This window comes from Marmota monax, unplaced genomic scaffold (assembly GCF_021218885.2).
Source record: "Marmota monax isolate L192 unplaced genomic scaffold, Marmota_monax_Labrador192_F-V1.1 WCK01_AAM20220418_F8-fsc00014, whole genome shotgun sequence".
Lineage (NCBI taxonomy): Eukaryota > Metazoa > Chordata > Mammalia > Rodentia > Sciuridae > Marmota > Marmota monax.
In genome coordinates, this window is record NW_026695222.1 from 33,085,883 (window position 1) to 33,153,394 (window position 67,512).

The 67,512-nt window shown below is 57.1% G+C and overlaps 1 long non-coding RNA gene across 1 annotated transcript; it reads right to left on the bottom strand.

Moving 5' to 3' along the window:
* Positions 1-25,089: 25,089 nt before the first annotated feature.
* On the bottom strand, positions 25,090-28,777 carry LOC124085679 (uncharacterized). Its single transcript, XR_006849518.2, has 3 exons — positions 28,501-28,777; positions 25,611-28,330; positions 25,090-25,468 (listed from the first exon to the last, which is right to left on the bottom strand). It is a non-coding gene; the product is annotated as an uncharacterized LOC124085679 (long non-coding RNA).
* Between the last annotated feature and the right edge of the window lie 38,735 nt (positions 28,778-67,512).

Here is a 67,512-nt window from a genome sequence, read left to right on the forward strand (position 1 = left end):
GGTCTAACCTGAAAGACCAGCCTGTCTTCCAGAACTCCTGCTCGCTGAGCCTGAGCTCTGACCATGGTGAATGTGGCATCATGAGGCTGGTGGACACTCTACCTGGTTTCTGGGCTTTGCAGCTCAGAAGCCAAGCAGTTCCCCTGAGCAGCTTCAGCATCCACAAAGGCCTCCGGGGGAAAGTGCTGCAGAGAGTCAGACCACTGCCGGGGCCTCCTCCTTCTCTGCTGGCCCCGGAACCCTGGCCTCCTCGTCAGCCCTGGATGTCAGCCATGGTCTCCCCACACCTGTGAACTTGGCACAGAGCTGCTAAGTGCCACTTTCTCAGCAGCCAATTCCTGGCAGCCTGGCTTGTCTTCTAAAGCCTTTAATCAAATAATCAACGAATCAAACTGCTCTCTCTCTCTCTCTCTCTCTCTCTCTCTCTCTCTCTCTCTAATACAGGCTATTTCATCATATCTAAGTGGACACAGGTCCCTTCTTGCCTCTTGGAGGAGTCACAGACACCTGGAAATCTGGGGTGAGAGATCCACACATCTCCTATCTAGATAAATGGCAAATTGTTTCAGTTCCTAGTTTCTCATGAAACCAAATCGCAGGACTGCAGACAGATCTAAAGGCATTCAGCGTGGAGGTGACGACACCTACCAGTGCTTCAGTACCAGGCAAGTAGTCAAGCAATGCAAGCCTCTAAAAGAGTGAATCCAATGGCCAAAGACAAGTGAAATTCAGTCATGGTGACAGGGAAATGGGGGTGGGGCCTGAGGTAGACCTGGGAGGATCTTCCACCCGGAGGGCATGTTGGAACAAGCCGCTTGTGGCAAGGTATAGAACAAGCATTGACAGAGCAAATATTTTAGCCAATTAGTTCTATTTGATATGAAAACACACACTTTTAAAATTCTGACAATTTCTTTCTAAACACTCTGCCCCCAATAATAACAACAGCTGGTCCAGGAGCTCAGAGCAGGGCTCTGGAGCCAGGCAGCCAGGGTCACATCCTGCCTTTACTCCTGCCAATCAGGGAGGGCTTCTAACTCTGACCTCTTGATAAAAGTTTCCCCATCTGTAAGGTGGGGAGGGTAAGGGGACCTTGCTCGTGGGGTGCTTGGGAGACTGGACAAGCTGACAGACCCTGCGGGGCCTGGGATCATGAATGCCAGGAAGGTGCTCATCAAACCAATATGCAAACCAGCTTGCAGACAGAGTCCCCCGAGCTGAGCCCACAGCCTCCTGTACAGCACCCGTCAGGCCCAACCTCCCTGCGCTCCAGATGGGGCAGGAGTGAGGTTCAGAGGCGGGAGGGGCCTGGCCAGGCGCAGGCACAGTTGTTGATGTAAAACGAGGTCAAGGACTGGAATAATTTTCTTTAGATGATTTAGTCAATTAAATCGTGTGCCCTGTAAGCCAAGCAGCTCAGTTCCACTGAAGGCAGAGGGGTCGCGTCTCCCTCAAACCAGATCATTCTCTGGCTGGGTGCCAGCCCGGCTCCGCGGCCACCATGAGCGCAGCCCCTGCTCTGGCTGTGAGAGGAGAGGGAGCCGCTCTCCTGGCTCCTCTGAATGTTTAATAGTGCTCCGATCTTCAGATGGCTGGTAATCAGACCCAAATTAGCCTGATACGCAAAGCCAGACGACAAGGGGGGATGGGGTTTCTTTAATGAAAATTTCATCAGTGCAGATTTCTCATTGAATCTGAAGGTCTTGGCCTGAAGGCAGCTTCCCAGCAGAGCCGCTGTGACATTGACCTTTATCCCTCAGAGACAAGAGCCAAGGCAGGTGGCTTCACTCACTAGGTGGCACAGGGGATGGTCCCTGCAGGGGAAATGAAGGGAGAGGCTGAGCCTGGGGAGCCGGCTGGGGCCTGTCCTTCTGAAGGCTTCCTGCTCCAGGTCTGGGCTCACACAGCTCCTCCCTCCCCCACCGCTCCTCCTGGACCCCCACCCCACTGGAGGACACCTGGGTCCCCCGACTGCTCACAGCAAACCCCGGGTCCTCCTGCTTGGCGCTCCTCACACCACCTGCCTTAGTCAGTTGCTGCTGCTGTGAGAGAAGGCCACGGACTGAGTCATTTGTAATGAACGAAAGGTTGTTTGGCCCACGGTTCTGGATGCCAGGAGGATCGAGGGGCCACGTTCTGGGGAGGGCTTTCCTGCTACATGGTGGCCTGACGTGGTGGGGGCACAGCATGACGTGAGAGGGAAGGGCCTGAACTTGCCCTTCCTAGGAGCCCCCTGGGCTGGCCACCATGTTTGCAAAAGGAACCTGTGTGGCTGAGTGATGTCAAGGCCACTCTGACCCCGCAGTCTGGCTGGAATACCTGGGATTCCAGCACTGGCCCAGGCTCTTTCCTCTCATCCAGCTTTTTGGCAAATGCTCAGCAAGAGCTTCGTTTGCAGTCGGCCCTGTCCTTAGAGCAGGGATCCAGCAACAAACGGGAGGGTGACCTTCCTTCTCTCATGTGGCTCATGTTCCCCCGGGTGCAAGTGACAGGGAAAGACTTGGAAAGAGCCAACCGGCTTCAGATGGGGGCAGCCTCTGAGAAGGAGTAGGGAGGAGATGCAGGAGCACAGAGGACTTCCTTAGGTGGAGAATCAGGGGACTCTGAACAGGGGACACCTGAGCAGAGCTAGGAAGGACTTGAGGAGCAGGTGCAGCAAGAGCATGCTGGGAAGACCTCATGGCATGTGCAAAGGCCCTCAGGCAAGTGGCTGGGAAGAGGAAGCAAGGGGACCTGGTGGTGATGGTGAGGACCAGCAGGGCTGCGGGAGGCCACGGCAGGTGGAGTGCACCAGTGTGGAAGGGTCACGAAGCTCTGCTCAGGGTGACGTGGTCTGGTTGGCTTTGAGGAGCTGAGGCTGGGGCGTGTGGAGGGTGGGATTCAGGGTGGGAGGAGGAGTGGGGCTGGGGACCCTGTCATTAAGGATGGAGGCCCAGGGCCAAGGGCAGGGGGTAGAGGGAGCAGATTGGAGTGTTTAGTCCATGGCTTCCATGTGAAGGGAAGAAGGGGGAGACCCAGGGAAGACACGGGGGGGTGTTGGCCTCGGAGGCAAAGTGTTTGGTGGCACCTCTCTGGGAAGGGAACCCTGGGGACTTGGGGACTTTGTTGAAAAGTTGCTGGATCTCAAATGCTAAGCCTCCACTGCCTCCTGACGGCATCCAGATGGGAGGCTGGGGACAACAGGAACCCTCCTGCCCATGACCATACCCGGGCCTCAGCCCAGGGCTGGACTGGGAGCAGCAGGAGGCCCAGCACCTGGTGTTGCCTGGGCAGAGCTGCCCAGGGCTCATGGCCATGTGCCCAGGCCTCTTCCCACAGGCCGTCCCAGAGAGGCAGCGCCAGGGAGCCAGCGGCTTTGCCCCTGGCCAGATGGCCGGTGGTTCCTGGGTGTCCTTGGCCCTGGTGGGCCTGGCCTGAGGTGAACCGTGTCCGGAGGGCGCTGGTTTTCCTTGAGTTCCCCGTCTGGATGGAGCCAGAGCGGGATCCTAGGAAGAGAGATCTCATGTCACCTTGGAAGGGACAGCCAGGGACAGAGCGCTCACTTTACAGAGACCCAGGCAGCTGCCACCCTGCACGTCCCGAAGGCAGAGACGGGAGAGTCCAGCTGCCTCCCGAGGGGGCCACACAGTTCTGAAGGTGCCTCCCCACAGGGTCCGGGAAGGGTGTCGGCCAGGCCCCTGCCTCAGGTAGCTGACCCTCTCCTGCTGACAGTAATTAAAACTAGAAGCAAACACTGTCCGTGCAGACCGCAGGCTTCTCTGGATATCACACACACACAATGGCACAGAGCATGCGACCCTGGTCACCCTAAGCCAAGTCCCAGTCTCGGTGAATTTCGTGCCTAGTCTTTCCCACAACAGTCCTGAGGCTCGGGCTGTGGAAACCGCTGGCTGGAAGGTGAGTCTGTTTGGAGATTTTTTTCCCTAAGAGTTACACTGTGTAGTACATAATGCCAAGATTCATTCCTATGCCTCTGTATGAAAGGTGATTCCAAGGTCTGGGGTTGGCTCAGTGGTGGAGCACTTGCCTTGCACGTGTGAGGCATGGGTTAGATGCTCAGCACCCCATAAAATAAAAAAAATAAAGGTCCATTGACAATTTAAAAACAAATTTTAAAAGGTGATTGCACACATCAATAGCAGATATATCCATTGGCAAAATTTTTATATTTGGGGCTCTTGTGGAAGCAATATAAATTATTCTTTCCTTTTAAACAATTTGCTTTTGTGTGGCAGCAAACTATGAGGCAAATAACGGCCTCTGAAGGGCAGGACGTAAGTCTAACCGAAGGAAAATCACTGTTTGTAAAAGAAATATGTAAACACGAAGAGATACATCGCAGAATGCAGGATTCTGAATCCTGCCAAAACCAAAACAATCTTTAAGAAAACATTCAAAGCACCACGGGTGACCTTGAGCATTCCACGTTCTCCGTCTTCTTAGTAGACCTAGACCTTGGTCCAGGCGGGAATGAGAGTTAAGGTGGAGGCGGAAAGGGAGAGGCCAACCAGGGGACACACCGGAGCCACACCCAGAGGGAAAGTGCAGACGCAGGCCGAGGACCGGCCCAAACAGGCGTCAGCTTAAGTGTCCAAGAAAACCAAGACTTTCGTTTTAATTCAATGCATCTTTTCATTGGCCCAACCTGGACCATCATGCCATCGGGTGGCTTTGCCTGTGAGTCAAGCTGTGAAGTCACACTCACAGGAAGCCCCTGCTGGACTGGCACATCAGGGGACCATGAAGCACCGCAACCAAGCCAGGACCTCCATAAGGCCAGCAAGAGGAAAGCCGAACCCGGTCAGCCCCCAGCTAAAGGTAGCAACGGTGTCCTGTTGTCAGCGAGGTGTCCTCTGTGGCTCTCACAGCTTAAGCCACAAACACAGACCAACGTCCACCAGGGAACCTGGGTGGCTTCTGCGTGGGTCTCTGTTCATCAGCACTCTAAATCACAGGTGACAGAAGTCACATCAATGCTCAGGAAAAAAAAAACAAAAAAAGTAGAGAAGAAAGAATAGGGGAAAGAAAGAGCTACAGCTCGTACCTTTTTGAAAGTCCAGATGTGGGTGTAGCTTCAGGCACAGCTAAACCCAGGCCCTCAGGCCCAGCAGCGTCCCCCGCAGCCTGGGTCAGCCTTGGCCCCTGAGGGCCCACTCACAGGCAGCCTCTCCCCATGGCTGGGTTCTGACATCCAGGAACCTCAACAGAAACCTGAGTTCTGTGCCCCCAGTGCAGTGGGAGGGTTGGCTCTGCCTGGCTCTGCCTGGACCCCTCGGTGACCCTGAGGCCACCTGTGTGGCCGAGAGAATGGACTACTCTAGCAGTTCCCCCTGGACCAGCACCTGCTGCCCCCGGGAAGTCCCCATCTCAGACTTGGGAGACAAGCCATGGCTCTGGGCTGGGCTGTGGCAGGAAGGAGCGCAGTCCTTGCAGCCCCAGGTAGGACAGGGACGTCCTGCTCTCCGTGTGCGCACCCACAGCCCCTCCGAGGCTTTGCTGGAGGGGGGACCAACAGAGAGGGTGGAGCAGACCCCCAGGCCAGGATGGGCACCTCCACAGAGGCCTTTGAAAGGCCCAGTGACCCTGCGGGAGAGGCCACAGGGTTTTCCCAGTAAACATTCCACATCTTCAAAGAGGTCACAGTAGTTGGCCAGAGGAGAAGACTTAAGAATATTTTTGCTAATTGAGATTTTTAACCTGTAAAATGAGTGACATGGAAGTCTGCTACTGGGGAGGGCTCACCCCAGACAGAGCCCCCACCCCGCCAAGCCACCTGGGAGGGACAGGTGAAGGGTGGCTTCTCAGAGGAGAGCAGGATCTCAGATGGCAGGACAGAGGCCATAGATGCTTAGCAGGCAAACAGCAGGCGTCTACCCAGCGTGTAAACATGGCCCCTGGGCGTCAGATGCCCCTCTGCCTCTTGCTCCTGGTCCTGGCCCCATGGGAGCTGGGGACCCATGGGCACGGCTCCGTAGGAGATGATGCTTCATCATGGAACCCGCGGTTCAGTTTGGCCCAGGGCACTGGGGGATGGGTGCAGGCTGGGAATTGTGCTCCATGTTGGGGAGGACACTTGTGTCCCCTCTTAGGGCCTGGGAGTGGCAGAACCCTGGCCTGACGAGCCTAAGGCAGCTTGGTAAATATGAAGACCATCAGGAAAGGCCACTCAGACACCTCGGGATTAAGTGGGGCGCACATTTCCTGGGGATCTTGGTGGCAAATGTCCCCCCGCCCCGCCCACGGGCCAACATTGTCACACGCTGCTTTCTTCATAGGACTTCCGGGGTCTCCCAGCTCTTCTCTCTCGTCCCCTGGCGCCTGCCGGCTGTCACGGGGCAGCACGATCCAACCTGCGGCACACTTTAGAATGACCTTTAAATTCTCTCCTTTAGGAGGAGCAGGGACGAGGCTGGCTGGCCGGAGGGGACTGTGGGAAAGGCAGCCCCTCCTTCCCTAGGCCTCACAAGCCCTGTGACAACAGACAAGACGGGGATGGGTTCCCTGTGTGGCATCTGAGAGGCCCCATTGAAAAAGAAGGCCCCCTGGGAGTTCATAGTTGCTTTCTCAACAGGTGATTCATTTTCTGGCCCCTCCACTTCGTAAAACGTAAAACGCAGCACCAATTCTTTCCAAAGTATCGGCCATCCACGGGGCCACCTTGAGGCCCTGTGGTCTTGTCCTTTGCTAATTAGCCTGCTACCTTTTCCTAATTAAGAGCAGTTAACAGGCTTGAAATGTTGACTCGTGGCCCCGGGAGCCAGGCCAGGGGCCCAGATATGCTTCCGTGTGGATGACCAGCTGGAGGACAAAGAGGAACAGGGCTCACCCTGGAGCCACCAGACCCCCATTTTCCTCTTCTTTTCTTCCAGAATAAATAAATAATCCGTGCGGCATGTTCATGCATCATTTAAAGCAAGCAGGAGACGGGGAGAGAAGGGAATATATTAATCAGTCTGCTCAGACCCTCTCCCGGCTTTAGTTAGAGACTGTAATTTGGGCTCGTGATTTTCAAAGTCAATGAAATGCTAAATAGAAGCGAGTCAGCTGGCATCAGATGGAGCCCAAAATAACACCCCTGGGACGGATCCTTTGATAAAATATCCCTAAAGAGCTTCAAGATACAAAATGGGTTTGTTTTTTCCCCCCACCAACAGATTTGGCAGCCCCCCCCACCCCACCACCCCGTTTCCAGCATTCCAAGGACGATCTCATCCCAAGATGCTTCTTAAGTCTGCAAAATGCTGCTTCCCATCCCCGTCCCTGTCCCCAGGACAGATCGTGTCTTTTGCATTTCACAGTTAAATATAAACCTGGAATTGATGGCTTCCTCCGTGCTGAGTCACTGGGAGGGGGCAGCCTGGCTTTCCATTACATGTGGGTGACAGGGGGCATCTGGAGCTCGCATGAGCCGCACAGCATGTTCTCCTGCGGCTGGGAATGGCCAGCTCTGCTGGCCAGGACGACCTCGAGGCTCTCCAACCTGGGCCTCCCGTGTGTGGGTGCTGAGTGCTTCTGTCCGCCAGCTGGACCCTCAGTGTCCCAAAGCCAGCGGCTGCTTTGTCACACTCTTGGCACCACCCATTGCTCCTTGCGTCTGAGCTCAGGAAGTCCCCCTTGAGATCTTCCTGGTGGCTTTACTCAGAGCTCTAAGAACAGGAGAAGAGGGTTATCAGGGGGAGTGAAGGTCATGACAAAGAAGGAACGGAATATGTTCATGAAAAATGGCCTTTAGGGGCTGGACTGTAGACCCCCCAAATTTAGAACCCTAAGACCTCCGAACGTGACTATATTTAGACACAGGGCCTTCAAAGAGGTCAGGAAGGTTCAATGAGATGGTCAGAGATGGAGGTGTTCTTGTAGGAGATCAGGACCCAGGCCTGTGCAGAGGAAGGCACAGCGGGTAGATGGCCCTCGGTGCAGGAGAGAGAGGCTTCAGAGGACACCGTCACGGCCTGGTCTCCACTTGTAGCCTCCAGGACTCTGGGGAAATCCATTTCTGTCGCTTACACCGCCGCTGGTGGTAGTTTGTTATGGCTGTGGAAGACCAACCGGCAGCCAGCTTCCAGCCTCCTGGCAAGACAGCGTGAAGCCCCCAAGGGAAGAGGGCTGGACTGTAGCGTAGCGTGCAGCCCCCGAGGGAAGGGTGACGTGTGTTTTCATGAACATGAGCTCAAGTGCTCCATTCACACCTGGCCAGGTAGAGTTGCTGTTGAATGCATTGCCCCAGAGGGTTCCAAGTGACCTCTAGCCCTCCCCTCCCCATAAAAGAAGTGTGTGGACTTTGTGTAAGAAGAGCCTCTACCCCAACCCTCACCCAAAACAAAACTAAACAAGCAAGCAAACAAACATGTTTAGATACAACCTCAAAACTAACCTGAGCAGAAACGTCCAGCCAGAGTGACCTTCCCCGGGACGCTTGTTCACTAGGCAGGACACCCAGGGGACACGAGTACCTGTCACCTTCTTCCCTCACATTGTGGAGACCTGGTAATAAAACACGGAGGGGAAGGGGAGAGGGTACATTAATTTTTTTTTTAAACTGAAATAACTACCAGGGGTGGTGGCACTTGCCTGTAATCCTAGTGACTTGGGAGGCTGAGGCAGGAGGATTGCAAGTTGGGGGCCAGCCTCAGCAATGTGGAGAGACCCTAAGCAATTTAGTGAGACTCTGTCTGAAAATAAAAAATACAACGGGCTGGGATGTGATTCAGGGGTTAAGTGTCCCTGGGTTCAACCCCCAGAACCAACCCCCCCAAGCCAGAAAAGAAAAATAGGAAACCCCACATTCAGTTCACCCGAGCTCAGCGCTAGCTCAGTATTCCCAAGCCCCTCCTTCCTCCTTCCTCCTCCCTGTTCCCTGCTGGTCCTGCCCCCCCACCTGCCGGCCTCCCCAGGCTTCCTCGTCCCCCCTGCCCTGGACGCAGGGTCCCTCGGGCTTCACCAAGCGCCTCTGGTTCCACTCTGCTCAATTCCTGGGTCCTCGGGCCACTTGCACAGGGCTCCTTACCCGGGCCCAGCCCAGCCCACCCTCTGAGCACCTTCTGTGCTTGGTCACGTGGGGTTTGTGGGTCTCTGAACTCCCCCCAGTGATTCACCCTCAAAGGGGTTTTTAGGTGCCCCCACCTCAGAGCCTGGTGAGTCCATCCGCCCAGGCTCGTGCTGGGACCCTGATGTCCCCCTGTCCCTTCCTCTCCCTCACATCTTAAATCCAACTCCTATCGCTTCAGTTCCTGGGTGCTCTGGACCCGGGCCCATTCTTCCCCCCTCTGGATCACTCTCCTGCCTCAAGAGTACCCCAAGCTCACCCCTATGACAATCTTTTATTTCATGGTCCCTGCTCTGGAAGATAGAGTGTCACAGGGCTGCTTACAAAATGAAGGAATCTTTCTACTGATAAAGCCAACAGAGGAAAACAGCCATGAGATGAAGAGAAGGACCCAGTTCCCCATCATGTGAGCACCTGGATCCACCCATGCCTGAAGTCAGACATTTTGGATCTTATGTTACGTGAACCAACAATTTTCCTCTGAACCTCAAGAGTTAAATTTTACTCATTTGCAACCAAAGGAGGCCTGAGTAGGAGAGAGGCAGCATAAACCAATAGGTGGGCGTATGCCTTTTGGAACCAGGAAGTTCAAGTGTGGATCCTGGGGTTTCCTCTTCAATTTGATCCTCCTTGAAAACAGGTCCTCAGTGACCAGGCTTGTACCACCTGCCGATCTTTGAATGTTTGCTTAACAGAAACCATCAAGCTGCATCCAGACGTAGGCAAAGGCTTCTTCAGCTCCGTAGGAAAGGAAAGATTGCTGCCTTGAACTGATTGAAGTTCAGAATTTCTAATCACAAAAGCACTGTTAGGAAAGTGTCAGGGAGTGAAAAGGTAAATCTCAGGTGGGCAAAAGACCGCAGCAACATGTGCATTTGAGCTGTTCCGACAACAAATACATAAAGAATTCTCTGAACCAAATTAAAAAAAAAAAAAGGACAACCGGATTAAACAAGGAACAGAGGACTGTTGTGTGAAATACAAAACAAATTCTAAAAACTTGATGATTAGAAAATAACCTAAATGAAAAACAGGGCAAAGACCTTACAAAGAACTAACCAAAGAAGATACAGACAGCAAACAAGATCTGAAAAGGAGCCCAACGCCCTATGCCACCAGGCGATTGCCAGTGAACCAGCTGAAGCCACCACCCACCTGTGAGAGTTGAGAAAATCCCACATCCTGACTGCCCAGATTCTGGGAGCTCTTGATCAGCACAGGAGGGGGCGCAGAGGGGCGCGGCCACCAGCAGTCGACTTGGTGGGTCCTTACTTAATGTCCTCTCACCACGTGATCCAGCAATTGCACTCCTTGGTATTCACCCCAGTGAGCTGAAAACTCATGAGCACAAAAACCTGTGCAAGAGGGTTTACAGCAGCTTCATCTATAGTTGCCCAAAGTAGGAAGCAACCAAGGTGTGCTACAGTAAGTGATAGATAAATACGCATCCAACGGAACAGAGATCGTGACACCCTGACACGCGCACAGCTTACCACGGCATAGGGTGACGAGATTTTAAGATGCAGTAACGTGTCCTAACGTGCCAAAGTGAGCTACAGCACGTGCTAACGCAGCACACCATGGGATATAATTGCATGCCCAACGGACAGGAACAAGCCCGACACCCCATTCCCTGCCACTCCGTAGAGCACGTTCCACACCCTTGACAGCATTCCCTGTTGGTCAGCGTTTACCTGGCAAGAGCAGCCTAGAGGAGGGACGGTCTGTCTGGGCCACAGTTCCCGAGGTCCCAGTGCAAGGTCACCAGCTCCGCTGCCCTGGCCCGCGTGAGCAGAGCCTCATGTGGAAGGCCATCAGGGGAGAGGCTTGCTCATGACCACCAGGAAGCAGAGAGCTAGGAGGGGCCAAGGGCAGCACAGTCCAGGCCAGGCCCCAGCAGTCCACGTCCTCCCGTCACATCCCACCTGCCTGAGGGACCACCCAGTGACCAGCCGTATGGTTAAGCCCTCGGATGGAGTGATGCCCAGACAAGGCCACCACTGTCACGTCTGATCATTCCACCTCTGAACTTTCCTGCATTGCCAGACGCATGAGCTTTTGTGGGGACATTCAAGATCCAAACAGTAACACGGCCGTAACATATGACAACATATCACAACACATCATGTCACAGGGTAACATGTCATGACATAACATAAATACCATAGCACAGCACAACACGCGATACCAAATGGTGACACGCCATGAGAGGATTCCACAACACTGCCACAACATGGGACAACATGACAAAACAGGCCATAACACATGATAACATGCCACCGCATGTTATGAATCACATAACACATCATGTGATATCATAGCATGTGATAGCATACCCTGATGTGCCACAACACATAACATGTACCTCAGGTGGCGTGGCATGTCAGAACATGTGATAACATGGCAAACACATGTGATGGATCATGTGACATGTGATGCCATAAGGTGACACATTACAACATGCCACAACACATCATAACATGTCACAAATAAGATGGCATAGCCTAACATAATGTGTCATAACATATTATGACAAGTTGTAACATTTGTGACATATGATTACATACATAAATTTCCATATTGCGCCACAACAAACCTGATCTATGATGGCACCGTACTGTAAGTTCCCCTAACGCGCCAGAACACACGATGACATTACCACAACATGAGGAATGCTGGCATGCTGCAATTCACGGTAGTGCTCCCTGACATGGCATGACATGCTGCATCTAAAGACAACATGTCATAGCATGTAACAACACAGAACAACATGCCGTGACATGCCATAAAATATCACAACACATTGTGCACGACAGTGCCATATTTTGAGATGCTGCATGTGATAACAACACGCAACACCATCACATGAGGTGGCCTGTGCTAACAGTGAATTGTAAGCACCTTGACACAACATGCAATGCCATAACGGGCCACTGCACCCCGAAGCCTGTGGTCACACAATAGCTCACCGTGACATATTGCAACATCTCATAGCATAACCACATTGTAAGGTACAAAAGTATGATCTACCCCAAAGTGAAATGTAGCCACAGAACACGAAATAGCATGTGAACACACATTCTATAAGGTACAAGAACATGTCACAACATGCTATAGCATGCCATAGCACCTGGTGACAGGCCATGACACACTAGAGCACTTTTACACACCATAGCATGAACATGTCAAGACATCAATAATATATCATAGCCTGTGTTAACATGCCATATGATGCACATCATGACATTGATAACATAGAACAACATATGAGGGCATGTTATGCACAACATATGATGGCAGCTGTAACAATGACATGTGATGGCATTTTGCAGCACATTGTGACATACTGTTGTGTACACAGACCCTCCATAGCACATGCCACACTGTATCATGCCATAGCACGTGATGTCTTGTCATCCAATGTTCCTCAACATACGGCATGCCGTGGTATGCTTCACAGTGACTTATTATAACAAGCTGTGTCGTGTTGTGGCATGTGATAACGTCTCAGGCTTTCACAGCATTCTTACTGTATGGAGAATGACATGACATACTGTGATGTACGGTGACACTACATTGTAAGGAGCAGAAATGTATCAGAACACCCCACACGATGAAGTGCTATAGTGTGCCACACTCAGGGTGCCACACCAAAAGCCACATGGCATAACATTTGATAACATGTGATAACAAGGTATGGCAACATGGCATACCTTGTCGTAGCATGAAAAGAGTTGCCGGGACATGCCATAAAATGGCATGATATTTTATAACACATTATAACATGCGATGACACTATATTGTCAAATGCAATGACATGTCACGGCATGTTGTCACATGCTGAGGTTACACTCAACAACACCCCCACATGGTAACATACCATGACATGTGGTGTGTGATAATGTGGTGTTGTCACACAGCCCTACACGTGGTAGCATGTAATGCTGCCATATTGTAAGATGCAATGACACAATATAATACATGGTCGCATGAAATTGCATGTCACAACACACGGAATTACATGTCATAACATGGGAGGATATGATGGCTTGTTATCACGTTATAACATGTGATAACATGTCATGACAAATAATAAAGTGAGACAGCAAGGCATAACATGTAATAACATATGATGGAACGTACCATAAGATGCAATGGCTCATTGTAGCTGCATCAACAGGCCATGACCCGTGTTAACATGCCATATTATGCACATCATGACATTGATGACATAGAACATACATGAAGGCATGTTGTAACACATAATGGCATGTGCTATTTTCTGCTATAACATGCTACAGTGTACCAGAACATATTGAATCCTCATAACATGCACAGCCCTGTATTGTAACCTGCCGTGGCATGGTAAGACACACAAAAACAGACCACACTATGAGATACAATTCCATGCCATAAATGGTGATAACATGCCCTAACACACTAAGGCAAACCTAACCATGACATATACAGCATTCTATAATGTGTTGGAACACAGCACGGCACAACTTATGACATGCTGTGGAATACCCAAGACTTCCATAACATATGACAACACTCTGTAACATGGCATGGCATGCAGTGTCCTAAGGTGACGTGTCTTATTATGTTACAACATGCCACATAATGAAATAACATGTCATGGTGTGAAAACACGGTACTATGAGCAACAACGTGCTGTAACATGTATCATGCCATAACACGTGGCGTGTGACATGCAGTAACATATAATGTACCATGACATGACAGAACGGGACATAGTCTGATATTCCAAACACGGAGTGCCACACCACAATGTAAGATGAAATGCCGTGACATGTGTCAGCATCAACAACATGCCGTAACATGGGGGACACGCCATGGCGTTGGCGAGCATGTGCAGACACACTGAGACAGGCGCAGCTCCCAGGGCAGGCAGTGCACATGAAGGTGCAGGGCATTCCCCAGCCTGCAGCAGGTAACACGCCAACCCTGGGGACAGCAGCGTGGAACAAGGCGTGAATCACGTCTCAGAGGTTTGGGTCAGAAGTGGCCTGTACAGAGTCGCCAGCCCCGCCCCAGCCCCTTCCTCTGCCCGTGGCTCGGCTGCAGGGTCTGCGGGGCACGGCCTGGAGGCACATGAGGGAGGCCGAGGCCTGGTGCAGAGGGACACAGTGTGACCAGCTTTAGCGTATGGGTCCAATGTCTCCAGTGCAGAAATGAAACTGCGGAAAACGGCACTTCTCACCCATGCGGGCAGGTCTTTGGGGCCAATTTTCAAGGACTGTTTGCAATTCTGCTGCCCGTGGGGAGCCATGTGCAGACGCGTCCCCCCAGGCCTCTCACTGCCTGCCCAGAAAGCGATGCAGATGTATTTTCTGTCCCAGAAGTCGAAGTGACCCCTGACCCAGCCCCGCCCCCCCACCCCCCCCACACACAGCAGCTCGGGGGACTATGCAGTCCAAGCTGCATCCAGGGACACCCAGGGACGGGCCGCACGTCCTCCCCCCTTGCTGAGAGGATCCGCCTACATTGTGTCATGCAAGTCTCAGGGCCAGAGATGGGGGGACGGGAGGGTGCCACCCGGGAGGAGGCCAAGGGCAGCTGCACAGGGCTGCTCCCCCTCGGTTCCTCCAGAGCCTCTCGGCCACCACACTGGCCACGTCAGTACGTGTTCCCGTGACCCTGGCCTTAATACCACCCACATCAACGTCAACTTCAAAAACATTGGAGAATTCACTCCGGGTAAGAGCTTCACCCAGCTTCCCTTCCCCTGCCCCAGCTCTGTGTCCTGTCACTCGTCACTCTGGTGGCAGCTCTCAAGGGACACGGTTAGACGCCATAGCACCTCACCTCTGACCATCCCACAGCATTGCATAAAGGCAGGACAGTGTGGCAGTCCAGAGGACAAGTGCACCCTCCTCTGAGGGCTGCAGACAGTCCTCCTGCCTGTCCCTTCAATCTGCCGTTAACAGGTAGAGATGCCAATTGTCAGACGACAGGCGGCCCCTCTGGGACGGGGGGGGGCCTTTTCCGAGCCCAGCTCCATCCGTCAAGCTGAGTTCTGTCCCTGGGCACTGTCACATCCAAGCTGGCTTCTGGGCTTGCTGTGTCTTCAGTCACCTCCCTGACCCTGCCGAGTGGCCACCCAGAACACTGCCTCGTTTCCAGGGGGTCTCAGCTGCCGCCGCAGCCCGGCTTACAGCATCCACTGCTGCACCTCACGGGTTCCCAACCCGCCCGCAGCCAAGCTGAAAAGACCTGAGCTACAGGGAACACGGGGCCCCTGCGCCCCCCGAAGCCTAGGGAGCTCCAGCCGGGGGTCGATGCTCAGTGGTGAAGGCACCTTTCCAGCTTTTTGTTTTATTCCCTCGAAGGAAGGACGAGGGAGGCCACTCAACTGGAAATCGACTAATTGGTCAGCCTCACCGTCACTCAGCGAGGATTTTCTGAGTCATAACCTTGTACAAAACCCCGTTGGGTGTGACGGAGCACAGAGAGAGACACACCGCCTGTCAATGACAGGAACAGCGACGGCGAGGCCCACCCTGTGCCAAGGACTCGGCCAGAGCTGGGAGCAGGGGGGCCGAGGAGGACCAAGGGCCGCAGGGGTGAGCGGGCCCAGCTCAGGCCCCTGAGTCCTTTACTTTGTGCTGGGCTGGACGGACCTGAGCCAGCCCTGAGCACCTGGGACGCAGGTGATGCCTGCAGTGGCTGTGGGTCACAGGCCACATGGAGACCAGGGCCACTCAAGGGACTGGGCCATGGGGCCTGTGGGACTCACGGCTGTGATGCTGCCCCCGGGTCAGACCCCTCAGGACAAAGCCAGCGCTGTCCCTGCTCACTCTGAACTGCTCTGGGCCTCCGCCTCCGGAGCCCTGAGAACTGGACACTGTGCCTGTCACTGTGAAGGAGGGGACAGGTAGGAGAGGCTGCAGCTGCTCTGGGAGCCCAGAGGGGAGGAGGCGCGGCCACCACTGGGGGATGGCAGGGGACTAGGGTTCCCACTGGCTCCCCTGAGAACTCTGGCACTCACTGCAGCCAGCCAGGGGTCTCGAGACCTGAGGACCAGCCTGCCAGGGGCTGGCTCTGCGTCACACGTGGGGCCCAGCCGTGGGCTCCCCGTCCAGCAGAGGCCCCTTGTCACTCACGTCCCTGCACAGTGTGGGGGACTCGGTGAGAGGGGGAGCGTTTACTGTCCTGGCTGGTTCCTGTCTGGCTGCGAAGGCCGCAGCAGCCCCAAGAGTTCAGTGAAGGACCCATCGTCAGTGGGTTGCTATGGCAGTAAATCCCAGCGCTAAGTCTCAGAAAGGGAGTGGCCCACCACCAGGGGCAGTTTTCTCTCTGGGACTTTGGCCAATGTCTAGACACAGTTCTGGTTGTCACTGGGTGGGGTGTCACGGCATCTCCCGCGTGGAGACCAGGGACGGTACAGACACACTACACAGCTGGGGACATCACCCCGCACAGACTTAACCAGCTCCAGTGGAGGTGGGTAGGTTACTGGCTGGTACCGTCCTTCCTTCTGCGGCTCTCAGGGAGCTCTGCCTTCCGTCCCTGTGACCTGGTGGGACTTCCAGCCAAACTCCAGGTCCTCCCCCAGCCCAGCTTCACATGACACCATGAAGGGCCAATCCTGTCCTCTGGGAACCCGGACCACAGTGTCACGGGGTTCACAGGTTGCGCAGATTCCCTGTGATGGGGACACAGGCACCCAAGCTGCCCCGTCACCTCACCCCCTGAGCCTGGCTTCACAGTTCATTTCCCAGCCCTGTGACTTGCCCCAAGTCCCTCCAAAGACTTTCTTCAAGAAGTTGCATCCAGGTCCCAGAGCTGCTGCTGTTCCTTGCGCTCCACGCTGGACGGGGTCTGTGCCTGGTGCCCTCTCCTTCCTCCACAGAGCTAGACGGGCACTCCACGAGGACATGAGCACACGGTGGGCCTCGCCCTGATGGCAGCGTCACAGAGAGAGAGAGAGGACAGCACAGCCGGGCCCACCGCAGACACTGAAGGCCATTCTCCGTCTTCCTTGCTAACAGAACTCTGCTTTTGCCCCGTCTCTGGCAGACAACAAGGAGCTAAGGGAAGAGAAGAGCCTGTCCCTGATGGGGTCCCATGATTGGTCATGGTTCAAGGGCCAAGCCTGGTAATGCTCTGCCCCGTCACATGACTGGTTGGGTGGGTGTGTTCTCCAGTTCAGCCAATGGAAACCCAGGGTGTCTAGTAGAGGCCCCAGGAAAGACACCCCAAGACACACATGTGAACAATCCCCAGCTCTCCTGCTCCTCTGTTTTGGACACAGTCTGATGCTGCTTGAGCCATGGCAGCCATCATAGGACCCTGAGGCAAAGACCAAGAGTTAGAGGTGCAGAGAGAGGCCTGACAGACACCCTTGCGCCCCTGGGTAACCAAACTGGAGCTGCTTTCTGGCCTTCCCGACAGACGAGCTAATAAATGCCTTTTTAACTGAACCCAGAGCTTCTCAGACTTTAATGAGCACCTGAATCACCAGGGCTCTCATGAAAAATGCAGCTTCTTCCTCATTAGCCCCAGGATGCAGCCTGAGATTCCAAGTTCTAAGAGGCTCTTGAGGCTGATGCTGGGGCTGCGGGTCCAGGGACCACACTTTGGCTGGAAGGGGGTGAGCCGCTCTTGGGGACCTCCTCCCACCTGATGGGAAGCTTCCTGACTCACAACCCTCTGCAGGTGAACCAGCCACTGGGTGGAGCTGAGTGTCAGCCTCCCACCAATCAGATGCGCTCTCCTCCCTCTGTGGGCGGAGCCAAGACCCTGGGGAGCGGGGCTGTTGTCCTTTGGGAAGGCGGGAAGGCTTCCAGTTGGTGGCTGAGAGATGGAGACGGAGCCAGGTGACATGGACAGGTGTTGGTTTGGGGCTGTTCTGGTCTGTTGCCTCTTTATGGTCAGTTTGTCACGTGGTCCTGAAATTCTCATAAACAGAAATCGGTTAGGGTCCGGTGCTCCATCTAGCTGCACATTGCACATTTTCCCATCACAAATGGATGAAAATCAGCGCCAGAGGAGAGCTGTCGGCTGGGGGAGAGCCGGAAAAGAGGAAAACAGATGAAGGACGCAAAGCATGTGGGATACCCCGGAGCAGCCAGCGCCCCTGACGCCAAGGGCTCCTTTTGGGGTCTTCCTACATCAGTTATTGATCAAGCCCTGATCATGTCCTGGTGCCACCAAGACAGAAAGGGCACGGGGTCCCTGCCCTGGGGGCTCCCGAGGAAGAAGGCAGAGTCTGGGGGCCACCATGTCCCAGCTGAGGAGCAGGCACCTCGCGCCCACTCCCTTCCTGTTGATGACACTTGCTGTTTCCTGATTTAAAATAAAGAAGAAAGTTTAGAAACTAATCCCTAAGGTAGGTGAAAATAGCCTCCAGCTCCAGTGTCTTCCCTCACACGTGAAGTCCCCTTGGTGTGGAGCCAGGATTCGGGATCTGCTCCTGGATGGTTTTATCCCATGTGGCATCAGGTACCTGCCCCTGGCCATCCTCCTGGGCTACAGGACGCTCCATCCCAGAGACACGACAGCCCCTTCGACAGCCCCCCACCCTGACGGCGAGGTGGTCTTCTCCTTGGTCTTCCTCCTCCTTCTCTGGTTTTTGGTCGTTATAAATAACCTGCCGTGGACACTCCAGCTGAGGATCTGGACTCCCCAGTGTGACTCAGCTCCCTCTGGGGGACAGGGAATCCCTGACCACAGCAAGACCAAGCCTCGGGCGTCCTCAGGGCCCCTCTGCAGAGGTGAAGGTGGGCGGGAGGAAGGTTGTGGACCCAGGGCTTCACCCGGAGCGGACACAGGTTCCACAGAGTGCAGCGTTGGGGGGCTTGGGCTGGGTCCCACCCTCCCTCACCAGGACACACTGAGCCCCGGGCAGTGCTAAATAACTGGTGCAGACAGGTTTTCATACAGGGAAGTGTGAGTGTGCTGAGGGCAGGGCAGAGGCTCTGGCCCCTGAGAACCCTCCAGGCACAGGCCAGCCCTGGCTCCGCCTCCTCCCGCCTGGAGACAGGGGACTGGGCACCTCCTCAAAGTCCCCAGGAGGGGGCTTCATGGGGGACATTTCTCTCTCCTGTTTCCAGCAGAACACTGGTGACTGGATGTCACCTGTTTCAGGATTGACACTCTAGGCTGTATCCTGGAGGGAACCAGTGACACATTTATAGCTGGAGCTCAGCGTTTACTGTCTGATACTGAGCACAGTGTGGGCTGGATGGCGTCATCTGGAGGGTTTCACAAGTGCCTTCTCTTCCTGGGGCAAGCTGCCCCGGCCCCGCTGTGCTAAGGCACAGTGGTCAACCCAGTGTCTTCCGGAAGACAGGTCCACACAGCCTCAGTCCTCAGGCCCTGGCCATAGGAGCCGGAAGACAAGCCACTAGCTGGACATTGCACTGCTTTCTGTAGCTGATGGCCACGGGGTTGGTTTTGTTATCTGGTCTTGGAGCCATGCTCTCTGGACAGTGGTGATAGACTGCAGCCTGCCCCCTCGGCTCCACGGGGCTTGGGTCATGGATATTTACAGCCTGTTTTCCATGGGACGCTTATTTCTCCAGGTGGCAGCCCAGTGCCTGGCTGTCCAATCTGTGATCTGGTGTCCCTTTCACAGGAGATTGATGCCCCTGTGGCACCCACCTATCCAGGGAGCTCCCCCGGGCTTTCCCCACCCCACAGCTGGCCCGTGTGCACTGCGGGCAGAGATGGCCAGGCAGCCCCACTCAGCCCAGAGCTGCCGTGTGTAGCTTGGCACTGGAGCCGGAAAGGTGAGGGGGTCCTGGGGGTGCATCTGCCGTGGAGGGACGAGCCTCACTAGCAGGGTGGCCCTTTCTGCCTTGAGTGCTGACTCAGCATCGGAAAAATGTGTTCAAGACAGAGCCACCTGCAAGGGACTCTCAGAGAACAGTCAGGAGGCTCAGACCCTCAACCCTCGGGGGCCTCTTCTCCCCTAGGTCCTGCCTCCCAGGGCCAGATCGTCGTCCCAGGCACACAGCACACCAACAGCCACTCTGGCGCTTCCCAGCCGGCCGAGAAGCGTCTCCTGCCTGGGTGCTAGATCAGGGCTTCCCAGGGCTCTGCGCCCCCCGCCCGAAGATGACTCCCCTAAAACCTTTCAGTTCCAGGTCCCAGGATCCCCCACGTGAAAAGCACCAACATACAACAGCTGACTGTGAACTGGTCACATGCAGAGGGCACTGCACAGAAGACGTTGTGGGGCCCTTCTGAACTGCAGGGAGTGTCTGTGGGGTTACGGGCTCTGACGGGTCACCGGCCTCCCCTGTGACAGCAGGAGACACAAGAATGACGTGGAACATGAAGATGACAATGGGCGCTTCCCAGGGCCAGATGGAGACCAAGCTGGACTGTGGCATGAATGGGCTTCCCAAAGCGACCTCCATGACCAGGTGGGGACACGCAGACCTGAGAGCACCTGCCGGGTCCCAGGGCCTGGTCAGCAGCCTGCTCTGCTTCAGGGAGGGAGCCGCCGTTTTCGGCCCCTGCTCTTCCAGGTGGGAGGTGAAGGCAGCCCAGCCTGGGGGTCTCAGGACAGCCCCGTACCCCACACCCCCACACGCCTCGGCCCAGCCTTTGGGACATCTCCTCCCAACACACATCCTCCTGACCACCCAGGAGGACCACAGTGACCCAGAGCAAGACTGTGGACTCAGGGATGTAGCAGGGAGAGGCTGCACCTGCCGCAGACCCCCAGTCGGCTCCCACCTGAGCCCTCAGCTGTCGCAGGAAGAAACGGGTTCAGTTAGAAGAACAGCAGAGTGCCCACCTCACCCCTGGACCAGCTCTGGAGCAGGACACTGATGTGATCAAAGCTCTAAGAGGGCACTGGACGACTCTCTTAGGATGAATCTGCCACGAGATGATGGTCACGTTAGTGGCCACGGCACAGGCACTGTCCCCTCCCCTGCTCCACTGTGAGCTCCAACTTCAGGTGTCTCCAGGTGCAGGGAGGAGGCAGGAGGCGTCCGGCAGGTGAGCTGCAGGGGGCTCTGTGAAGGATGCAGCCAGGCTCAGCGGCTCCCAGGGAAACCGTTTCCAGGGGGAACAGTGAGGGGCGGGAGGGGGCGGGCATCGGGGAGCAGACGCAGGTCTCAGGAGGAGGACACGGCCTGGCTGCCCAGCTCTGAGCCTGTCTGTGTCGTTGCTGCTGATCCCACCCTCGACCCTGGGCTGGGTTGGCCATGTTACGATTCCTGTCACTGGAGAGAATGCACCTGCCTCTGGCTAGTGGTCCCCAGGCTTAGTTGGTGGCCCAGTTGAAGGGAGGTGGCCTCTCGGGGCCTGCTCTGTGACTGACAGCAGCTCGTGAGCAGAGCCCTGTTCCAAGCCCGACCTCAGGAGGCGGTTTGGGAAGGGCTCCTGCCATCGCAGAGCGAATGCTTCAGTGGATTTCAGACTCCCATCGTGACTCTGGTCTCAATCCAGTGGCCTGTCCTGGTCAGTCAGTTGTCCCAACAGCATCTGTGGTGACTGTTTCCAGAACTGAGATGCCGATGCAGAGGGGGACGGCAGTGTGGCCCCGGGGCAGCCAGTGTTCCTGGTACCGGCAGCTTGGGAACCCAGAGGGGGCTCAGCCTAATGTTCAGGGGACTCTGTTCAGTGGCTGCGAAGCCAGTCCTGAGTGTCAGTGTCTTGAGCAGCTCAGAGGCGGCAGAGACCTGCCCTCGGCAGTGACATTGACTCTGAGGAGAGTGACCTGGAACAGGCCTGAGCCTGCTGGGCCGCAGGGCTCGGTTCTGTGTCTCACGGGAAGAAGACGGCAAATCACAGGTGTCAGGTGATCGCGCTCCAGCCTGGCGGCTCCGGGGTGCAATCGACCAGCTGGAGCGCCACCGACACTTGATCAATCAGCCGTGATGCTGCCAGAAACGTAGGCACAGGCTGGGTCAGTCCTGGAGAGAGTGCTTCCTCCAGGGACAACCAGCCCCCTAGGGGACATTGTCAATATCTGGAGACAGATTTAGTTGTCACAACCCTTGGGGTGGGGGTGCTGCTGGCGTCCAGGAGGTAGGGGTCAAGGATGCTGCTAAACCTCTTATAGTGCCAGGAAGGCCCCAAATAGACTCATCCTGCTTGACCTGTCACTAGGTAGAGCCACAGGGGACATTCCCTCCCACCTCTGGGTGGTGCCAGAGCTGTGCCAGTGGGACCTGACTCCATCGGGGCGTCGCTGGCCCCGTGCAGAAGCAGACCGTGCCTGGTCCTCGCTCCAGGGCTCCCTGCCATCTTCCCTCTGTTTATTTCTTCCACTTTTGATTTTCTGGGAAATGGAGAAAATGCTCCTGCAGAGTCACTGAAAATACTGTTTTCTTCAGTGAAAGTAAGTGAATTGGAAGTGACTCCCGTAAATCAGAACGAGAATGAAGGGGGAAGCGTGAGACCAGCAAAACTTGACCAGCCCAGGAGAGGAGCCAAGCAGTCTCCAGACGGGACCAGAGGGTCCAGGAGAGCCCCGAGGCAGAGCTGCAGGGAGGCCTGGGGACCCGGGCCTGGGGACACTCCAGCTTCGCCACTAAGTAGTCAGCGCAGCAGCCAGCAGCCAGCAGCATGGAATAGCATCATTGAATGGAAAACGTCAGAGGGCATCATTCGAGGTTAAGGGAGACCACGTTCTGTGAAATCTAGATTCGTAAGTTGTGTGCACATGTGTGTGCGTGTGTGCATGTGTGTGCGTGTGTGCGTGTGTGCATGTGTGCGCGCGTGTGTGTGCACTGTGTCCACTGCCAATATATTCCTTAAAACGAGTCATGGTCAAAACAGCTCCAGAAACACAGGAAGGGGTGTAATGGTGGAGGGTTTGGGAATAACCAAGTATCTGTCAGCAAATTCTGCAAGAAAAAGAACAAGGGCCTTACAAACTCTGGGGGAAATGAGGCTGAATAAGAGAAAGCGCATCCACGCCCCAGCCCTGGGCTCTGCACAGGAGCATCTGCCTGTCACTGGACCCGCACACCCGGCTCTGTCCCCTTCCTCCAGGGGTTCCGGGGTCTGCAGAAGCTGGTGGCTCTACACACCAATGCGCGTGGGGAGCAGAGTTTCTGTTTTAATGGTTGCTTGTGACTGGAATGTGCAGTGGGGAGAAATGAAGCCTGTGGTTTCATGGGGGTGACAGACGAGGGCACAGGGGCTGGTGCCACGTGATGAATTTCCTTAAGTTGGTTTGGTTTAGAGAAAATGCAGGGCTGTACCTGCGTGTCTCTGACGGTGTCCCTCGGGGGAACAACAGCTCAGGGCACTGAGCCCCCCAGGCCTCCTTATAGATCCATGAGGACCCGTCCCTGGCCAGCCACGCCCACATCCTCTTGGGAAAGGTGACAATGTGAGGGACCTGGGAATGGCAAGGCCATGGCAGTGAGGGGGTCCCAGGCACCAACTTCCTCTCGGGAAATCACACGTGATGGACCCGCAGGGCAGGAAACACGGCCTCCTCCCCCGAGTCTCCTGCTGACGTGGAGGCCCGCCCCGAACCTCCCAGGTGCCCTGGCCTGAGTCAGGCCCTGCTCCCAGGGCAGCCAGGCTGGTGGCCTCCTGCTGGAGACCTTTATCCTAGGGCCTGCTCCGCCAGGCTGGCCCTGACCTCTAGGTCACTGGCTGAATCTGCCCACTGTGGCCTGCGATGCACGCAGACCCCGTCGTGAAGCCCCCCCGCCCCCACCCAGCAGCCCACACAGACCTTCCATTGTTCCCCAGGCCCCACTCAGACCTGCCCTGGCCTTTGGCCTCCACAAATGCCCACTTCCTGCTAGGGCCAGGGGTCATTCCTGAGCACCCACGCCCCTGGGGCTTGTTGGGGTGCTCAGAGCTTCCCAAGTTCCTGAAGAATTCCAGGATGTGCACAGGAAGTCCAGCCCAGAGGAGGAACAGGGAGCCCAGAAGCAGACCAGACGCAGCGTCACGTGGTGATGAGTGACGTGGGCATCTCCAGCAGTGGGAGAGAGGGACAGTCCCTCTGCAACCAGGCCAACCCTCCCTGAGTTCAAGGACCCAGGACTCACTGCCTACGGAGAACAGGTGGGAAGAAAGGGATCAGTCCCCAGAGGCCTGGACGGGGACCTTCGCTTTGGCTGGGACTGACCGTCCCTCACGCCAACCTCACGCCTGAATCTGCCAAGTCTGTTCACTTGCGTTTGTTCTGTTTTTGAGACAGCGTCTGGCCAAGTGGCCCACGGCCTGGAGCTGGCCCCCACCCACCTCGGCCCCCAGCTGCTGGAGCACGGCGCCCCTGGAGCATGACTCCCACCCACCCGCGTGTGGCCTTGGCCAGGCTCCTGCACCCTGCTTCCTCCTGGGTGAGGCGGGAGCGATGGCCGCCATGTCCCCTGCCCTCGTCAGAACCATGTGAGACAATGCAGGAGCAGAAGGGTCCCAGTGGGAGCCCCCATGGGGCCACCGTCGTCCCTCGGGGAGGAGTCCCTTCAAATTCTGGCCAGAGGAGGAGAACCGCAGGCCCCGGGGCTGGGAGAGGAAAGGAGCAAACCAGGCCCGGCCAGGGGCTCGCGGGCCTGGAAATGGTGGTCACGGAAACCCTGCAGGAGGGACAAAGCCAGGCCTGCTGCTGCCGGGACCCTGCACCTGGCCTCTCTCTGCACCGCGGATCCTCCCGCCAAGGGCCAGGTGCCGAAGGGCCACGTCACAGACCCGGAAAGATGACTCGCGGCAATGGATCCCCTGGGGGTCAGCACGGCCAGACAGGCACCGTAGCAGGGCCCACAGGAGCCCAGGGATGGCGGCTAATGCCACATGGGTGTGGGGGAGGGCTGGGGGAGACCAGACGAGTGGCTTCAGAATGATCTGGTAGAAGGTGGGAAACGGCCTGACTGGGACGTCTTGAGCTAGTTTTAAGGGTGGCCTGTGGAGTGTCCCCCTTCCTCTCCTCCGTCCCCTCCTCGGCCTGCCCTGAAGTGTCCCCAGAGCCTCCCCCACCGTACCCTCAGCAGGCCTGGGGGGTGGCCCTCGGGGGCTCCACCGTGGCAGTGGCCACCCGCCTCCCAGTCTGTTCCAGAGGACGCGTCCCCGCCCCTCCCGCAGGAGAGCAAACGTCTTCAAGCTCCCCCAGAGCAGTGGGGGATGCTGTTGAACAAGGGAAATGTCCCCGACCCCTTTGCCTTTCAGGGACCCCAATCACGAGCTGGTTCAGTCTCTAAAGAGCCCGCACTCCTGAGCGTGTGACAACTTACAAGGTTATTTCTGAGGTTCCGGTGGTGACATCCATGTGTGGCATCTAAGCTGGTTTGTGACGGAGGATCCAGAGAGCACCTGGCTTCTCTCAGTGTCCCTTTGTCACCAGAACCAAGGACTCAGCAGGACCAGACGCTCCCTGAAGGTCAGCCCTGGGGGGTCCCTGTCCTGGTCTGGACTGAGGCCACCTGGTGACCGGTGTTGGTCATCATGGGAGGGCAGGGGGCAGCTGAGGAGCTGATGGAGGGGGAAGGAGAGTGAGTCCCAGCACCGTGGGGTCCCCAGGCCTCGGCCTCTCCAGGGCCCATAGCCTGGCCGCTGTCCCCTCCTGGCAGCTCCCCTCTGGGCAAGTCCAGCCAGCCTGGGACAGGCCCCTGACCTTGGCCCGGCTCCCGAGGCCTTGTCCCCTGGTGCTCTGCCGTCTCCCCACTGACCGGCAGCTGGGATGGTTTCCATGGTTCCTCGTCTTAGAGCACCTGGGGACACAGGGCCCAAGAGCTGAGAGCCCACGGTGGCCCTGAGACCCCTGTGAGATGGCGCCGAGTGACATTAATGCACTAAATCAGCAGCTTCAGCCCCAGGAGCAGGCTCCTCGCAGAGGCTGGCTGTTGGGTAAAGGCATCATTAGATGTTTGCAAACATTCCAGGCGCTGAGGAAGGGCCTCGGGCTCTGACAAGTGATAAATGAGAAAATTAGAGGCTTCAGGAAAATGTAAATACCATCCTTTGTGAGTCTGTCCCTTGGCAGGAGTAAAAAAAATGTTTCCTCAAAGCAATGAGGCGTTTCTTTTATTCTCCCCTCCACCAGGATAAATGGCCCTTTACACACGTTACAGATCTTGATTACGGGTCTCAGGCTGCCCACGAGGGGACCCAGGCTCATGCGGGGACCCAGGCTGTGGTTTCAGCTGATTTCCCTCCTCCGTGTTCCTCCACATTTGTTTCTTCGTCACTCCCAAGGAACATTTTTAGACTACTTTTTCTTACTTGTCTCTTCCCATGAAATTTTAATACCACGGACACAGTGCAGAAGGGCTCAGGCCGTCTCAGGCCCCAGGCCCCAGGCCCTCTGTGCCCCTGGGCGGCAGGCTTGTCTGCTGAGAGCAGGCTCTGGTTTCCTCCCTGTTCAGTGTCCCAGCATGCACCTGGTACGGACTCATGGTCCCTCTGTGCTGGACACAGGACGTGGCTATGAGCACAGCAGCTGGCCCCAGCCCTCCTGGACCTCACTTGTCACAGAGGGCTACAGATCAAAGGTGAGGAGGTACCACAACCAATGCAGGCAGAGGGGCGCTGTTGAGTGACAGCGGCACCCATCGGAGTCGTGCCCAGGCTGCCCAGCGAGACCTGGCGGGGAGACGGAGGCGAGGGACTGCCTGGGATTTGGAGGAAGCGGTGGGGAACAGAGGGCTACAGGCAGAGGGAACAGGCCTGAGAGGAGAGGAGTGATGAGTGTGTGGCTGGAGCCCAGTGGTCAAGGAGAATGCAGGGCGATGACACCAGAGGGGTGACAGGTGACCACAGGGAGGGGTAGAGAGATGGTCATCTGAGGCTTCGGTATCCCGTGACGATTTGGCTTTTACTCTGGGGGTAATGGGAACCACCGGAGATTTTGGGCAGAGACAGGACCTGGTCCTGAGGACAGGTTGGGGTGTAAGGAAACAGGAGCAGGGAGGCCAGGGAGGAGGCCAGAGGAGGGGTGGAGGCCAGGCGAGGGGTGGAGGCCTGCCTCAGGCCTCCTCCCCTCCCAACCCCTGCAGGACCACTGCTCTCCACGTCACCCCGTGACCTCTGCCCTCTGCTCCAACTCCACCGCCTCCCCAGGAAGCCCTCCCTGACCTCCCGCGCTCCAGGTCCCCCATCCCCCCTCGCTGTGTGGAGCTGTCTCCCCTCCCCTCACCCCGGCTGTGCTCCAGGGGGGCCCTGTGGGCACACAGTGGGCACTGGACAAGCACTTGTGCCTTTCCGAGTAGCCATCAGGCCCTGGCATAGGAAAAGCCCCAGAGAGGGCCCTCACTCTGCCCAGCAGCCACCCCAGGTGAGCAGTGGCCGCCTGGGGCAGGGACAAAAAGACCCGGGCTCCTCCATCAGGTCTTGGTTTTCTAACAGGGGAATTCACTTAGGTGTCGCCATGTCACGAGAATTAATTTAATTAAAACATAAATTTCATGCCATGTTGATTCCAGAGTAAAGGAGCAGGACCTTCAGTTCTCCTGATTGAGACATCTGACACCAGGCAGTGCCATCCCGAAAGAGCCAGCCTCACACAGGCCGATCTTGGTGCCTACGACGGTGACAGGAACAAGCCCTCCTGCTGCCCCTGCTGACCCCGGTGGGCAGTTTGCTGGTCTCGGAGGGCTCTGCCTCCAGGACCTCCCCTGCCCATGGCCACAGGGCCAGCTGGGAGAAGAGGTCACCACTCGCCTGGCCGACGCTGTCCAGAGGGGTAGCGGAGCCCGAGCGAGGCTCTGACAGCAGAAGTCCCGTGTGCAGCTGGGGACAGTGCTGAGATCTAGGTCACTGTGCCACGCGCCGGCCTCTGCAGAGGGACTCTGAGAGCACTCGGTTCTCACCTCAGTGGGGACAGCGTGGGGCAAGAGCAGAGTCCACGGCCAGGCCCTCTAGGACAGGGACCCCCTCCCACTATTTCTCACAAGCCCTCGGTGGAGAACTGACTTCACGGAAGATTCCTAGTGAAGCCCCCGGGCGCCGTCACAGCAGCTGCGTGGGTTATGACCGGGAGCTTTGGAAGCAGGGAGACCTGTGTGCCCATCCCTGCTCCAGCAGGCACCTGGGACCCTGGGAGGGCACCCCCTGGGGACACTGCACCTGACTGTCACTTACCCAGAGAGGCCACTTCCCTGAGAGGCTAGGGAGGCAACTTACCTGAAAGGCCACAACCGGGAAAGTCACTTACCTGAGAGGCTATTTCCTAAGAGGTCACTCACCTGGAAGTCACTTCCTGAGAGGTCACTCACCTGGGAAAGTCACTTCCTGCGAGGTCACTCACCTGGATGGGCATTTGGAATCTTCCTCCATGCTGCTAAGTTCTCTCAAAAGGGGACATTTGATCTGAGACTGCTCCCTCGGGGTGCTCACCTGCAGGGACCCAAAGGCACTCAGGATGCGGCAGGAGCTGAGCTCCCAGCCACGGCTCCAGGATTCCTGGGCTTTAACAGCCCCCTCCCGAAGGCCGCTGCAGGTGCCACTCCCTTCCGTCTCAGGCTCAGTCCTCTCCCAGCGCCCACGTCGCAGGCCCAGCAGCTGACCTCAGTGCACTGGGGCCTCACTCACAGGGAGGCCTGGGAGCTGCGCTCGAGCAGAAGCACCCTGGGCTCCCCACGGCCTGTACAGAAGGCCAGGGTCCAGTGACATGAGGACCCTGGTCTTAGGTCCCCTCACCCTTCACTCTCCCCAGTCAGCAAGGACAAGTGGAGCCCACGCTGGGCAGAGGGTCCCAATCCTGAGCTGGTCACCCACGGGTGCTGCCCACACAGGGGCCTGCTGCTGGGTGTGGCCACAGTGGCCGGACAGGCACTTCCCCTTCCAGGGCTGCCACAAGTTCACACCAGGTCACAGGGAAGCCCAGACAGAGCTCTCGGGGCCTGGGGCTTGTTCTAGACCAGAAGCAGTGAGCAAGGAAGTGAGTGTGTGAGTGTGTGTGAGTGTGTGAATGTGTATGTGAGAGAGTTGTGAGTGTGTGTGAGACAGTGTGTGAATGTGAGTGTGTGAGTGTGTGAGTGAATGTGTGTGTGAATGTGTATGAGAGTGTGAGTGTGTGAATGAATGTGTGTGAATGAATGTGAGTGTGCGTGTGTGAGAGTGTGTGTGTGTGTGAGTGAATGTGTGTGTGAATGTGTATGAGAGTGTGAGTGTGTGAATGAATGTGTGTGTGAATGAATGTGAGTGTGCGTGTGTGAGAGTGTGTGTGTGTGTGTGTGTGTACACCCAAGGGTGCTCCTGCTGCAGGGAGGAGTGGAGGGGGGAGGGTCTAGGGAGTGAGGAAGGGGACCAGGGGGTCAGGAGGTGAGGAGGGGCCAGAGGGCAGAGAGACGTGGGGTCCCTGGGGCCTCAGGGCCTGGGGCATGGGGGTCAGGACGAGGGAGGACCTGGGCCAGGTTTCCTTGACTTCCATCCCAATATGACAAGTGAAAAGAAAGATGCTGTGGATTTAACTGCAAAGTGGCCTCTCTGTGACGGTCTCCATTTCCTGATCAGGCTGGGGGAGCAGAGACCCCTGTTATAAATGGCAGGAGGTGGCCTGGCCCTGGCAGGGACAAGGGGACAGGAGGGGCAGCAGCAGGCCCGGGTGAGGCCCAGCATGGCTGGGTGCACAGGGAGGGGGTCGGCCTGAGGGGCTGGAGGCTCTGGGTCCACCTCCACGGGGTCCTGTGGGGCCGACCTGGAGGAGGCCTGACCCCGGAGTATCCCGCAGTGGGGCTTCATCCTGGAGGGTCGAGAGCCCGGGGCTGGCCCTGAGGGCCAAGATCTCCCAGGACAGGGGCGGGAGAACCCGCGACACCTGCTTCTGGAACCTTCCCCGTAGAGGCAGCTGCAGGTGGATTCCTGTCTCTCCAGAGACAGCATTGTTCAGAAAGGCCACCGACAGGCCCCGTGGAGGCGAGTGCAGACGCGGGCGGGGCCAGCAGGAGGGCAGCCTCTTCTCTCTGGGGCTCGGAGCTCCCTCCCCGGGCAGGTCCCTCTGGATCTGGGGAGTCTGTCCCCTCTCTCCTAGGGGCTGAGGTGGTTCTGGGAAACAGACACCCTGAAGGCCTCCAACACCCCCCGGGGGGTGGGGGGTGGGGGGTGGAGCAAGGCGGCCACTGGCTCAGGGGGAAGAAGGGTCTTTCCAGGCTCCGTGGAGTCCAGCCAAAGAGGAGAGAGGAGCAGCACAGGGTCCCATGACCCTGAGGGCCAGCGAGTGGGCCTGGTGCCCCCGAGGGCCAGGCCACCTCCTGCCATTTATAACAGGGGTCTCTGCTCCCCCCGCCTGATCAGGAAATGGAGACCGTCACAGAGAGGCCACTTTCCAGTTAAATCCACAGCATCTTTCTTTTCACTTGTCATATTGGGATGGAAGTCAAGGTCACAGACCAGGTCCCCATGATCAGACGCCCCCCACCCAATAACGGACTCCCTGGGAAAGGTTGTCTACAGGCACTTGGGGTTTATTCTCTTACGCAATAAAGAGGCAAAGCCGCTCCTTAGGAAATGACATGGGGATTGAAGGAAGGCAGGGAGTAGAGGCCACTCTGGAGGGGCTCAGGCATGGCCTCTCTGAGGAGAGACATAAGCTGGGCCTGGACACTAGAAGATTCCAGCCAGGCCAAGGCCCTCGGCATGCCAGGCAGGGCTCAGCAGGTACAAAGTCCCTGAGGTGGCACTGGGCTGGGCCAGTGTAGGGGAGGCGGAGGCGCCATGGATGGCCAGGTCCCCACCCCATCTGGGATGTGAGGGTTTTTCAACGTGCTGACGTGGCCCTGCTGTGGGGCTATAAGGCCACATTTACATGTCACCTGGGGAAGGCTGGGCACCTGATTATAGTGACCCGACACCAAAGGACCTTTAAGGAATGGGCAGAGCAGCAGCTTCAAGCCCAGGTCCCAAAGCCCAGCCTGCCGTGATGGACCTTCGCCCCCCAAGGTCGCTCAGTGGCATGCACCTGTCTTTCCAGGTGGAGGCCATTAAAAGTGATGTCATGAGCCGCAGAGGGACAATTCCGGAATGCAGGTCCTCCTGCAGGGCACCTCCTCCCAGGAACTCAGCAGCAACCACCTGAAAAGTGAGGTGACGCTGGGGAGGGGCAGAGTCCCTGTCAACCAAAGGACATTAGAGACTTAGCCACCAAACACCACGGGGCCAGAAAAAGACATCTGTGCATCAGCCGGGACCCTGCGCTGCAGAAACGTCACCCAGACCTGGGATCCAGTGGCAGAGGCGGGAGGGGGCGGGGACAGGGGCAGGTCCTGTAGCTGCTGGATGGGGCCCACGGCTTCCCGACATCCCTCTGGCTGAAGGACCCACAGTGGGGTGTCGCTGTGCCGGGGGGCTCAGGGCTGCTGGGCAGGTGGGGACACTGCACCTGGTGCTGGCTCCTCCACCTGCCCACACAGCAGGGCCTTGCCTGGGGCCTGAGCCTGGGGCTGCGAATGTCACCATCCTTCTGACCCCGGGCCATGTCCTCCGTGAGGGGCAGGGATGCTCCATCTGATGTTCCTGTGCCCCGACTAAGCGACAGCTTGCTCATTGCAAAAGTCACCAGCCACGAGATTGTACGAAGGGCTGAGCACAACAGCCGGGCCTGTCACCTGGGCCTCCAGTGAGGGTCTGGGAGTCTTCAAGCAGAAATAATGGCCACTATGGACTCTAAAGAGCTGTCATTTATCTCTGGGACCACATCCAGCCTGGAGCGGCCACAAGATGGTGACAGGAGCCCTGGCCATGTGGAGCTTTTATGCCTCGGCTGTCCACAGACGGAGGCCGCTGAGGCTTCGTGGGCCAAGGCACCTGGAGCTGGTGATCAGTGGGGGCACAGAAAAGCAGCCACCTCAGCCTGCGAGAGGTGGCGGGCAGGGCCTCTGCTGCACTTGGAGCTCACCGTGGCTGCTTGGGGTAGCCAGGCCCGGGGGGACCCTGCAGGAACCCTGTGGTTCAGTGGCCTCCCTCAATCAAAGCTGAACTGTGGGCAGGTGCGTGCTCTCCTCTGATGGAGACGGCTGCACCCACACCCTTCAGCCCCCTGACTGCACCGAGGTGGACCCCGCCTGCTGTCTGCCCCATGTGTTCCTTACTCCTGGGCCCAGCCTCCTGGCCACCGGGCCCACATGGCGTGGTTCTAGCCAGTGGGGTTGACGCGGATGTCTTCTGGGGATTCTGGGAAGACAGCTTCTGTCCAAGCCTCTGCCTTCTCTCCCTGCCCCTTCCTCTTCTCCTGCCAGAGACAGACAAGTGCAGCACCAGCCACCGCAGGAGACCCCACCAGTGACGAGGAGGTTCAGGAGGGCGGCAGAGACAGCAGAGCCAGGCCCCGGGTGGCATCAAGGGTCCCCTGCACCTGCCCTGCCCCTATTGTCTGGAACAAGGCAAATGGCCTTTCCGTCAGGCTGTGGGTCCTGGCCTTCTGTGGCTTGGAGTTGAGCCCAGTCCTGTCTGGGAAAAGCATCCTCACCCTGCCCTTGATCACCCAGGTCCTGAAGGCCACTCACCCACCGGTTTCCATAGAGCCAGGATCACCACACTCATTAGTTCTAGGGCAAAGACCGAATGTAACTGCCACAGACCAGAAACCACTTCCCAGGTACAAACTCCAGGGCACCGGAAGCCTTAAAAGCTAAAGCCAGAGTTGAGAAACTCCTGCACCAACCATCTGCTTCCTTCAAGGTATTTGCCCCTCAGTCTGGTCAGCCTGCACAGGCCCTCTGGAGAAAGAAAGCCTGTGGCCTCCTCCAGCGTCCACCTCCCCTTCGTGGGACAGAACTCGATTGTCACTGGGGACAATCCCCTTGACCCCCCTCAGTCCATGGATTTGAGCTGAGTCAGGACCCGGGCCCAGGTGGGGAGCCGCGGGTACAAGGCAGGCCTGGCCCGGCCAGCACACCTGGCCTAGGTCCTGCTGGCTCTGTGGACAGAGGGACCTACGCTGGCCCATCAGGTGGCCCTCAGGACTTCGTGGGATCTGCTCTTATCCCTGGATTTGAGCCTGAGGGTGAGAAGCTGGAGACCCGTGGACAGTCCAACAGCAGAGACACCAGTGGACAGCTAGGGCCACCAGCCCCGCAGTGGGGCCTCCACAGTGGGTGGGGGACACCCCGAGGCCAGCCAGACCCAGGGGCAGCATCAGATCACCAGACCCAGCTCTGCCTGAAGCCCAAGCACTGGGCCAGAGCCTCTGGATGCCCTGCTGGCTGAGCCACCGGGTTCCCTCTGTCACTTGTCACTGAGGGAATCCGCCAGTCAGTGGGGCTTAAATATCACTGGCCCCTGGGAGACCTCCAGCTGCCCAAACCTCAGGAACACGTTCCCCTGCGGAGCTTCCATCCCGACTGTCCTCTGTGGTCTTTGTCACCACCACCCAGCGTCACTGCTTTGGCCAAATTCAGGGAGCGGTCAGGGAGGCTCAGCTGGGGCTGCCTTTGCTCATTTCCAACCAGGGGACACGCGGTGGGCGATGTCACCCCTAAATGGTGCAGTTGTGCCCTGGGTGGTGCAGGAGTGGAAGTTCCCGTTCTCGGGGAACCGTGTTTCTGAGGTTTCGATCCAAGAAAGAGACCTGCCCGCTCCCGGTCAGGAGGCCCAGGTCTGTTGCAGCCACTGCTGATTTCCCACCACCCAGACCAGGTCCCCTGGTGGGGCCTGGAACTCGGTCCCCCTGGGGCCTGTGTGCTGCCTGCCGACACTGATGGCCCTGGTCTAAGGCTCTGATCTCCTGGGAACTTGGTTCCTAGGTCTTGACAAGCAGCCAAAGGGGCAGCCCTGCAGAGCCCCGGGAACACTAGGAGCACCGTCCAGGCACCCCTCTGCCCAGCCAAGGCAGCGGCCTCCCTGAAGGACACAGCCCCCGAGGCCCCAGAGACAGTCCTCCCCTGTGTTGTGGGAAACAGCTGGTGGAGAAGCAGGGATCCATTCAGGTCAGCATGCTGGACTCCCAAGCCTCTTGATCTGGTAATACACCCTCATGGGAACTCTGGGGCCTTGGGTGGCCCCAGGGAGGCCGGGAAGGCAAGGTAACCCCAGAGTGAGCAGTGTCACACGGGTGATTCTGAAACTGTTCCCCTTAGCTACCAGGAGCAATTCGAGGTGGCAGAATCGTACTTGCTCGGCATGGTTTCAACAGCCGACATGTCAGGGATAGGAGGAATCACGCACATAAATGTGCTTCATTTTCCAACCAATTATTACTCTGACCTCGATTTTCCCCACCAGTTTCATAAGTTAACACATAAGAGCCCCCCAAATCCTTAGAGGTGTCAGGAAAGTTTCCCAAGAGGAAGTGGAATTCATTCCTACTGTTCAAGGATGCTAATGAAGGAACCCTTTGCAGAGGGGCCATCAGGAGTCAGGGATGAAGAACCATCGGGGACACTGAGGCCCAGATTGGCAGCAGCAATTTCCTGTCCCCAGGAGGCTGGGACCGGGGAGGAAATAGCTCCCATCATGGAAGGGCCAGAGGGCAGAGGAGCTGAAGCAGGGGGGAGCCAGGGGATCAAGGGACCCACCTCGTCACTGCCCAGACCTGACCTGAAGCCAGAGGCGAAGGGGCCAGAGGGTCTGCAGGGACGGGCCCCGCCCAGGGCAGGCAGGCTGGGCAGGGAGGCTGTGGATCTGGGCAGGGGCATTCAGTGACATCACCCGGGGCCTGGCGGGCCTGGGCAGGTGCTCCAGCCAGCCCTGGGCTGATGAAGACAGGTTGAGCAGCCGTGAGGGCAGCCAGGCAGCCCGGGGCCACGGGGCATGAGGCAGACGCAGCCTCAGGCCACCCCAGCTGAGGCCATCTGTCCTGTCTGCCCGCTGGCCTCTTGCTCTCACCCTTTCCCTCTCCCCACTGAAGGCTGAGCTGGGCCTGAGGCTCCCTCTGCCTGCTCTCTGAGCCTTTCTACCTCTGCAACCCCCTGCACAGCAAGGGAAGGGGCCACCGGCATCTCTAAGAGTCCATCCAGAATATGCCCAGTTGGAGAAGCCATGTAGAACGGGTCACCTCCAAAGCCACGGTGCAAACAGCTCACAGGCTGGTTTTGCCACTCGGTGAGTGGTGGACAGTCAGAGGCTAAGGGCCCTCTGAGGCCAACACGGAGGCCCTGGGTGGAAGTCACAGCCACCGGCAGGTGAGAAGCGTGTCGGTGTGTTCACGGGCCTCCCGGGGGCCAGGTTCATGTTCTGGGCTCTCCAGACGTTAAATTGAGCCCATGAAGCCATGACGGTGGCCAGGTGATCATGAGCAGCTCTACTCGGCTCCCTAACGTTGTCTCTCAACTCCTCGAAGTCACCTCCTGCCCTCGGGCTCACTCATCCAATAGCTGCCCATGGAGCAGCCCCTAGCCCTGTGTTGGAGCTAGAGACAGGGGGATGGCCCAGATGGCTGGGCCCTACTCCACAGGACACACAGGAGCGTGGGGGTGGGCAAGGGATCCTGAAGTCATGAATACACTGTTTTTCCCTTGGCAGACTGGCCCCCACCTCCCCACAGCCCATGGCCATGGTCACAGCCCAGAAGACACCATGTGGCTATAGATGAGTTAGGGGGACTCAGGACATCATTTATTTGCATGTAAGTTTTATAATTCATTTTAAAAAACATACCAAAAGCAATGCATGCACTGAGCCTTCAGGACACGGGAAGAAAGGAGAAGTGGGAGAGAAGACCCCAACACTTGAAAGGGCCCCCCTGAAACGGCACATCTCACTTCTTCTCCCTCCCTTGGAGAGATCAAAGTTTCATGGCCACGTGACCAAAAGCTTGGTCCCCGTCCCCAAAGCCAATCAATGCCAATTTATTAATGAGGACACGGTTTTGAGAAAGAGGAAAAAGAAGGTTTATTGCTTTACTAGCAAATAACTCAGGGGACTCCTGTCCCAAAGTCTGTGACTCCATCAGGAGGGACAGGGGGTTTAGAGGAACTCCACGGGTTACATTCCAGGTGTGCAGGGGGCCCCAGGGTGGGTTAGGGTTCACTTGTTAACTTGGGAGGTATTTACTTCCCAGATCTTCAGTGGGAATCTCCATCAGGTAGTGGGTGTGTTCAAGGGCAGTTAACTGGGGGAAGAAAAGAGAGCACCGTCTCCCCAATTTTGTTACGGAGGGGGAGAGGGGAGAAGGGAGAAAAAAACATTTAAAAAATAAGCCTTAGAGCCAGGAGGGCTACATTCAGGAGGTGAAAGTGCCTCTGTTAAAGCCACACCTAGCTGCAAGGGAGCCTGGGAAAGTCGGCTTCATTCCAAATGGCTGCATGCCACTTAAAAAGGTCAGGTCCTCACCGGGCGGTGGCGCAGGCCTGTAATCCCTGCAACTCAGAGGCTGAGGCAGGAGGATCATGAGTTCAAAGCCAGCCTCAGCAACGGCAAGGTACTGAGCAACTCAATGAGACCCTGTCTCTAAATAAAATACAAAATGGGCTGGGGATGTGGCTCAGTGGTTAAGCACCCCTGGGTTCAATCTCCAGTACAAAAAAAAAAAAAAAAGGTTGGTTCTGTTTGCTCTGAAAGAAGAGGGAGATAAATAACAAGGAACAACCAGCCATCTCTGAAACCAAGTCTCTGGTTAGTGGAACTACTTACCATGGGAGCCCTGGCCCTGTCAGGGTCAAGGGGAAATTAAATGCCCTGTAGAGGGGTGAACCTTTGAGGCTGGAGCTCCAGCCAGACTCAATTCCCCCATGGAAGGTCAACTTAGGGGGTCTCATGCCTCACGCTGCATGTTAGTGAAGTGTTCCTTGAACACACCCCTATTCATTGCTAAGTCAAAGGAGTTCCCTGAGAAAAAGTGATGTGGTTGACAAAGTGTCCCTTCACAGAGGTCTCATGGAGTCCCATGGACACCCAGGCCTCTGTGGATACATAACACTGCAAGGTGCTAACCTGGTGCCCGCCGCTCAGCCCTGTGCCCGCCACTCGGCCCTGTGCCTGCGCATCTGGAAGCATCTCCAAGTTTTCAAGCATCTTTCCAGGACAGAGAACACCCGATTCTGAGCAGAAGGGCATCATGAGCAGGAGAGGGCAGGGACAGGGGAGGTGAGTCCCTAATGTCCCCTTCAGAACCAGGGCTGGCTAAACCAGGCCTCGGCCAAGGCTGGCTGTTGTTCCTCACGAGGCCTCTGCCTCCTGCTGGGGGCATCTCAGATGAGCAGGGAGTGTGACTGTCACGGGCAAACGCATGCCACAGGTCCCCTCACCCAGGTAGTGGTACTGGCCGCCGAGCCCAGGGACCCTGCCTGGACCCCGCTGGCTGGATTCCGCTGCCTGAGTCAGAAACAGGCAAATGACGGAAGAGAAAAACGAGCTCTATGGGGCGTGATCCACCTGGGAGAGCTTCCTTCAAAGCTGGCTTTAAGTAGAGCCTGTTTTCCCACCAATTTAACTCCAAGTATGTGTAGAGCAACAAGCCGGGCCACCGGCCTCCTTCCCCGGACAGTGAAACACCACCCAGTAACAGTAGCAGCGGGGAACCCTCCCCCTTAATCTCCCCGGCTCAGCCCATGTGGAGCTGGCTGCTGGCCTGAGCATCCCTTCTCTATGTAGTTTCTATACTTTCCAAATAAGAAGCAAAGACAAGTCACGCGTGTCATGCGAGACGATGACAGTTGGATTTGTCTGACTTTGGCCCTGCTGCTTCTCAAGTGCTCTTGCAATTAAAGACCACGGTGGCCCACAGGGGTGCTTGGGAGAAGCACTAACCACCATGCGCAGGATGGAGGGCATTTTAACTGGCTCTGCCTGTGTGTGTGTGTGTGTGTGCACGCGCACACTAGCCAGGTCGTCCATCCTCGGGTTTCCGGTGCTTTGGCATCTAGAAGTCAGCTACTTGCTGAGCCTAGAGGGCCTGCCCCTCCCAGGAGTGGCCAATTCCTAGACACAGAAAACAAACCATGTCCTCTGGTGGGAACCAAACCCAGCCCAGGCCCCCAGCCCAGCCACCTCCTTTGCTCCTCGGCTGTTCATCCCTGTGACCCAAACACCTGACACCAACAACCTGGGGGAGAAAAGGTTCATTTATTTATCTATTAGACTTCGATGGACCTTTATTTTGTTCATTTGTTTCTATGTGGTGCTGAGGATGGAACCAGGGCCTCACACGGGCCAGGCCAGCGCTCTGCCCCTGCGCCCAGCCCCAGCCCCAGGGATGGTTTACTTTGGCTCCTGGTTTTGGAGGTCTCAGTCCGTGGTCGGCCAGCTCTGGGCTTTGGGCCTGAGGGAAGAAGGACATCATGGAGGAGCGTGGCAGAGGGATGAGCTGGGTCCCAGGGAGAGGGAAAGGAAGAGACAGGAAGGGGACAGGACATAGTGCACAAGCCACGCCCCACCACCTACTTCCTCCAGCCCAGCCCCGCTGGTCAGCGCCCTCCTGGTCCAATCGCTTCTCAGAAGTCCCATCCTGGACATTGCTGCGCCGGGGCCCAAGTCTTTAAATCTGAGCTGCTGGGGACCTTCCAGGCTGAAGCCATAATACCCCCCTTGTTGGGCGATCGCACTCGAGGTCACTGTCTACTGCCCTAATCTCCTGGGGCCGGTTACAACAGGGACAGGCCTGTGCCCCAGTCCTATTCCTGCTCCCTCGACCATCCCCTTCCTTCCTGCAGACCCTGAGCCAGGGTCGAAGAACAGCCAGCCTCGCCCAGGCCGGTCACGCCCCAGTTCCTGGGAAATCCATAAATCTCCCTTGTGCCCTGTTAATTAGATCACCAATAAATAGATTAAGCAGGGAGTGGTATGACATTTTAAGAAACCTATAATTCAGGGGACTTTCCAGTGTTATCTGCCCATCAGATAATGGGGGCCATGATAGCCTAACGTGTGAGACGGAGCAGGCCACCAGAAGCCACCAGAAGCCACCTTGAGCTCCCCAGACTGATGTCCTCCACGTGCCATCTGCATCCAGCTTCTCTGAGTTTCCTTTGGAAGAAGAGTTGGGAACCCCCCAGTGTGCCTCTCCCTCTTGGGGGCCTGCATTCTCCCTCCAATGTGCATTCCTTGCTCCCTAATACATCCCTGGGCCTCTACTGACGGTGCTGAAATTATGTTCCTTCCTATTTGTCAAGGACTCCACCTGTCCTGAGGCTCTGAGGACTCCGGGGACCCTCCTTTGGAGAGCTCTTCTCTCCAGTGACAAAACTACTAAAAGTCTCTTGCCTGTGTTTCTCCCACGCTCCTTCTGCCTCCTCCCAAGCCCGAGCCTCCCTGTGTGGCCTCCACAGCAAGCTAGGGATCTGAGTGTAATAAATGTCTTCCTTTCTGAAGTCCTTTCTGTGCCCACCTGCCCTACCTTGCTGATCAGAACAAGCTCCAAGGCCTGATAAAAGTACTTGGGGTTTTGTTGTTGTTGTTGTTGTTGTTTGTTTGTTTGATGAGGGGGTAGGTGCTGGGGATTGAACCCAGGGCCTGGTGCATGCGAGGTGCTTGATAAAAATGGTGTGTCATTCTGCCACCAGCCACACCTACCCTCCCTGGCCCCGGCATGTGTTTAGATGGTAACTTTGCACCCCCCCAAAATGCCCCCTGACGTCAGAGGCGCCATGATTCACAATGACAGCTCCCCTGGTATCCAAGAGACCTGTGCAGGCTGCTAAGTCACCGTCCCCCACTGTGAGAACTGTCACTAGATTGGAGCCTCCAGCTGAAGGAACAAAATTCCATCCCCAAGGACCCACATTGTGTCACAGCTAATGACCCAGTTAACCTTGGGCTAATTTCCTGCCTCTCTGCGCCCTGGGAACGCTGGTGTTTACTCCGCTTGGGACAAATCTTTATGAATGTGCCGGAGCCTGGCCACTCTGGGCCAGTGTTTTCATGGAAATGGGCCAGGGCCCTGCTGAAGTCCAGAGTGTGAATGGCCTCCCTCCTCCCCTCCTCTGCCTGATTTGCATGACTGGCCTTCTGTGTCTTTTTAAGACATGTGTTTGTTTCTTGATTGTAGTTCCGGCTCCCATGAGGGCCAAGCTGCTTGCTCACCAGGGAAATCCAGGGGACAGGCAGCCTTGCTCCTCTGGCAAATGGGGGCCAGATAGCCGCAGTCCCCTGGGGACGAACAATCCCAGGACAGTTTGCTTGGTGGTGGGGGTGGGGGTGGGGGCAAAATGACTGCATTGGTCCCCAGAAGATTCCTGTAGAGGGAGAGTCGGTCCCGCAAAGCAGAAGGAGGCATCAGAGGACAGAAGGAGGCCCCACTCCTGGTGGTCAGTTCAGCCGGAGCAGAGCCCCCAGGTCTCAGAAAGCCTGGGGCTCCCGGGCCAGGAAAGAGACAGGGCTGCTGATCCCGTTTAGACGCCTTGTCCCCGCCCCGCCAGGCAATACCTGACTCTTAAAACAAATATTTTATGATTTCCCCTTTTCTGACCTGGAATGAAATCCATAAGTAATATGAGCGCCCCACGTGCCAGGCTCTCATCAGGAGTCACCCCAACGATGACACCAAGGGGAAAGAGAAGACTGTGTCGTGAATGAGACCTCTCCCAATGTGCCTTTGCCCTGGCATGAAACCAGAATCACCATAAAATAACCGGAGGCTGGGACCGGGGGTGCAGTCTCACAGGACAGAGTGCGGATGCCGAGGGACAGCAGCTGATCTGAGCAACTTAGCTGCTGCGCGAAGCCTGTGCCACCTGAGATGAACCCAGAGGGAGAAGATCGTCACCTCGAGGGCTGGGGCCGCAGGGGGACTCTGCAGGACTCTGTCACATCCCTCATCAGATGCCATAGCAGTTCGACGGTCCTGGCAGTGCCCAGCATGAGGCTGACCCACCCATCTTGATCCTGAACCCGACCCTAGGAGGAGGATGGCCACCACCGTCCACTGGTGGGCTGCTGGGGGTGAGTGCGACGTGCATGGTGTCCTGCCTGATCCCCTTCACTAAGCTTGGGCCACACACCCACCCCATGCGGCTTTGCATGGTGGCTGTAATGGCCCCCGAGCACCCCCTCTTCAGAGGACGCCCTGAGGCCAAAGGGGAACTTCCTTGCCACGGGCTGCTGACTCGGAAGTACAAGGACGACCCCTTATGTCAGGTGAGGGCCGTCCCTGGTGAGTTCCATGCCCCTGGACCACCGTGCAGCTGGGGCCACGTGCTGTCCCCCGTCCCTTGGCCTCTCCGCTGCCCCATTCTGCACCCCGCGCCCTCCTCTTTGGAGAAGCCACTCAGGAAGTCCCACACCAAAGAATCTCTGTCACAGGCTCTGCTTCCGGAGATCCCCGTCTAACGTAGGGTCAAGGTAGACACCAAGGCCACTGCAGTCATCAGCTGAGAGATGACGGTGGCTTGGACCAACATGGAGGGGGAGAGAGGGAGGGTGACTGTCACTCAGTGGGTGTGCCCACAGAGTGAGCCGAGACGGGTCAGCAAACCCCGTCTACAGGAGACCCGAGCCCTGCCTTGGGTCCACCTCCATAGCCCTGGAGACTCTCAAACTGTGCATACCCTACGGCCCCTCATTTATCACAATCGGATGAGTTTCACGGTAACATTTCACCTGTTCAAGTCACCGTGTGGCCTCTGTCCCCTGGTTGGGCCCAGGCTGTGCAGGCCTCGGGTGTGGGACTCAGCCAGGCGCCCACCGGCAAAGGTCCGCAGTTCCAGCTCCAGCGTCACGGATCCGAAGCTGGCTGGGGGCTGAGAACCAGTACCTCCAGCCCTGGAGGGGTCCCAGCTCCCCCTCCCCATCCGAATGGCATCTCAAAAGATGGCTGGTTTGGAAACTTGATCATAGATTCCCGTCTTGTGCAACTGACTCTCTGCCTCCCTTCTGCAGCCTCCAGGTCCTTGTCAGTCAGCATACGCCCTTCCACGCCATGTCCCTTCAGGTCCTTTCCGTTGCGGGACATCTGTGACGGAGCGAGAGAGACGTCCCCGGCAGTTGCTGCAGCCCTGACATCTAACCCGCTCGGTGATGGTGACGGATCCGTCCTGTGGTGGTGATCCATGTGCCTTTGGCTACAGCTGACACCTCACCTTCTCGACCTCCATAGCTGCTCCTCAACCCTCCTGCCAAAGACGCCCCTCTGTCTGCCACTGCTCTCTTCTCTGCCACCCGCCACCCTCCTCGCGCAGTTGGGAACCACCGGAGCCTCCTGGCTGCAAACTCTGGGTGGTGCTGAGCACCTGCTTTCCTCCTGTGGGGCTGGGTCTTGGGACCACAGAGCAGAGGGCGCCTGCACGGCCGGCCCCCAGGGAACACCTGGGGTGCCCGGTCTCCAGCAAGCTCCCGGGAGACTGCCCTTCACACATGTCGGGGCTCCCTGCCACCCCGCAGCCATGTGATCCACATGTCACTATCATGTCACTCTCCAGTGACATCCCACTGTCTCTAAATACAATCCAAACTCCTCTCTTCAGAGCAGCGTCCCTGTCCTGGTCACCTCTGTTCACCTGTGTTGAGTGAGTTCCCAGGACCAGCCCCAGGGCACGAGCGTCTCATCTTCCTTGCCGGCCCCCCAACACCTCCAGTGTGCGGGCACGGATTACGGGTGCTTACAAGCCCTTGCTAAGTGTGTGAACAAGTGACCGGGTCACCTCCAAAGAGGCTTGCCACCTTCCCCTTACCAGGTGGACTGGGCACAGATCCCCCCACGGTCACCCCCAGGGTGTCCCAGGCAGGGTGTTCCTGCACCAGCAGCAGATCTTTGGCCTCCAGGACTTGGTGAGGACTGACCCTCCCTCTCGGTCCCACTGTGCTGACCTCCTGCTCAGCGCCCTGTTTCCGTCCCTTCCTCTGGGAGCCTTCTCTGATCTCTCCCCCGCGGTCCATTCCCATCCTCGGCCTGGGGCCTTGCTCCGTGTTTCAAATGCCAGGCCCCCGACATGGAGCAAAGGAGCAGTGACCATAAAACGAGGCGAAGGCCATCAAGAGCTAGGGAGGGACACCAGTCACACGTTTCCTGCCCATTTCCCCTGCAGGAAGGTCGGCCCCTGGAGTGGGGCTCTGTGGTCCTCCTGCTCAGCCCCTGCCTGCCGCGGGAAGCCCCTGAGCGCCTCGAGAACACGGGGGCTGTGAGGGAAGAGGACCGGCGACGGCCAGCATCCAGAGGACAGCAGACACCTGTTCCTTCAGGGAATCTGATGGAGGACCTGCTCCGCGCCCCATCCTGCCTGAGCCCTGGAGCCGACCAGTGACCCAGTCGAGACCCCTGTCCTCCCAGGGGTCTGGTGGGAAGACGGACCAGGACCAGGCCACGCAGGAGTTAGATAAGCCAGACAATGCCAAGGTCAAGAGGGATGGACGGTCGGCAGGTGGCCCTGGAGGGAAGATGTTGTTCAGCCCCCAGGAAAGAATGTTCCAGAGAAGGAGCAGCCCCAAGGCTGGGCCTGGCCTGTGAGAGGAAGAGTGAGGGGCCATGTGGGGTTCTGGAGGGGAAGTGCCCGAGGGGTGTCGCTGGAGCAGAGAGAGGCACTCGGCCACCCCAGGAGGTGACACGTGGGTCACACCACCATGCTCAGTCTGCACTGTGGGGTGATTGTTTAATATCAATATTAGCCAGCGATTATTAATATTCTGATGTCATAAAACCCATCAGAAAAAACACCTGCGGCAGACGCCCTTCTCTGTGGTGTTGGGAATCCGTCCCCCAGGGGTCAGCACACGAGGCTCTCGGGCAGGAGCCTCCCCCCAGCCCCCAACTCCTGCTCTGCTGGCAAAACCCTAATTTGTCAGGACCCTAATTTTAGACAACAAAAGTGCAGAAGCCCCTTCTTGTCCTGCTGCCCCTTGATGGGTGGTCTCTGCCACTTCCTCTTCTCCAGAGCTGTGACATTGAGCACCTGCACCCTCAAAGCACAGAATGGTCCTTTCTGTCACAAGAAGCCACAAGAATACCTGGCAGGGAGGAATCTGCCTGTGGACCAGACGGGAGGAATTGGGCTTCCACAGAGCCCCTGGGTCCCCTGCCTGAGGCCTGGCCGCTCAGCTGATGAGCTTGTTCCCTGAGGTCTGTTGGGCTTGGCTCTGTGTGAGATCGAACAGGACTGCAGACGCATGATTATTTGCCTTCTTTTTCTTTTTGATGCTTAAAAATACCCCCACAACACCTAAAAAAGAAAAAAATGGTGGCTGAATAGATTAGGGTTATGCATCTGTGATTTCCCCTCACGTGCACATGGCAGGTGGTGGGATCACCTCTGGACTTCTGATCTTCTTCACAGAGCCGAAGAGCTGAGAATTTTGGTTAAGTAAAAATGGCTGTGAATAAAGTGCGATCACAAAGATGCCAAACCCAAAGCAGAACATTTGTAAGACAGGAGCAGATGGCAGTCAGTCGCTCAGGCCACAGAGTACAGAGAAGAGAAAATAAATCAGGAATCTTTCAGCTTATTTCCAGGGTGTGTGTGTGTGTGTGTGTGTTGCTTCACGGTGTGTACCCAATGTGCATTGCACCATCTTTTGAAAAGTTGAGGGGTTAATTTCTGGCTGCACAATCTTGGGATTTATTAAGGGACAACTCTTTAAAAGATAAAATCATGACGGTCACCCAAATATTAAATGACTATGTGTCAGCGATTTTCTTTAACTCAGTAATTAATGAGAGAAGAAGATTTTAAAACCAATTCAAAGGAAAATCCAAAGAGCAAACACTGGTGTAGGCTGTTGGGAGTGTGGCCCTGGATTTGAGGCCCAACAGGCTTCACCGTGGGGGCGCTGCCTGCCCACACAGCCCACCCCCGGACATGGCGTGTGTTTCTAGGGACAGGAATCGCTTGCATCACCCTGAACTTGCTACAAATCAACATCTATCTATCTAGAATTATAGTCTATAGTCAAAGACGATGAAGGGCAAAGGTCATCTGGGTTCCTGACACCAGTCAAGACCTAAGACGCTTGGTCAAGACACCGAGTTTCAAAATCGTTCCCATTTTCCTTCCGGGGGTGACTGTCGGAGGCCTGGGATGCTGTGACGCCTGCCATATGCAGGACAGTCCCACACTGCAGATGCTTGTCCCGCACCCTGGTGGCTTTTCAGCGTCCTCCTGGGTATCCCTGCGTACACAAGCTCTGCGGGGCGAGCCTCCAACCAGATCCATCAGGACACAAAGTATTTGTCGTTCCTCTGAGTGTCTCGAGTACATCTTGCTCTGGTACCCACCCACATTGTTCTGTCCTCTCCTGAATGTCTTACACAGAAGGTCTTGCGTGGCTCCCGATTGCCTTGCTTCTTCTGAATCCAGACTCATTCGCCGACCGAAGGAGCACGCCACTCCCCGGTTCCCTGGGCCTCTCGCCGCAGCTGTTCAGGGGCAGGTGTTCGTGATGCAAGAAGACGGTGTAATCCCATTGTTCTTTTATTTTTACTTTAAGCAATAGGCTACGAGTTAGTTTCTTTTATTCCTCCTTGCTAGCAAAGCAAGGATAATCATCTGACTTTTTCAATTTTGTCTAGGCAGGTCATGTTATTTAGACCTCCACTTCAGGAGTGTAAGGAAGCTTCATACGATATTGCCGTAAAGGTGGGGTGGGCTGAGAACCAGGCCCCCCGGACTCTACCATGAGGGGTTCACCTTCCTCCAAAACCGCGGCCCACGTCTCTTGAGGGGACAGAGCCTGCCCATTGGATACAGTCAGGAGGGCCTGCCCATCAAGGAGGCTGGTCCCTGGCCTGGCCTATCTGCTCTTTTCTGGAGGCTGCGTCCTACGTGAGGTCACCAAGCCATCAGGACAGTTGAGACTGCGTGACTCTGCAGCCCTGTTGTTGACAAAGAGCTCTGATCCCAAACAAAAGCCAACAAGCCACCAGCAGAAACCAACAAAAGACCGCCGAGTCCTACAGGAATGTCTACCAAAAAGACCAGTGAGATTGCACTTGGAGACGGAGAGCTCATTTGGGGCCAGGAAATCTTCCATTTGTTCTTTGACAAATCTCTCCTTAACTGGACTCTAGGGGGGTCCTCGAAGTCCTTTTCCTGGCGAGACCTCAACCTTGATGTCAGACCTGCGTGAACCGCGCTAAGTCAGTCGGAGAGAATCCCCACCCCCGCCCTTGATGTCGACCACCTGGCCTGCCCGCTGCAGGAGCCTGCGTAATGGGTCTAGCGAGGGTCCTTCCTGTCTCCTTAGTAATTCTCTACCTGACCTCCCCCAACCTGCTCCCTGGCTACAAATCCCTACCTGTTCTTGCTGTGTTTGGAGAGAGCCTGATGTCTCGTCCCTGTTGTGGAATTAGTTTTGATCCCTGCTACAGCTTAGACGTGGCTTAGCCCTCCAAGGTTCACGTACCGGAAGCAGGGCCCCAGTGTGGCCACGTCACAGGTGGTGTCCTTTTAGGAGACAGGGCCTATGAGAGGTTGTTACTGACTCCTCTCGCTCTGCTGCCCTGTCTCTCAATGCAATCTCTCCCTCTCACGCATACTCCCTCTACGATGCCATCAGTCCTGAAGTGACACAGCCAAGGGGGCCCTCACCAGAGCCAACACCAGGCTATTTGTCATTTTAGTCTCCACAACTGTGAACTAAATAAGCCTGTTTTCTTTATAAGGGATCCAGCCTTGGGTGTTTCATTATAGTGATAGAAAGCAGATTGATCAACATCTATTGCAATAATCCTGAATAAAATCTTCCTGAGGAATTTAGCAAGTGCCAGAATAAATTTTCTTTAACATATTTCACACAAGAAATGTCTCCTGGGCTCCTAATAGATGGCAGACCCTGTGTTGGTATATGGGGTAAAATGCCTACTAATCCAAAGCCGATCCCTGCCACCATGGAGTGTGTACAGTGAGGTGGGGGCAGGACAGTGGCCATGATGCTACTGCAGGCAGGTCTCACAGCAGGAAGGAGGTGTCTAAATCAAATTTCTGTAAAACAAATCACATCCCAAGGTAAATCCGCATCTTTGTGAGAAGGATAAATATTTATGTAATGTAGGCAACAAAGCCCTTAATTTGTCTCTCTTAAGTTCTGGATTCATTGTCTAGAGCTATCCAGAAGCGCAGAAGCCTGGCTCCGCAAAGGTTGTTTTCATTTGCATTTTAAATACTCCAGAGACAGCGCCCGGATCAGCAGGAGGAGCTATTTTCTCACGCAGTCCTTGGTCTGTGAAAAGCGTCACCTTCCTGGCCCGTTCCCCCGCTCCTGGCTGGGTCTCCACGGAGGCTGACGGCAGCATCCCCAGAGGGTAGAGGCCGCCTGTGGATAAGGGGGCTTCGTTCCCGGGTCATTTCCACATGAAACGCCCCAACTTGTCCCTTCTTGGGAATGAGCAGAGCCACGCTGTCTGCTTTCCAGGGCCCCTCAGCTCCAAGCGCATTCCACAGAGCGTCCTGTCTAATCTTGACCTCCGTCCTGTGGGGCAGATTCTATTACTGTCACCGTGTCACAGATGATGACCATGAGGCTCGGCAAGGTTACCCAAGGCCTCCCAGCCGAAAAGGGGGAACTGAGTGTCGGTCCCCACCAGCCCAACTCCAGAGCCCACGTTCCTAACTGTCTACCGGTGTCCCCTGGAGAGTGACGTGGGGAGCCCACAGGTCCACCACTCACGGCTTCAGGTTTCACGGGTGGGGGGCACTCCTCCCCTGCAGACCCCCTCCCCGGGGCCAGCCCACTCCCCTGGGGATCTTGCCTGACGCTGACCTGACGGAGCCTTTTGTCCATCCATTGCAGACCCCTGCGCTCGTCCTGCCTGGCTGTCTCTGGGTGAAGGTCCCCGGCTGCCCTGGGCAGTGCCCACGCAGGACCACATCCAGCCTCTGGGGCACCTGCCCCTCCCGTCACCGCCCCCCACCCCACAGCAGGAGAGGCCCTCAGGCTAGTGTGGTACGTTCCAGCTGGGTTTGCATGGCGGGACACTTGGGGACCTCTCCTGCTCTGACATTCCCACTCCCTCGTCAGCACACGCGTCTCCTCTCCCTCCCACGTTTTAAGGTGGTTCTGGCAGACCTCGGCTTTCCCAGAGGTGAATCTGGCTGCAAAATCTGGCCCCGTGGATAACCATCCTTGTCCCTAAAGTCAGGGGGAAAGCAGGTGGGGTGCACTCTGAGGCCATCACACTCCTCAGCTCCACAGAGGGACAAGGCCTGCAATCTCCACAGGAGCATCCGCCCCTAAAACCACACAGACCCCCCGTTAGCCCTGCAGAGGGACAGCCCTCGGCCACGGCTGGAGGAGACAGGCGGAGGCCCCGGAAGGTGGGCCTGTTGGCTGTGGAACAAACAATGAGAGTGTTCCCGTCTCTGGAGCAGGCTTTCCCCACATGTTTGACCAGGACCCCCAGTGAGAGAGGTGGTTTTCATCAGAACGTGATCCGAGCACACACGGGGGCACACACGTACACACTACCCGCAGCGGGGGGCGGGGGGTGTCGGGAATGTTGTAGATTAACAACAGATGTGAGAGACAAAGGGAGGACACTCGTGGAGTATTTTTTAAAATAACTGGGGAAAATCGTTTATGAGAAAATTGGGGAAATTCAGACACTGAACATTTGAGAATATTAAAGGAATTATCGCTCATCATTTTTAGGCCAGATTCTGGCATTGTGTCTGGGATTTATCTTTTGGCGAAACATGCTAAGGTTTAGGATTGGCCTCCAAATAATCCAGAAGAAAAGAAACTGGTGTTCAGGTGATAACGGAAGAACGGCCCCTCGCGCTATGCTCTCTGCGTCCTGGGTTGAAGAATATGCATAAAACAGAGTCAATTAACGGGCTGAGCCAACACCACTGGACCCAAACCACAAAGAAGGAGCGTTTCCAAGCAGAGCGTGTGTGGTGACTACGGCGGGGCCTCTTAGATCGTGGAGCCTAAAGACAGCCTCGGGGTCAGGACAGCCGCACGACTGTGGGCCACTTACCTGTCCCTCTGCTCCCGTTTCCTCCTCTGTAACTGGGAACAAGGAAAGCTCTCCTGCTGCAGGTGCTGGGGGGTGACCTGTTGAGCATGTCGGAGGCGCCCCCAGGCCTTGCTGACCCCATGTTTGGCGGACGGCATTTGAACTAAGGATGGTTCATGGACCCGCAGCACCAGGACCGAAGAGGCTCAGAGAGGTCCGCTCTGCCCCCAGCGGTCAGCATCCAGGGGCAGGACGTGGAAGTCGAGCCCAGGAGCACCCACATGGACGGGAGCTGCGCTCTGGCCCTCCTTGGACACGGTCTGATCAGGTGGCTGCTGAGAGCTGGCAATCTGTCACCAAAAAGAATGTCTTTGACTCCTCAGTTCGGTTTCTTTTAGTTTCCACACTGAGCTAGGTTGCTGTTCCCAGATTATAGGGCACCTCAGACTTCCCGCCTCCCACCTGCTTAGGTCAATGAAGTTGAAGGCGTAAGTGGAGGTGGAGTCAGCAGCTTCATGGGGTGTCACGTAAGAGGAAACTCGTGCTCTGACCCTTGGGGCCTCACTTCCTCCTGGCTGGTTTGGGGGAAGATGTCTAGGGCTGGAGTGGACAAGCCACCTTGCCAGGTACTGTTCCTGGACTAGAAGCCCATGTGACAGAGGAACAGGGTGCCTGAGAGCTTGCTAGAGCAGTGCCCCGTGCCAGGCTTGGACTGTCACCCCAGATCACCACAAGAGAAAAGAGAGTGCAGGTCTGCTTAACCGCCTGGGAGTCACAGTGCTCTGAACAGGAGCCTGCACCTGGTGATCCTATTGATACAGTGAGTTGCAAATCGTGGATCGTAGGGAGGGGTCTTCTCTCAGGAGAGCTGCCCACGGAGGGGAAGGACACCTGTACAGGGGTGGAGCCCTTCAGATAATGCTCCTAGTACCCCCATATCTTGGTGCACGCTTGTGATACCCCTCTGAATAGAGGGAATAGACACCATTTGATGGAGGACATCCCTTCTGCCACTTCAACCCACCTGTGTAGCTATTAGAACTGTCGATCATTAGAATTCCAGAACTTTGGATTTATTTGGCCCATTGCCTGATCCCCTTGTTTTGTGGGTCTCCAGAACTTCATTCACTCACTGAACAAATACTTTCTGAGCACACACTGGGTGCCAGGCTCTGTACCAACTGGAGGCCCAGCGGTGACCAGGACGGATAACTCTGTTTATTCCAGACACTTTCATTAACCGTCCGCCGTGTCCCACGCTGGGCCAGGCACCAGAGCCGTAACAGCCACTGCTGCCATCTTGGAGTTGGCATTCTAGCCCCTCTCAGCAGGGGTCAATCAGTTCCTTCAGGTACTGTTAATGAATTATTGCTAAGTGACGAGCACGCTGTCACCAGCTCCAGGGAAGACTAAAGTGACAAGGATGTCTCCCAGCCCACAGCCGAGCAATCGGTGGGGGGGGGGGTAGATCATTGTGTGACCCACACCTCCAGCCACAGTCCCTGCAGAAAGGAGGGAACTGAGAAGACTGTGTCTGGCAACCCCCGACCCCAGCTCCACACCCCTGGGTGGTCCAGCCGTGGGCCGAAACTTCTGCAATCAGAAAGTGGCCTGTTCCGCAGCTCACGGGCAAGACAGGGCCAGGGGAGGCGGCCGCTTCCAGGCCACAGGGGAAGCTGTGTGCAGAGAAAATCCCTGAGCAGCTGAAAGGAACGAGGAGAGAAAACCCAGCCTTGGTCCTCGCTGCTGAGCATGTCCCCGAGAACTAGTGTGAGGTTTCGGTCCTGCCCATCTTTTGAGGAACCACACGGACGCCCCCCACATCTGGAATGTGGATCAAGGTGACCCAGATACCTTTGGAGTCTGCACAGGTGCCATGATACTGTTGGCCACCGATCCAGAATTTAGGACTCTATCGTCACACAATAGATTTTAAAAATGGTCCTAGACCTTTCAGGATCCCTCTGTTTCCCTGTGTGTCCTTGAGGTTGGTCAAGGGCACATATGTGAAGCAGTTGAATCCAAGTAGGTTCAAGAAGGGGTTTGCCCACGGTTCCCGGGAAGTTCCTTGCTTGCTCTTCTGAGAAAGTTCCTACATGTGACCTGATTTCTCCTGCTGGACAGGAATGACCTCTGACACCCCCCAGGAGGAATGTCAGCCTGGAAATGACGGTCACGCAGAAGAGCCGGGCAGAGGTGGAGGATGTGACCTTGAAGGCGTCTCAGGATGGCCAGATCACCTCTAGATTGACAGGAGCCATGTGTTTTGTAAGTGTTTAGCCAATTTCAGAATGAATTTGTTCTTTGTGCCTCTCAGCACCCCAAGATTCTTCGCTCTGTGCTTTGCAGGGCTATGAGCTGATTTTTATTTTATCTCCCATTTTAAATTAGCACAAAGTTCACGATCATGTTGGGGAGGTACCAAATACCTCACCATCACCAAAAGGGCCACAAAAGGGAGAATTCTCCACCGGGGGGGAAGGTGATCGGTTACTGGGTGGTGTTCCCCAAAGTGACCCAATGGAAGAGTCAAAGGTGCTTTCAAAGATGCGAAGTTGAGATTCTTCTTTTCTCTGGCCGTTGGGGGTTCTCTTTCCTGGGGCCTCTTTGCAGAGTCACCTAGAAGGATCCATTCTGTTGGCCTAACTATGCAGGACAAATGTCTGGAAGCAATAGTGACTCTTTTGTGTGGTGCCCAGGCGGGATGTGACGAGCTGAGCCCAAGACAGGTGACAGCCAGCTCCTCCCCACGAGGCTTTCTCTCTTTTCGGTGAAGCTTCTCCCAACCAGCCCTCCAGACCACAAACGTGAACATTGTCTCCGATTGCTTCAGCTCTGAAACCCAGACTCAGAGGTCCTTGCTGCCCTTGGAGCTATTTTAAAGTTCAGCATGCAAACTTGAGGATGTATCCCTATCCTCAACCGAACATTTCCACTGAATGTAATCCATATGAATGGGCTTTTTTTTTTCCTAAGGGAAAATGTGCCTTTGGTGCGAAGGCTGGTCTGCTGGATCCCCCCCAAGCACGCAGCACCAGACTCCCACGTGGAAGGACGGAGATGGTTCTATATAAATGCAAAGCGCTCCAGACGCTAGGATTATCCACGCCGTCAAGAGTAGCGACAGCAGCTTGCCAGTGGGCAGGACTTGGCAGAGAGTCCCCAACGCAAATCCACTGCCACACCAGCACGCTCCGGCACAGGGCTGTGAAATCCGCCTTCACTCGCTAATTTCACACTCCAGGGCAGAGCGGAGAAGGGCTCCAAGCACGTAATCCTCATTTTAATCACAGTTTCCGTAACCTTCACGCACCCTCTGAAGGCTTTTTTTTTTCTCTACCACCATTAAAAAAAAAAGCTAAAATGTTCAATTCCTTTAAGGGGAAGCCTCAGGTTTGCGTTCACTTAATATTTTCTTTACTATCTTGACTATGCAAATAGCAGAGCTTTTATTTTTATTATTTATTTACTTACTTATCTATTTCTGTCTCCGGATCATCTGTGAAGTCTTCTCTGGCCAGGTTGTATTTTTGCTGATGCTCTTGTTGTTGTGGATGACACGATACCTTTATTTATTTGCTCTCAGGTGGTGCCGAGGATGGAACCCAGGGCCTCCCGTGTGCTAGGCAAGGGCTCTGCCACTGAGCCACAGCCACAGCCCCCACGTTGCATTTGTAAAAACCAAAATGAATGCTTCATCGATTCCACCTTCATTTCCTTCTGTGCAGCCATCTCCGTAATGTAGGTCCCTTGGTTGCTTCGGAGAGGAGCCCGGGCACATTTGGAACGCCCTGCTAAAACAGCTCTGTCGTCTCTCTGCAGGTGGAAGATGCATTCCCTTCTCCAGGTGTTTGCAGCACATAGAGGGGCGCTGGTTTAGGACAGAGGAAAGAGTTGACTACTTGGATGGAATCTGCAGACTGGCTGGCGTCACCCCAAAGAGAATTTTCAAGTGTTCTGGTGGCTGGATTTATAAAACCTAAAAGGGTTTCACTGGGAACATTCCTCTTATCAGCCAACTCACATCCATGACTCAGGCCTATCTATGTCAAAGATGCAAAATCATGGATATCGGGTTCCGTTGTTAAAAAAAATAAAATCACGGGTTCCATTGGTCTGCTAGGATTTGTTGTTGTTGTTGTTGTTATAAGTAGGAGATGATTCTCCTCTAGTACTTTAAAGAATAGCACTGGCTTAGCAGTCAGGAAATGAGAGACATTGGCTCAGATTTCAACACCCGGGGAAACAGCCATCCTGAGTTTATTGGGAACGTTGGTGTTTTGTTCCTTGAGGATTTTCTCACATTGGTTTTGGTGTTTGAATGATTTCATTAAAACAATATTTGTCCTGACCGCTGAGAGTCTGGGCGACCCCCATCCAAAATAACTTCGTGCTCGAGGCTGGCTCCTCTCTAGACCCACCTCAGCCCAGCAGGTGCCCTTGGCCTCCCAGGGGGGACGATCTGGGGTGTCCCTCCTGAGGACCCTCCACCTTGCCCTCTCCAGAGAAGGTGGGTTGAAGGGTCTGAATGGCCCCGGCTCCCCGCTCCCTCATGACATCAGAATTGTGGCAAAAGAACGGCTGTCCCGGTGTCCCGGGTTCCACTGCCCTCCTGTCCCCCCCCCGCCCGCCCTCTCTGTGGGCCAGTTGCACACCTCCGGAATCCTCCACCTTAGAGCAGCTGCCACCAGAACGTCCTTCTCATGAGGCTCTCGCAGAGAAACTTCCAGGAGCCCAGTGTCAGCCTTGGGGGCGAGTTAGGGTGTCCATGGGGCCAGGGGCGAGAGGACGATGTCTGGGAATGTCCCTTGGCCTCACCCCCGTTTTTCCCAGGAGACTGATGGCCTACAGCTGTTTGTTTGGGGCTGGTTTTTATAGTAGCAAAATAGCCTTTGACTCACGCAGCCAGTCTCACCCTCCTTTCATGCGGATGCAGGGACAGGGACCGTGTGGCCGTGGCACCCGGGCCATCCCGCTCTTGTCTTGGGGCCCCGTGCGCAGTGCTTGGCCTGTGGCTCATCAGTCTCAGCAGAGTGACTTTGGATCCTCTTGGAAGATGGAGGGCAGAAGGTGTCCTGGCATCTCCCTCCCTCTCCCCCTGAGACGATGTCCAGGAGCAGTTTCTGTCACCCAGCCACCCCTCCGAGCCACGGTTGCAGACCCAGGCTGCTCAGCTGCACTCGCTTAGCTCTGTGCTAGGTGGGACAGCGAGTCCCACGGCTCCCTGGCCCCTGGCCCCTCTTGCATAGCGCATCCCCTCACCAACTTGTCCTTCTGCTGCCTGGTAAGGTAAACACCCATGGGAGTCCCGGGAGGGCTCACCGCCAGCTCCCTGTGGGTGGCTGGAGTAGAGACAATGGAGTCATGCTAAGAGAAGCATTGGTATACAAACGGCACGGCAGAGGGGGCCGCAGCTGTGTCAGTTACCTCCTGCTGCGAACCTGTGGCTTCCAAGATGCAATGTGTCACCCGGAGGCCGCAGGGCTGCGACCCTCCAGAGCTGAGGGCACTTGTCCCCTGGCTGTTCCTGTCCCTTCTTCCACCTTCCAGCCAGCAGTGGCACCGCAACCCCCCCACCACCGCTTCCGCCGTCAGGTCACCTGTGACGCGGGTCCTCCCGCCTGCCCCGTGCCAGGACCCCCGTGATCTTTGGGTCTTTGGGTCCCCCAGGTTGTCCGGAGTCACCTCCCCAGTCATGTCTGCACAACCCTTTCACACACGAGGTGACAATTCCACAGATCAGGGGCATGAGGACGTGGACACCTTCCAGGGCCATCGTCTGTCTACCCCTCGTGGTGAGGGTGGTCAACAGGTTTGGAAGTTGGGAAGCAGTGACCTAAATCGCAAAACCTGCGTGTCTTGGTGTTGACTTGGCCCGTCTCCCAGCCCCGCACATCCCACTCTGGCCAGGTGACCACGGCAGCACCCTGCCATTCCATGCTGCTCCATGCTCACAGGTACACGCGTGTGTGCGCACACACATGCACATGCACATGCACACACACACACTGAGGCCTGCCGGGCCCCTGCTGTCCTCTGGAAGCCCTCCTCACACCCAGCCCCCACCCCCACCCTGTCCCTTCCAGCACCCCCACCCCGTGCCCTTCTCCCTGGAGCTGGCTGAGGTGCAGACTTTTTCTCTAGCCAGGACACCAGGTAATTCAGAGCAAGCTCCGTCTTAGAGGAGCAGCTCCTCTTTGGACAGAAAGCCGTCCAGAGACAAGAAGAGAACCCCACCTTGAAGAGCAATGGGCAAACAGGAACCTTAACGGACCCTCACGACTTATCCGCGGCCTGAAGAGTGGTGTGAACAGAGACAGCGTGGCCCTCCGGAACATTTGGCAACAGCGGGAGACATTTTTCATTGTTGGCATGGGTGGAAGGGGCTGTGTGGTGCTATTGGTATTTAGTTAAACAACTAATAATGCTCAGAACAGCCCCCACCACAAAGAGTCACTCAAACTGTCAACAGTCCTGAGGTTTGGAAAACCTGAGCTAAGAGTCATGGCTTCAGGCATGGCTGGATCCAGTGTCTCAACTCCTGTCTCCCAGGCTCCTCTTCTCCCCCGTCTCTTGGCTCCTTTCCCTCGGCACTGAGCTCGCACACAGGCAGAGCTCTGCTCGGCGCTGGCTCATTTCCCAGTAGAAACAGGTCCATTGAAAAGAGAGGTGTCCTTCCAGGGAGTCAGTCAGGTCTGCACACCGAGTTCCGCTTGCTACCCAAGAATCCCTCTGACCCGTGGGGGCAGAGGGGGTGGAGAGGGAGAGTCCACTGACTGCCCGGACCTGAGCTCCGAGCCAGCTGGGGAGAAGCCTATGGTGTCCTCTCCCTCGTGGACTGAAGAAGGCAAGAACCATTCGCCTTGAATAGAACTGGGGCAGATGGCCAGCCAAAGGAGGCCTGGGCGCAGGGGGTGGACACAGCAGCGGGCACCCCCGCACGCTCCTGAAGGCAGAGGCAGGGAGAGCCCGTGTCCAAACACACCGTGCAGCAGAGAAGAGAGAACCAGAGGAAAGGGACGAATGCCGCTGTGAGCTGTGGCGCCTGCCAGGAAAGGGCTCACGGGCCATCCTCTCTCCCTCTCCTCTTTGATTTTTTAAATTAGGTTGGGAAAGAATTATAAATATGTACAACATAAAAACACCTCCACACATTCGGTGACTGACTGCAAATGAACTTGCGCATGCAAAAGCGTCTCTGGAGAGCGCATCCTATTATGCAAACCAAAGGGAATGTGGGAACCCCCACCCCACACGCCGGAGGCATTAACCACACATTTCCTGAGGGGTCCCCGTTTCCATAGAGAAATCATGCTCTATTTACCTGTGTTTAAAGATTCAGATTTCCATATGGCGCCTACATTCCTTACACGGAGGAGGAATGTCGTCTGGCAGCAAGTGACCCCAAGGTCTCGGAGGCTCTTCGCAGATCTGGGTGGTTCCTTTTACTGTGTCTCCTGGTAAACAGAGCGTGGCAGAGCCCCGGGCTTGCAGAAGCTGACGGACAGGCAGGAGGAGGTTGGGGCTCCTCACCCGTCTCCTGTGCGCAGGGCTGACCATGCCGTTCCCTTCCATTTCTGTCCCCTTGACAGTTTGCAAAGTGTTCCCTGACCATCTCCCACCACCGCCCTCCTCCCTACACGCACCAGCCCTGTCCCTGGTCCTTGGTTCCCTGGGCCTCTGCATCCCCAGCCCTGGCCATTGCTGTTCCCTCCACCAGGCACACTGTTCCCCTAGATCTCCCACGGCAGCGCCTTCTGCACCTTCAGGACTCAGCTCAGAGGGACCCTCCTGGGCCACCCCAAATGGGAGAGAAGCCCCACCCCATGGCCCTTGTCCCCACCACCAATCTGCCTCCTTTCCACCACCTGAGAGAGTCTGTTGGTCTCTTTCCTGGACCCTGTCACCTCATGGGCCAGGACCTGCGGGAACAGATGAATGGCATTCGCTGCCAGATCTGGGCAGGCAGCACGGCAGCTGTGGCCACAGGTGCCCGTCGATACCTGGGCACTAAATGATCAGACAGGTACAGACGTGGACAATCATGGTGGTTTCCACACAGGGACGTGCCGTTTGGCATTAGACTGGTTCCATTCTTCTTGTGCATAAGGGGGGCCTGACCAAGAAGAGACGGTGCCCAGACGTCCCAAAGAAGCGTCACGTGCTCTGGTTGGACAATGAGCTATGCGAGTCCCTCCTGTCTGTCCAGTGTCCTGGACTCCCACGGATAAATCACTGTGCTTCCCCTGGGCCCAGGAATTTGAAATGCAGTTTTAAAACCGAATTGTCGATGTGAACAGAGACCTCATAAAAATGACAAATGCGTGTGTTTCCCGGCCCTGCGCACGCACTCGGCACTCAACCCTACAAGGAGCCCAGGGCTGCGGGACGTGCCTCGAGGAGCTGGATCTTCACACCCCCTCTTCCCCCGATATTTACAAGTCTTCAGAAACGGGTGTTTCCCAGGAAGGATGGCTTCGGGCCAAGCTGCTCTGTTGGCCAGGGGCACTTCCCAGGGGCTTGGCCCAGCAGCCGACCCTCCTGGCAGTGAGGCTGTGTGTGGTCCTGAAGGGGACTTCAGCTGCACCCCGAGGCCACTGGTGCAAGCCATGGGCCTCTCCCCTGGGCCATTGCAAAACCTTCCCAGAGGCCTCCCTTCTGAACTCTTCACCCCAACAGCCCGGTTACCAACCAGCAGAAAAAGGAAGCCTGGAGAAATCTTGGTCAGCTCCGGTCCCCCGCTGCCCAGAACACTCTGTGGCTCCCACCTACTCAGAGGGACACCCAGGTCTTATAGTGGCCAGGCCTTGTGCTCCTATGGCCGCTCTGGCTCATCGTGTCCTTCCGTCCCCCACCCCATTCTTCCTGAACCGCGCTGGGCACACCCTGCTGCGGGCCTCTCGCTTGCCGTCCCTTTGTCTGCAGGGCTCTAGGTCCCCACGCTCACTGCCAGCTCCTTCAGGTCTCTGCTGCAGTGGCAGCTCGTGGAGCCTCCCTACCTCCCTCCCAAAGCCTCCAGCCTCCCAGGCCGTGACGGTGGGCCGCGTCACAGCCTCCCCCCAAACCCCGACACCCACGTCCGAACCCCTAGGACCAGGGCTCTGCACAGCACTGACAAAGGGGGCTTTGCAGATGTGATAACAGGAGGGTCCTGGCCCGCCAGGCGGCCCAGTGTCCTCACAGGGTCCCTGTCAGAGGGACCTGATGACAGGCAGGTCCCAGGGAAGTGCTGAAAACCGCCGTCTAAGGAATGTGGTCTGGGACCACAGAGGACACGAGGTGAAACCATGGGGTCTGAGTGGAGCAGGGTTGAGCCCTGTGGGGTGGGGGGCAACGCTGTCACAAGGGACACTGGCTTTGCAGTGACAGCCAGAAACAGGCGGGAACTGGAACCTCGTCAGAGAGCTTGGGACAGTCTGCAGCCCGCAGTGGCCACTCACCCCATCGGTGCCCCTGTGTCCTTCAGTCTGGGTGACCCCAGCCACCCGGGGCATCAGGGCAGGATCGTCCTTCCCATACAGATGGGGACAGTGGAGACAGCAGGGCTGAGGCTCTGAGGTCACCCCAGGAGGGCAGAGCACCAGGCCTGGGCCCCGCAGCCCAGGCCCAACCCAGCAGGGTCCTGCAGCTCCAGCTGCTGCCCAGGAACAAGCCTGGCCCACGGTCACCCGCCCTTCAGGCCACACGGTGTCACCCCAGCCTGTCTCCAGGTGCCCCACAGTCACAGCAACAGGGAGGGGGAGGGCCATTAGGTTATGGAAGGAGGCCCCCAGCCGGAGGCGGGGTGCAAACTGCCCGCACTGCTCCCCGGGGACCACCCCTCCCGCTGCGCTGCCCACGCTTGTCCCCAGCACTCTCAGCCGTCCACTCCTTGGGACACCCCCTGGGCTGACTCAGGAAGTGACAAGGAAGCCCCTGTTCCAGGTCTTGTCCACCACAGCCTGCGGCCCACCACTGCCCAGACCAAGGGGGGAGGACGCGAGACGCCCGGGTCCCCCAGAGGGGAAGCCAGCGGAGGGGCGGGTTGCACTGCCCTGGCCAGCTGAGCAGCCCCGCCCCTCACACAGTCCCCTGTCAGGTGACACTGCCACGTCCCACCTCAGTCTGTCTGAGGGGCTCAGCGCCACGCTGGCTGATGGGCGGTATCCACATGGAGCGGGGTCAGCAGGGCTGAGTCTTGGGCATGGACGGCTTTGCTCTTTCTGCAAGGTCAAGGGCTCCGTGGCAGCCCGAGTCCTGCACACCCACGTCACGTGTGCCCATTAGGCAGGTTGCCCAGTGGTCACAGGCACAGCTCTGGGACCACACCATCTCCACCCCTGGGTCCCTCTGTCCCTAAGCAGGGTGGACCTGGCCACCTTGGAGGCTTCTCCCGGCACCTGCAGCTGCAGCACTTACTCTGACAGTTTGTGGAGCACGTGCTCTGGGCCAGGCACAGGTCCAGCCTTGGGGACACAACTGTGTCCCCATCCCTGCACTCTCATATACGACACTCCACGGGCAAGAAATGAGAGCCACCTGGGACACGACACCAGACTGTGAGACGGCTGGGAAGGACCTGAGCAGGCTGAAGGGCCAGAGAGACGGGCGGGCGGACAGGCAAGGACACTCGGACTGAGGAGGGACCACTTGCCCTGTGTCCTGGAGGAGGGGCAGATCCTGGGAGGGCCACATGGGAAAGCATCCTCCTACCCCTGCCACCATGCAGAACTAAGGTTGGGGACTATTTAAGAGGCCCCCACAGTGAGTGGTTGAGGGCACAGATCTGAAGCCACGCTGCTCGCCTTGTGATTTGAGCCCTGATACACACCAGCTGTGTGACTTGGATGAGTTCATCAGTCTCTCTGTGCCTGTTTCCTGACTCTAGAATAAGACAGTAATAGTGCCCATCTCTCAGGGCTCTTGTGACGATGAAATGAGTTAATATGCTTAGAACGGTGCCTGGCACACAGTCGGCATTGTCTCGTACTATTGTTTGGGTGGAAAAGTCCAAGATACTGCAAAGGATTCCAAAAGGCAAAGACACAGTAGCAGGGTGCCCATGGCTCCCACCTGGGGCCTCCCCCTTGAGCAGCAGGTGATCCCACAGCCACAGACTCGCGGAGGCCGTGGGCCCAGGTGGGGCCCCTGCAGATCTGTCCCTCAGAGCTGAGCGGGCCCCACAGGCCTGGGCGGCCCAGGCTGAAGCCACCTGCACAGGTGGGAGGTCACCGGAGTGCACAAGTCTCATGAGGGTCATCAGGACTCCAGGTGGGGACTCGGAGCCCGGGGACACAGGGAAGGGAGAGATGGACACCCGAGGCCCAGCCCCTCCTGTCTGCCAGGACCAGGGCAGTGCCTGGGGGCAGCAGGGGGGGCCGCAGGGTCGCCAGCCCTGAGAGCAGGCCTGGGCCGTCACCGCAGCAGACGCTCCGCCCAGGAGCAGGGAACAGGCTGCGGGGCGGGGCCTGGGGAGGGCAGCAGGGGGCAGGAGAGAGGGGTCCCTGGGGGCTGTGAGCATCTGTCTTGGCAGGGACAGGGGGACAAAGCCAGGGACAGAGACGGCCCAGTCCTTGGTGGCTGTTCCTCCCATGCTGCCCAGTGCAGGGGCTGGGGACAGAAAGCAGTGCCACCACAGGAGGTTTGCCCCCCTCTGCAGATGTCACCCAGGAGTCCCCTCAGCAGCCCTGGCTCGAGGCTCCCTCATCCCCTGTCCCTGATTGGGTTCCTCCAGGGAGCGCTGGCGTCCCTGTCCCTGTCTCCCCTCTGATGGACATGAGCAGGGCCCCGCCTCCCGACACCCTCGGTCCTGTCCCACACACCTGGGTCATGTCTCAGTGTCCCCTGCAAGCCTCAGACCCTGAGCCTGGGGTCACAGAGGCAGGGACATGGCCTGTGGCCCCGTCCTGATGCTGCAGGAGATGGGTCCTGTCGTGCCTGACACCGGGTCCCCTGGTGACACACAAGAGGGTGCTGGCAGTGACCTCCTTCAACAAGGCCAGAAGGGGCAGGGGACCCAGATGACCAGGCGGCCACTGCTTCAGAAGCACGTGTTCTGCACGAGCAGTGGCCCTCGAGACCCAGCAGGTCGGGGACCCCCAGGGACCTGCAGCCTCAGGAGGTTCCTCACAGAAATACCGAGCCCGGGGGACCGCCAGCCCCGGCTGCCCGCGATCTCCCCTGGAGGCTGTTCTCGAGGGGGAGGGTGGGGGGACGCTCCTCGGCCTCTGCGCCCCCACAGTCTGCAGAGCCGTGGAGACCGCAGGCCGACCCACGGTGTTCAGGAGCCACAGGAGGCCATGGCTGAGCAGGCCCCTCCTGGCCAGAGGACAGCAGCCATTGTCCTCCCACAGCTCACACAAGGGGCTGCCTGGTCCCCAGGGAGCGTCAGAGGCCAAAATCTGGCGCCTGCCACCCGTCATTCTTTGCAAGTGACAGAGTCCGCTGAGGACGGGACTGTCTCTGTCCCTGGCTTATTCTCCTTAAAGGGTCACTTTAAGGAGAGGCGGCCATTTTGGGGCAGAGGGCATTGTGGGCCCCCAGCCCAGCCTCAGAGGGGTCAGCTCTGCCTGCCCACTTGGGGGGGAGGAGGACAATGTCCTCAAACTGCCACCGTCCTTCCCAAGTGGGTCTGGGGGCTGGCTTTGCTTTGGGGGAGGGGGAGACATACCCCTGAGTCAGGCCTGGCCCGGGCCAGGGGAGGGCTCTTGGCCACAGGAAAGCCGATGGCCCTGTGGAGATTCAGGCCACCACTGCCTGACCGTCCAGCACCTAGGACAATGCAGGAAAGTGGACGTCAGGGTCCACTCTGGGGCTGTAACTGCTCAGGTCAGGGCTGTGTCCCACTGTCCCTACCACAACCCCCACCTCCTGTACCTACCTGGGCCACCAGGAGGAGGGACACTGGCACCTCCCCTGACCTCTGCAGCCAGAGGCGTGAGCCCCAGGGGTCACGTGAACGTGTCTGGTCTGCCAGGTGGTCTCAGGTCCCAGAGGGAAACGTCCTCCTCGTTCCTCTGTCACCCCACCCACTGCCACGCACCCCCACGTCACTCACGACCCTCCAGGATGACAGACAGCTCCTCTCCGCGGCTCAGAGGTCACCGGACTCACCGCCCAAGTCGGCTGACAGGTGCCAGCTTGTCCCTCTTGGGTTTGGGAAAACGTGACTCCGGCGTCAACACGGGACGCGAAGCCTCACTGGGAGCCGCTGCCTGGCTCTCTGGAGGCCTCGGCAGGTGGGCACTGGGCCTCGTCCTCCCGAGCAGCGAGGGGCACAGCCACGTCCCCGCTGCCCTGGAGATGGGCTCCCTCCCTTTGTCACAGTCCCCACCCTGGTGGTCACCCGACATGGAGACCCCAGGCTGGACCCTCCTCCCATCCCCGACGGCAGGGCTGGGAGGGCAGGTGAGTTCCCTCTCCTTCCTCCCCGTTCCACCAGGGACGCTGCAGAAGTCACCACGCACAAAGCGTCTGTGGGACTCACATTCCACGTGGGGGGTTCTGACAGCATCTGCAGCGCGGCCATGACCACTGGTGTGACCTCTCTCTGTCCACCTAGCCTCGCCCTGGCGGTTCCTGACTCTCCCCACACACGCGTAGGCAGCAGAGGCCACCGGGAGCCCAGGCCGCACATGACAGGGCAGCGCCGACCCGTGAAGCAGCTGAACCGCGGGACTAACATGAGTGATCCTGTAGGCAGAGGCTTTTAACCTGACACACAGGTGTCGGGCTGTTGCCATGGAGAACGAGTGAGTGGCCACCAGGGTCACCCCAGCCCTTGAGGCCCCTCTGACAGGCAGGTCCCGGGGGCTCTGGGAGAAGGCTCAAGCAAGGACTGGCATCTTAATGACGCCAACTTGTCTGCCCGAGTGTGGGGAGTGCGAGGGAGGGTATGCCTGGGTGTGCATGTATGCGTTTGTGTGTGAGCATGTGTGCACATGTGTATGTGGGAGTGTGCATGCATGTGTGTGCATGTGTGGGTGTGAGCCTCTGTATGTGTGTGAGGTGTGCATGCATGTGTGCATGTGTGTGTGAGTGTGTGTAAGTGTGCAAGCATGGATGTGCATTGGTGCATGAGTGTGAGCGTATTCAAGTATGCATGAGCATATGAGTGTGTGCATGCATGAGTGCATGTGTTGAGGTGTGCGTGTGTGGGTGGCATGTGGACTATGAGTGTGCACATGTGTGTGGGTGTGCATGTGTGTGGTGTGTGGTTACAAGTGTGCATGTGTGTGAGCTTGCCCATGCATTTCAGGCCTGATGTGTTTGGAGTGAAAGCTGCGTGTCCCCAGGATCTTAGGCATGTCCACGGTCCAGCAGGAGCTGGAATCCAGCGGGTGCTCCTGGGTCTGGCGGCTCCTGGTTCAGCAGGGGAGCTTCTCCTATGACCCCGCCACCAGCACCTTGTGCCTTCCTCTGCTGGCCTCGGCCCCTCCTGCGTCTCCCTCATCTCCCCTCCCCCCTTCATCTTGTCCTGCAGGTCAGTTCCCTCCCACCTCCTCAGAGACTATGGGATGGGAGAACTATCCCTGCATCATCACCAGGGCGACTCTTGACGTTGGTTTGTGCCTGTTTCCCAGTCTTGCAAATCAAACCCAACTCGGGGGACACACTTACATCCCTCCATCCACCCATCCACCTGCACATCCATCCATCTGCACATCCATCCATCCATCCATCCATCCATCCTTCCTTCCACCCAGCCACCTGCACATCCACCTGTCCATCCTTCCACCCAGCCACCTGCACATCCACCTTCCATCCTTCCACCCAGCCACCTGCACATCCACCCTTCCATCCTTCCACCCAGCCACCTGCACATCCACCATCCATCCTTCCATCCAGCCACCTGCACATCCACCTGTCCATCCTTCCACCCAGCCACCTGCACATCCACCTTCCATCCTTCCATCCATCTACCTGCACATCCACCATCCATCCTTCCATCCAGCCACCTGCACATCCACCTTCCATCCTTCCACCCAGCCACCTGCACATCCACCTTCCATCCTTCCATCCATCTACCTGCACATCCACCATCCATCCTTCCATCCAGCCACCTGCACATCCACCCATCCACCCTTCCATCCATCCACCTGTACATCCATCCACCTGCACATCCACCATCCATCCTTCCATCCAGCCATACGTACATCTGTACATACATGCATACATCATACACACAGAATCTGAAAACAAGTCACGTTCAAGCCCTCTGCTCTGTCCTGGTTTTGGTTTCCCCAAAGCAGACACTGAGGCAGGAGTTTGGGGTCAAGCACTGCATCTGGAGGTCACCACAGATGACACCAGTCAGGTTGGGTGGGAGGGTGAGGTGCTGTGCCTGCTTCCCAGGGAACAGCCTGGCCCCAGACAGTGCAGGAAGTGGCCTGAGGGTCTTGGCAGGGAGGTTACCAACAGGGCCAAGGCACTCACACTGCAGGGCCTCTGCAGCACAGATCCACACCTCAGATGTCCTCACCCCGCGCCAGGGCTGGTGCTGACCCCCAACTCTGTCAGGCATTACTGGGGCTTCTGGGGGCCTTCGTCCCCAGCCTCTGGTCTCCAGGCTCTGCAGCCCTGACCCTTTTAGCAGGGTAAGCCCTGGGCTGCACTGAATGTCTGGGAGTGTCCTTTGCAGCCTAAGTGTCCCTTGGAGTGGAGTCTCCCAGGGCCCAGCGGGTCTGGCTCTGCTGGTTGGGGGAGGAGCGTCCAGCCTGGACGAGCAAGGGGAGAGCAGGACGGATCGGGCAGCCTCCACGTGGGCACTGGCAGCAGAAGTCCAGCAGCAGGTGCAGGGCAAGGGCAGGGCCAGGCATGGTCACCTCACGACGGGGCCTGCAGCTTGCAGCCCCCACCTCGGGAAGCTCCCAGCTCTCACACCCACGCTGCAGACCCGACTCCGCCTGCAGGAACTGGACCTTCACCACCAAGGCCTGGGCCTCTTCCCTGGCTGAGCCGGGGCACCTCAGCCCTGGGGGCCTGGCCCCGTGCACTGCTCCCCAGGACCTCAGCAGGGATGGGGACGGGCTCCTGCCCTCGGGGAGGGGACGGCCCAGTGGGGCCTGCAGAAGAGACACGGAGGACCCACACTTCACAGAGGTGATTCAGATGGGGACACCCAATGGAGACCCGGGATAAAGAGGGAGTGACCGTGAGGGGCCGGAGCTGGAGAGTCAGAGAGGAAAACAGGGAGAGGCCAGGTACTGCCCCGTGGAGGCTGCCCACTCCGTCCTGCTCTCCCCCTGCTCTTCCAGGCTGGACGCTCCTCCCTGGCCACCAGAGCCAGACCCGCTGGGCCCTGGCAACTCCACTCCAAGGGACACTCAGGCCACAAGGGACACTCCCAGACATTCAATGCAGCCCAGGGTTAGAAAGCAGCTTCCCACTGTGGCCCAGAACGCGAGCACGCCCTTCCATGTGCACACACGCACACACACGCCCTTTCACCTGCACACACACAGAGGCATACACACACACGCCCATCCACATGCACACACACCACACACACACCACGGACACACACACATGCCCTTCTACGTGCACACACACAGAGTCATGCACACACACACCACATATGCACACACACACACACACGCCCTTCCACATGCACACACATGCACATCTATTTCTACGGGAATGAAAACGTCTCCCCAAACAGTGCTTGCCCTGGCCACTGGGATGCTCTGCCGTTTCCCTGAGTCCATTCTGGGCTGTGGACATTCAAGTGCTGCGCGGCCCTCCAAGTTGATTTCAGGGCCCACTAACGCACGCCGGCTGCCATTCCACCCTCTGTGCTAAGACCCTCTGTGGTCAGGACGAGTGTCCCAGGTGCCATTTACCCTACAGCAGGGAGCCACCTCTTCCCACAGGTGGGCAGAGGTGGCCTGTGCCCGTGAGACCCTCAGGGCCTGACACCAGTGTGAGACAGACCAGAGGCAGGACCCTGGCCTGAGGCCACAGCCGGGGCCTCCTGAGACCTCCAGGGACCGACCCCCAGGGACAGCTGGGGGAGGCAGGGCCTGCTGGGCAGAGCAGGCTGTGGACTGGGCGCAGTGGCCCCTTCCCAAGGTCCTCAGACCGCTCCCCCAACTGGACCAAGGTCTCCAGAGCTCGGGGCCACTCCCAGGCCCAGAGAGTCAGGCAGAGGCCACTGTTGGGAATGCATCCCTCCCCCAGGCCTTTTCTCCCTAGGGACGAAGCTCCTGCTGTTGGAGGCACCTACCCTCTGCCCCCTTCCTGATGCCCCTCCTCTTGCTCATCTCTTGGCAGACGATGCCCCACTCTGTCACTCCCAAGCTGCTATGGTGACAGTCTTCCGGCTGCACGTGTGGTTTCTGATAAATTCCACCTGACTTGGCTTCTGCCAGTCTCACTGTGGGGGTCTTGGCAGCCAGATGATCAGGGAGGCAGGCCGAGGGGTCCTACCAAGCAGCCCAGCGTCCTTGGTCCCGGGACTCCACACTGGGACCGATGCTGGGGAGCCAAACCACCCACGTGCTCCCTGCTAGAACCTGAAATCCACCGGAATCGGGGCCCAGCAGAGCCAGATGTTCTGATTTTCCAAGAAACTGGAAAACCTCGGTTAGAATTAGCATATAAATACTGGCAACTAATCCCAATTAAATCAATGTACAAGTCTGCGGGTTGAGCTCAGGCCCAGCACTTCTTCCAGCCCATTCCCTCCAATCCCTTAGGCCTCAGCTGGATCGCTGCCCTCGGTGAGCAGCCCCCACCAGCGTCACAAGGACACGCGCTCTTCATTAGCTCCAGGCCGCTGACCTCCGCCTGCAAGTGTCTCGTCCATTCTCAGTTCATATCGCCCTGTGCCTCGGCTCCGTGGGCACTGAGCTCCTCTGGGGCAGGGTTGTGTCTGTCCAGCACCCGGATGAGTCCCGGGCCCAGCACCTGGCATGAAGCAGACCCTCAAGACTGATTCTGGAACCCTCGCTCAGAGATGGAGCCAGCCACCATCTGTCCACGTTCTCCACCCTCCCCCAGTGTGCGGTGCTCAGAGATGGGGCCTGGGGCCTCCCAGCTGCTCCCTCCCCTCCTGGGAACCCACAAGACGGACATGTCACCATCACCTCCTCAGACAGCTCCCAGGACGAGAGCCTCGTGTGCGTGCTCGGCCGGCTGCCCCACCATCGTCCTTCATCGCACAGGTCACCACACAGACGTCTGTCCCACAGCTTTGCTGTCCTCAGTCCTGCTCAGGATTTCAGTCTCGCCCAGAATTCCAAAATTTCACAGAATCAAAGAATTCAGTGCCAGATCATTTTTTTAAAGTTTGGCTTTAAAGTAAGACTATGGTGTTTTCTGGGACCTGAATCAGGTGTTTGCGATGATTTTCTTAAATCTGTGACTGCCCCGAGCTCTGTCCCGTGTGCTCCAGCCTTGGGCCAACCCCTGCAAAGAACCTGTAAACAGCCTGATGTCTGGGTGCGTTTGGGGCTTCCAAATAAACTCACTGGATACAAACGAGACGGAGCCATCGAAGTCCCCCCGGGAGGCCCTGGAGACCACACTAGAGTTTTTTTCTCACAGGTCCCACGCTGTGAAGGCTGCTGGCACCCATGTGACCTTGTGGCAGGTACAGGGACTGGGAAGGGGAGGCACAGTGGCTGGCAGGGCCCTTCTGCAGGGCCACACTTTGTGGACGGAGCTGTCACCCGCAAAGGAACCTCACGTTTCTCCTGGTTCCAGTCGTGTGAATGTGAGCAGGTCCCTGTTCTCTGTAGTGTTTTTTTCCCTAATAAGAGCTACACACACTGATGCAGAGAACTTCCAAAAATGGAAGGAAAATTAAAAGACGAACTTTTAAATCACTGTGGATTCCAATGGC